At 35.4% G+C, this 72,089-nt stretch overlaps 4 protein-coding genes across 4 annotated transcripts; all 4 read left to right on the top strand.

Annotated features, from left to right (window-relative positions):
• The first annotated feature begins 3,188 nt into the window (after nucleotides 1-3,188).
• LOC132160711 (E3 ubiquitin-protein ligase Itchy-like) lies at nucleotides 3,189-16,831 on the top strand. The gene is made up of 23 exons (XM_059570371.1): nucleotides 3,189-3,571; nucleotides 3,698-3,839; nucleotides 4,260-4,384; nucleotides 5,438-5,560; nucleotides 5,667-5,718; nucleotides 6,605-6,747; nucleotides 7,646-7,817; nucleotides 7,943-8,038; nucleotides 8,402-8,576; nucleotides 8,668-8,737; nucleotides 8,844-8,928; nucleotides 9,828-9,956; nucleotides 10,139-10,211; nucleotides 11,032-11,103; nucleotides 11,187-11,275; nucleotides 11,363-11,522; nucleotides 11,591-11,724; nucleotides 11,804-11,944; nucleotides 14,524-14,644; nucleotides 14,754-14,858; nucleotides 14,946-15,042; nucleotides 16,334-16,406; nucleotides 16,669-16,831. The coding sequence occupies exons 1-23, from the start codon at nucleotides 3,487-3,489 to the stop codon at nucleotides 16,766-16,768; spliced, it is 2,562 nt and encodes an 853-aa protein (XP_059426354.1). The 5' UTR covers nucleotides 3,189-3,486; the 3' UTR covers nucleotides 16,769-16,831.
• A 1,965-nt stretch (nucleotides 16,832-18,796) lies between these two features.
• On the top strand, nucleotides 18,797-24,023 carry LOC132160422 (small nuclear ribonucleoprotein-associated protein B'-like). The gene is made up of 7 exons (XM_059570109.1): nucleotides 18,797-18,958; nucleotides 19,554-19,705; nucleotides 19,873-19,984; nucleotides 21,146-21,298; nucleotides 22,151-22,274; nucleotides 22,476-22,601; nucleotides 23,857-24,023. Exons 1-7 carry the CDS (start codon nucleotides 18,956-18,958, stop codon nucleotides 23,892-23,894), a joined length of 708 nt encoding a protein of 235 aa, XP_059426092.1. The 5' UTR covers nucleotides 18,797-18,955; the 3' UTR covers nucleotides 23,895-24,023.
• A 1,102-nt stretch (nucleotides 24,024-25,125) lies between these two features.
• Nucleotides 25,126-39,466, top strand: ddx27 (DEAD (Asp-Glu-Ala-Asp) box polypeptide 27). Its single transcript, XM_059570372.1, has 21 exons — nucleotides 25,126-25,415; nucleotides 29,149-29,298; nucleotides 29,379-29,438; nucleotides 29,904-30,090; nucleotides 30,180-30,229; nucleotides 30,350-30,433; nucleotides 31,661-31,766; nucleotides 31,860-32,033; nucleotides 33,348-33,498; nucleotides 33,578-33,677; nucleotides 34,409-34,550; nucleotides 35,986-36,139; nucleotides 36,218-36,299; nucleotides 36,372-36,549; nucleotides 37,074-37,180; nucleotides 37,285-37,381; nucleotides 37,955-38,046; nucleotides 38,219-38,339; nucleotides 38,418-38,508; nucleotides 38,581-38,652; nucleotides 39,269-39,466. Exons 1-21 carry the CDS (start codon nucleotides 25,329-25,331, stop codon nucleotides 39,282-39,284), a joined length of 2,301 nt encoding a protein of 766 aa, XP_059426355.1. The 5' UTR covers nucleotides 25,126-25,328; the 3' UTR covers nucleotides 39,285-39,466.
• A 1,391-nt stretch (nucleotides 39,467-40,857) lies between these two features.
• znfx1 (zinc finger, NFX1-type containing 1) lies at nucleotides 40,858-55,611 on the top strand. Its single transcript, XM_059570373.1, has 15 exons — nucleotides 40,858-41,006; nucleotides 42,028-42,107; nucleotides 42,209-43,659; nucleotides 44,047-44,333; nucleotides 44,585-44,823; nucleotides 45,026-45,148; nucleotides 45,501-45,649; nucleotides 46,764-46,907; nucleotides 47,942-48,053; nucleotides 48,644-48,900; nucleotides 50,555-50,694; nucleotides 51,063-51,363; nucleotides 51,457-51,567; nucleotides 52,507-52,602; nucleotides 52,741-55,611. Exons 2-15 carry the CDS (start codon nucleotides 42,038-42,040, stop codon nucleotides 55,192-55,194), a joined length of 5,934 nt encoding a protein of 1,977 aa, XP_059426356.1. The 5' UTR covers nucleotides 40,858-41,006; nucleotides 42,028-42,037; the 3' UTR covers nucleotides 55,195-55,611.
• Nucleotides 55,612-72,089: the final 16,478 nt, after the last annotated feature.

The following is a 72,089-nucleotide window of genomic DNA, read 5'->3' on the forward strand; positions in this document are numbered from 1 at the left end:
TATCGTGGTATTACGAGGAAATACCATCACTGTGCTATGATTACCAATGTTTTCCAAAAGAAAATACCATGTTACGTACCTGCCCTAACCGACAGTGACACCTCGTGGAAAAACAGCCCCGTTTTTTCCAATTTATTTCTGTGAAATATTAGATAATATTATGAAAATATGGCCAGTTATTACTTTCATTATTAGACTTATTTTTTCAACATGCTGTCCCCAGCAGCACATGAATATGCAAATTAGATACAATGTATAGATAACATTGTGTTAATGGGCAAACCAGTTTATGGAACTTTTTTTTTTTTTTTTTTTACATATATTGCATACAGCAAAATGGTATATAAAATCATTATATTATATTTTTTAAAACATAGTTGACAATCGTCCTTATACAAAGATTTGTATAAAAAAATCCTGAAACCTAAAAAATAATTTGTGATTAAAAAAATAAAACTCCCGTAGTTTTTGCTTTTTCATTTTATTTTTTAAAAATTTTATTTGTAGATATTTTTCTTATGCACTAAACAATGTAATGACATTGAAAAAAAATATTATTAAAGTAGATTTTTCTGGATCTCAGGAGGATATCAGAATGGACGCGCATCGCGTCACGTAACGGCGTCGCACTGCGCAGTGACGTCACTCTGACATAGCGCCAGCGCTGGCAGCAGATCTGTACGGTTGAAATGGAGCAAAGTTTCTTTAAACGACGGAAAGTTGACCTCGGATCCCGTTAAAACCGAGATCTAAAAACATTTCCCGCGATCATAACGCGTATAGAGGACAACATGGAAGAAAAACAGCCTTGTTTTGATAAGGCGCTAACGCTAGCTCGTTTGACCGCGTCGTGTTGTGACAGCTCGTTTATTAATGCGCGTAAACTATAATCTGAAAAGATGGTAAACTATCAGTTCCCAAGACATATAACGTTATAGTGATTTACTGATTTTTGAAACCTGCGACATCGTCAGTCAGAAACGCTACGTGACGTCACTTCCGTAAGTACTGTTACAGGATCATAACCACTGATCTATTTTTATTATTTTTTATTATTAGCAAACAAATGTACATACAAAATAGGTACTGAATAAACAATATTAACAATTCTTCGAGGCAGACATAGTTGCAAATACAATATGTAATAGTGATGTAATACATTAAATGCACAATCACGAATAGCAAAAAGTAATAAAAAAAAAATAAAAAAAAAACCACATTACAATAAAATAAAAATGCAATTATAGATAGCTAATTTCTTACAAGGGGTAGCAAGTAGTTATTGGGCACTTAGTTCACTGAAGAAGCTGGCAACTGCATTAGCTTTTTCATTTGAGAGAGCATCAAGAGAAGCAGCAAAAAGTTTAAGTTCATTAGAAAAGTGAGGAAAGGATGGAGGGGTTTTCAGAAATCTGCATAATCACTGATCTGTAATATAGAACTGGATTGCTCATGACGTCATGAAAGTGAAGCCGCCGCCCCGCCATATTGATAATCCCCAGTGTGCGTAAACGTTCTATTGAATTAATAGGAAATTGTGTGGTTTTAATTAGAAAACATCCCCTAACAAGTCAGCATTTACAAATCTGAAGTATTTCTGTACATTATTACAATGCAAACACCCTAGGCATGTAAACGGTTATATTTTTAAAGGTCGCGAATTTCCCCTACTTATTAAAAAGCTGTTAATTAAAGTAGTGAGCATCATGAACACGATAAACATCATACAGACACGACCTCAACATATATAACAAACTACAAACTGCTCATTCTGAAATCTGAATTTATTCAGATAAATAACTGACTATATACAGTACGGATTTAAAGACAAAAACTTTATAAAGCCTTATTTCCAAGATATTAAGTTAAGCTTTTCATGTATAGAGCAATATTAACAACATAATTGTATTATTCATTGTAATATATTCAAATCAATTTCTGATACTAATATCTGAAGTAAACATTAATTTACATACACCTAACAAAAAACGAGTCCCGTTTGAATGATTTGCTTCAAATTGCGTTATTTTATGACAGCGGTTTGAATGTGACTCAATGGTGCTCTCTGCTGGTAGGTAATGTGTATTTCAGATGTTTTCGTTCTTCTAGTCTGAAAGAAGACATGTTATGGAAACAAAACAGGGCAAAATCTCAAAATGTACCAGTGCATGAAGTCGTTCAACAGTTCCTGTGTTAATTTGTGAACTGTTAGTGTTCAAATCATTACCGATATATAATCATTTATTGATAAAGCTTTCAGAGTATTTCTCACAAACATTGACTCATCTTCTGGTCATTCTGAATGAGAATTGAATTTAGGTCAGAAGTTCCACTGTATGGATTACTTTTTTAATGCCTTTTTTGGACATCTCCAGTAATCCCTAACTTTAATTTTTGTGGGAAAGAACAGAAGAACATTTTTCTTTAGTGTTGCACAGAAGAAACCAAGCCGTTTACAGGTGTAGTGATGTGTGGAGGAGGAAATATTGACACGGTTTTTGTTTTAGGTGACACTCGACACATGATTTGATCCAGTGTAAGATTATTAGGATTATGAGTTAGAATTAGAAACTTATATCTTTAAAGTGGCTTTAATTCAACCTGAGACATAAAGGATGGTCCGACTAATTCTTATTCATATTTTGAATATGTTTTTATTTTAATTTATTCTCCCTTTTCATTTTAGTTTAAGTTTAAATGTTTGCAGTTTTGTTATGTTTTTTTTATTATTAAGTTGTTTTTGTTTTATATAAGTCTTTATATTTTTTAACTATAGTTTATATATATATATATATGTTTATGTGAATATATATATATGTGTGTGTGTGTGTATGTGTATACACATACTGTATATAAACTATATAGATTTTTTTTAAAACAGACATTTAAAATACTTTATTTACAAAAATAGTTTGTATATGTATAATATATATGATATATATATATATATATATATATATTGTTTTTCAGTTTTAGTTAAAATTATTTAAAATATCAGCCGAGCAAGTACAAAAATCTGAACAAAAAAGCTCTTTTTGTTTCCTGGTGAAATGACTTATTGGTTTACGAGCAGCATTTGATGTTGACATTTACAGTTTGTCCCAAATCATACTTGATTTGAAGTTGAGTTTGTTCTCTTTGGTTCATCAGTAGAATGTCATTGGGCTTGTTGTGAATGTCAGTGTTGTTCATCAGCACTTCCTCTCAGTGCACAGACTGACTCCTGCATCATCAGTAATCTGAACAAGGATTACTCCAGACTTGTGTTGTGAGATTAGCTGTTACCTCAGACATACATCGCACACAGCACTGGTCAGACATCAGATGTGTCTTTAGTGACCGACCAGCCAGTAAAAACCATGTGAGAGTGGCTTCGTCAACATTACATCATATCCTGTTTCGCTCGTAACTGTTCTGCGGTCCAGAAGTAAAATAGGTTGTTGACGAAGTGAGTTGACCTTTTATCTCAGTTCATGAGTTTTTGCGATGATGAAACTTAATATTTATTTGTGTATTTCAGATGTGAGTGTTTTCAATGGCCACACAATGAAGGCTCAACTTCAGATAACAGGTGAGCTTCACAAAGTTTTTTTTCTACAAAAGGTTATTGTTTTCTATGCACTCATTGCAATGCAGCCCTAACATTTTGATGGATTTGATAGATTATAACGGGATTATATTTGTCATCTTTTGTCAGTTCTGTCCGCTAAGCTTCGGGACAGTAAGAAGAATTGGTTTGGACCCAGTCCTTACGTCGAGGTGTGTGTGGACGGCCAGTCCAAGAAAACGGAGAGATGCACCAACACACACACTCCCAACTGGAAACAGTCTCTCACTGTGTAAGAATGAAATACGAGCTGAAATAAGTTACACAACAGATCCAGAATCAATATTAATATTTATATTCTATATTAGACTAGAAATAAATCTGATTATTAGCTTGTTATTATTTACTTTTATAGTATTGAATTAGCTTTTATTTTTATATTTTCACTTTTCTTTTTGATATTTTTGTTTTTTGTCGTTTATATTATTTTTTAAATTATTTTTTTAAGTTTTATTTCAGTTTTAGTAATATTTATGTTTTATTTAAATTGTTTTCAGAATATTTTTTCATACATTTGTTTTATCAAGGCCATATTTAAAATTGTATTTTTTTTAATGCATATTTTATTTCAGCTTCCAATAAAATGTTGATTTGAATCGTTTTATGTTCATGTCGCTGTAACAGCGCTCCTCTGTTGATCATGTTGTTATAGGATCGTCACTCCTTTCAGCAAGTTGATTTTCCGTGTTTGGAGTCATCAGACACTTAAATCGGACGTTTTGCTGGGCATGGCCTCTCTGGAGGTCAGCGACACCTTAAAAGCCAACAATCTGAAGAGTGAGTTTCCATATTCTCCACTTGTGTGTGAATCTCTTTTTTGAGTCAGGCTCTGTAGTGTGTGTTTTATTGCCTCTTTGTAATGGAGAATGGACTAGTTGCACCAAACAAAGAGTCTTTTCAGATACTTCGGTCACATGACTCACAGCTAATGCGTATTACAGAACTGTCTGAGGGCGTTGAGTAGCCCCAGACCAGGATAACGTTTCCTTTTCCTGTGACCTGAAGTGTCACTGTGAGCTTGTTTACCTCGTGAAGCCCATTTAGCTTTCCAGGTCAAGCTTCTATCAATAAATATGCTTTAAAAGCTTACTTTTATTTAATCAGCTTTTTATTGCTATTCTTGTGATTAAACAAGCTTGCAGACTGCAGTGATGCCTGATATGTGAGCAAAACATTCTTGTGAATAAATCTTTATTTAAAATAATTATTTGCTTGCTATTATTTACTTTTATACTATTTATTAATATTTTTGAATTAGTTTTTATTTTTATATATTTATTTTTGATTTTTTTTTTTTTTGTTATTTATATTATTTTTTTATATCTTTTATATCTTTTAAACTTCTATTTCGGGTTTTAGTAATATTTATGTTTTATTTAAACTGTCTTCATAATATTTATTTTTACATTTATTTTAGTTTGAATGCTTTCAGTATTTCAAGGTAATATTTTTTTTTTTTTTAAATGCATATTTTATTTCAGCTTCATTTCATTTATGTAAAATTGTAATTTTAATAGTTTTATGAATTAATTTAATGAAGTTTTATGAAAGCTTCTATGAATAAATATGCTTTAAAAGCTTACTTTTATTTAATCAGCTTTTTATTGCTATTCTTGTGGTTAAACAAGCTTGCAGACTGCATTTATTGGGAATAAAACTTTTAAATCTATTTATAACTCAGTCAGAATGAGTCGTTCATTAAATGTTTTGAAACAATATTTTTATTCGGTATTCCCTGGAAATGTCATGGAAATGCATTGATCAGTCAGGATGCTGCTTTTTCTTAAGTAGTGTTGTTGTAAGGAGTGTGTGTGTGTGTGTGTGTGTCAGTCTGTGAGGTGGTGCAGACGCTGCAGTTGACTTCAGACCGAGAGATGGTTGGAGATCTGTCCGTGTGTCTCGATGGACTGCAGGTGGATCCCGAGACTTTTGCATCTGAGGAACAAAAGCACAGTTGAGACCTTCTTTAATCCTTTCTAATAGATTTAGATCATTTGCTGTTTAAAATAGATATTGATTTCCACACGTGATGTTGTGTAATGTTTCTCTTCTGTCACAGATGCTGTATTAAATGGAGAATCCAGACTGAACAGGGAGAATGTGGCAGGAAGGTAAAATATTACTGTAATATGTGTAGAAAGAGCTTGAATCTTACTTCTTTCCGTTTGTTTTTGTTCTGGGTGAAATTAGATCTCCAGGGAAATATGTTGACTGAGGTTTTCAGACATCATAATGCATCATTCATTGATACATAATAGCTTAAAAAAAATAAACATTTTATATTATCCGCTCTTATATGTTCTCATCATTTTTATTTAAAATAAGATGCATAAAAGTTATGGCCAGATTATTTATATACTATTTATATTTATTTTTATATATGTTTTAGTTTAGTTAATTTTATGTTTGTTAGCATATGTTATTGCATATTAGTTGTTAGCATTTAAATTTCTATTTAACTTCAATCTAGTAATCAGTCTAATTATGGCCAGATTATTGAAGGTTAGCAGATTAATTGTGGAATATAAAATTTATATAAAGTAATTATATAAAGTAATGCATATAAAACAGCAGAGTTGTAGATGTTAGAAATTATGCATTTAAAAAAATATATATATTTTTGTTTGTAGCTTTAAATTTTTTTTTTTTTTTTCAGTTTAATGCAGTTTCAAAAAAGTTATGGCCAGGTTACTGAATTTAAATAGTTTAATAATGGAAATATAAAAATGCTTTTTCATGCACAAATACCAGGAACATTTTAGTTAAATTATTTATTTAGCTATTAACTTTTCTTATGCAAATGTATTTCATATTATTCGGATGCATACAAATTATGGCCAGATTTTTGAATGCTAGCACTTCGGTTATGGGATATAAAGCTTATATTTCATGCACAGAAAACAGAAATATAAATGTTATTTTCAGCTTTTAAGTGCCGGACCCATGTCTTTGCACAAATTGAATTTGGACGTTTGCATCTGTTCGCTGTTGGTCTAGACGAGACTCGTCCCCATGCAGTGACATCACTGATGAAGCACCGCTGACCAATGGTAATGCAGTCCAAAATACGGGGTCCGCCTCTCTGAGACCCCCCCGAACAGCTCGCCCCCTGCGGCCACACAAACCTACTTCCTCCACAGGTAGGAGCATTAGCATTAGCATCATGTGTTTTCAAACCATTCGTGTTTGGACTTAAAACTTCTTCGGCTGCAAGACTTAACACACTTTTGGTCCGCCTTTTTCCCTTAATGCTTTCAAGCAAAAACTCGAATTTCCGATATTTGTAGAATTTTCTCGTGGGATATCTATCACTGTTGCACTCATGTCTCGCACAAGAGAGCATTATGTTTAGAAAGCATTTCAAATTAAAGTAAGTTAAGACTTCATCGCAGGTTTTGTTCCCCATCAAACTGCATCTCATGCTTTTAAATGCAAAAAGGGCTCTGTGTGATAGGCTTTCATCTCTTTTATGCACACATGATGCTGTTTTGTTTATACTTGTTTAAGCACTTTAATTAATTATATTTGGTTTATAAACTTTGTTCACAGATTGTCATGTTATTTTATTGCTTTAGTAATATTTGGCTCGTTGCGCCCCCTTGTGGCCAAAATCTTTCTCCTCCGAACTGAAACGGTGTCTTTTAAATTTAAATTTAATTCCAATATTGATTATATTTAAGTGCAAAATTCCAATTTCCTTTTTTTTAGCCATTTTGACAGCATTTACATGATTGATGATTGTCTGCAGTGATCTGACTGAACGGATAAAGACCGGAAAATAACGGTAATTAAATGTTTTAGGCTATTTTATCTACAGCTTGTTAAGTTTCCTTCTCGATACAAGTTCAAACAGCAATCTGGCATGAAACAGGAACAGTTCGGATGTCCAGATTTGGAAGTGGCCCAGATCAGATGCTAAAAAATTAGATCTTGTGTTGATTTTTGTCAGATATGTATATCTGTGTGAGAAATTGCAAGGCAAGGCATGTTGTGTCAGTGTAAATGTAGGTTTTAAGGCAAAGCTGCCTTGTTTTTTAGCGTCGTCTGCAGGCTCAAGTCCCACTCACAGCAGCAGCGCTCCCAGCCCAGAAACATCTCCACGGCTGTGTGTGAACGGAGAAACTGAGGGTCAGGGGTCAAACCAGGCACCGAGGGCCAGTCCAATGCCCCCCAGAGCTCCTCTGATCACTAACGGCCCTCTTCCTCCTGGGTACATCATATAATTACTATCAAGCCCCAATGCAGTCTGAACATCTTGATGCTGCTAAATGTCAGGATGCATGTATGGATCTAGTCTGATGTCTTTTCTGTTTGTTTCTGGGTTAATCTGTGTAGCTGGGAGCAGAGAGTGGATCAGAACGGCCGTGTTTACTTCGTGGATCACATTGAGAAAAGAACCACATGGGAAAGACCAGAACCGCTGCCACCTGGGTAACACTTTTTTTTAGTTTTACAGATTCATTCGCTGCTTATATGTGACCCTCGAGCACAAAAAGAGAAATGTATAATTTTGTCTCATGCAATGTATTGTTGTGTATTGCTACAAATATACCCAAGAGACTTAAAACTGCGTTTGTGCTCCAGGGACACATCTATGTTTTATTTGCATATTAAATACAAAGAGTGAACAGTATGTACTAATTAAATGATCTGAATAAATGCTCTTAAACACTAGTAATAATAATCTTCTAATATTAATAATTATTATTGTTGTTGTCGTCATAAATTATCTAAAAAAAAATAGTAAATTTTGAAATGTGAAAGTTGTTTGAAGCTGTAGTGTGTGTGTTGTAGCTGGGAGCGCCGTCTGGACCCGATGGGCAGTGTGTATTACGTGGATCATATGAACAGGACCACCACGTGGCAGAGACCCACGCTGGAGTCGGTGAGAAACTACGAGGAGTGGCAGAACCAGCGCAGTCAGCTGCAGGGAGCCATGCAGCGCTTCAACCAGAGGTTCATCTACGGAGTGAGTGATTCATCACTAAACACAACGACTCTTTTCCAGCTGCTCTGTAACCCGAGCTGTCCTTGCTCTTTCTGTCTGCTCGTCTCTTCAGCTGCAGGAACAGCTCGCGCCGACAGCGAATAACGAGATTGACCCTCTGGGTCCTCTGCCGCCGGGATGGGGTGAGTCAACACTCTCTCATTTAATAAATCATATTTCAGGCTCATAATAGAGCAGCTCACGCTGTCTGTGCTTGAACCTGTGTGTGTCTGCTGGCTTGGTCCACAGAGAAACGGACGGACAGTAATCGGAGGATGTATTTTGTTCACCATCCTACGAGATCCACACAGTGGGAAGACCCTCGAACACAAGGGTGCGAACTATCCACTGCCAGTGTTATTATATATATACAGCTTTTTAAAAATCTTTTTTTTTTCTTTTTTGTGAGTTTTTTTTCTATTTTAGTTTTATTTTATTTTTCGAAGTTACATTATTTTTGTCATTTTATGCACTTGGTATTTTTGTTTGGGATATTTTTTTTCATTTCTATTTTAGTTTTATTTTTGTATTTATTTATGTTTTAATTTAAGTAAAAACAATGTATTATATGCACTTTTGTCATTTTTGATTGGGATATTTATTTCATTTCTATTTAGTTTTTTATTTTTTTAATAAATGTTTATTTTTTTTAATTTTTAAGCTCTATTTTCATTTTCGTTTTGGAATATATTTTTCCATTTCCATTTATTTCCCTGTAATTCTTTTTCCATTTCTATTTTAGTCTTATTTCTTTTAATTAATTATTTTTTTATTAAGTAAATAAAAAAAAAAGTAATTTTATGCGTTCGTCATTTTTGTTTGGGATATTTTTTTCATTTCTATTTTTTTTAAATATTTATTTATTTTTTAATTTAAGTTAAAACAAATTGTAATTTAAATGCACTTTTGTCATTTTTTTAAGTTAATTTTTTTTTTTTTTATGCACTATTTTCATTTTTGTTAGAGATATTTTTTTAGTTTTAATTTATTTCCATGTAATATATTTTTAGTTAATCACCAAAGCAACATTTCTCATTTTTGTTAATGTTTTCATCTAATATTTATATTTTATTTTATTTCAGCTTAATTTTAAATAACAAATATTTTTTAATACTCTCAGTTCACAGGAATAACCCTGAATTGTCTCCCTACCATATGAATATAATTTTTTAATCATGTTAAACCTAGCGTGCAGTATTATGTTTGTTAAGATGCATTGTTTGTGTGTGTCAGGTTGTTGAATGAGAAGCCTTTGCCGGAGGGTTGGGAGATGAGGTTCACAGTGGACGGGATTCCCTATTTCGTTGATCACAGCAGGCGAACAACGACATACATCGATCCCCGTACAGGAAAATCCTCCCTGTCAGTCCTTTTAACAGCTTGATATATAATGTGATATATATATGTGACATTCTCAGATGCATACATTGAAAATGCCATACGTGAACAGAAATATAAACATTACACATAAGTGTACTGCAGCGCTTGTTTTAAGTCAGATTGTGTATTAATGTGTCACAGTTTCTGTCTGTTTGACCCTGCAGTGAGAACGGCCCTCAGATCACATATGTACGAGACTTTAAAGCCAAAGTGCAGTATTTCCGCTTCTGGTGTCAGGTACGAGCTCACATACATAAATGCTCAGTAACATACAGTTATTTAGTTGCTTTGCCACTATTTTCTTCAAACTTCTGATCAAAACTGACTGTTGTTCTTTCGTTAGACTTGTAAACGATTCATTTCTACAGTCAGTGTTTAAAAAGTTTCATTCAGCAAAACAACTGAATAAATATATTTTATCTTTTTCTTTTGTCATTTTTGTGAGTTTTTTTTCTATTTTAGTTTTATTTTATTTTTTAAGTTACATTTTTTTGTCATTTAATGCATTTGGAATTTTTGTTTGGGATATTTTTTTTTTTCATTTCTATTTTAGTTTTATTTTTGTATTTTTTATTTTTTTATTTAAGTAAAAAAAATATATGCACTTTTGTCATTTTTGTTTGGGATATTTATTTCATTTCTATTTATTTTTCTATTTTTTAATATATGTTTAATTTTTGTTAATTAAAAAACAACAACTGAATAAATATATTTTAATGGCTTTTAATTAACTTTTTTTTGCGGAATTGTCAGTGAAAATTCATGTTTAAAAATTATTATTTTTTATATTAATGTATTATATATAATTAATAATAACAATGATTAATTTTAGTATAATGAATAATTTATAATAAATTCTGAAAAATGTTTTTAGGTGCAATTAAAAGTGATTTTGTTTTGAAAGTATGCATAAGCATTTAAAAAAAAAAAAATGCATATATTTGATCTGTTTAAAGGTGAGTAACGTAAAAGGCTCATGAAAATAGTACAAAAGCAAACAAAAAGGTTTTTGCATGTGTGATTTATTATGTAATAAAATCTATTTTTAATACCGAAGCAACTAGCAATGCCTCAGCACATTAAGATCCACGTCAGCCGCAAAACACTGTTCGAGGACTCGTTTCAGCAGGTGAGTAACACTTTTAGCTTCATATTTGACAAGAAGTTAAGGAAGATGCAGACAGACGTTAAAGAAGCTTGAGATTTGTTTAGATTATGAGTTGCCATCCGCAAGATCTGAGACGGAGACTGTGGATTATTTTCCCTGGGGAGGAGGGGCTTGACTATGGAGGCGTGGCCAGGTACATTGCATCATTTACAGGAAGTGATGACTTGAGTTGATGCATGCACACACACACTCACACAATAATGTTGTGTTTATGTCTCAGGGAGTGGTTCTTCCTGCTGTCTCACGAGGTCTTGAACCCCATGTACTGTCTGTTCGAGTACGCCGGCAAAGACAACTACTGCCTGCAGATAAACCCCGCCTCCTTCATCAACCCCGACCACCTCAAATACTTCAAGTTCATTGGCCGGTTCATCGCCATGGTACGACTGACCTCTGAAGTGTCTTAAATCTGAAATGCATTGAACTCTTTCTGTTCTCTCTCACACAGGCTCTGTTTCATGGGAAGTTCATAGACACGGGCTTCTCTTTGCCTTTTTATAAGCGCATCCTGAACAAACCTCTGGCTCTGAAAGACCTGGAGTCCATCAACCCGGAGTTTTACAACTCGCTCATCTGGATCAAGTGAGGATGAGTTTAATAGTGAGGGATTGGGGATATGAATTACTGGGAAATTAAAGCATCATTATTCCCTTTTCCGTAGGGATAATAATGTCGAGGAATGTGGCTTGGAGATGTTTTTCTCGGTCGATAAGGAGATTTTGGGAGAAGTCAGCACACATGAACTCAAAGCTGATGGAGGAAACATTCAGGTGACGGAGGAAAATAAAGAGGAGTATATCAGGTAAAACTAAATATCTCTCTTATACAGCACAGATAAATGACAGACAATGTTCTAAAATAACATTTAGAATTATTAGTTCTATAATTGTATATTAAATATTAAACAAAAGATTATTGTACACATTTTTATGTATAAATTAGTTATAAATATTTATAATTATTTTGATACATAATTATTTATATATTCATATATATATCAAATATGTATAATTTTTTATGATTGTTAATAAATATTTCTAATTATTGTTATATATAATTTATATTTATATTGTAATAATTTAAAATATTTTTTAAGCTTACAAAGTTAACTGATATATATATATATATATCTGCTATTACATTTATTGCAAAATTAATGACATTATATTATAATTATTATTTCTATTATTAGAAATAAAAAATAATGTATTATTATTTTATTATAAATTAGTTAGAAATATTTCTTACTATTTTTATACAAAATATATCTTTTTATTATATTATAATAATTTAAAATATTTTGTAGATTAACAAAGTTAGCTGATAGTTAACTTTTAGACCAAAAGTTAGGAAACATTACTATTTTTAATGTTTTTGAAAGAAGTTTCTTCTGCTCATCAAGCCTGCATTTATTTGATCAAAAATACAGAAAAAAATTAATATTGTGATATATTATTACAATTTAAAATAATTGTTTTTAAATGTATTATACTTTAAATTATCATTTATTTCTGTGATGCAAAGCTGAATTTTTAGGATCATTATCACATGATCCTTTAGAAATCATTCTAATATGATGATTCATTATCAAAGTTGGAAACAGTTCTGCTGCTTAATATTTTTTCAAACATTGTGATATTTTTTTAGGGAACTTTGATGAATAAAAAGGTAAAAAAAAAGAAGCTATGTTTTTAAAATATACATATTTAGTAATAACAATATACACTACTGCTCAGTAATTTTTTTTCTTTCTTTTTTTTTTAAATAAAATCAATACTTTTATTCAGCAAGGATGTGTTAAATTGATAAAAAGTGATAGTAAAGAAAATATATTATTAGAATAATAGTTCTTTTTATCCTTTTATTGATCAAATATATTAGACAGCAGAACTGTTTCCAACACTCATAATAAATCAGAATATTAGAATGATTTCTAAATGATCATGTGATAGACTGGATGTTACATGTGACACTGAAGCTGGAGTAATGATGCTGAAAATTCAGCTTTGCATCACAGGAATAAATTATTTTTTTTAAAGTATATTCAAATAGAAAACTATTATTTTAAGTTGTAATAATATTTCACAATATTACAGTTTTTTCTGTATTTTTGATCAAATAAATGCAGGCTTGATGAGCAGAAGAAACTTCTTTCAAGAACATTAAAAATAGTAATGTTTCCAAACTTTTGGTCTGTACTGTATATATATATATATATATATTAGGGGTGTAACGGTTCACAAAATTCACGGTTCGGTTCGATACAATACACTGGTGTCACGGTTCGGTTCGGTACGGTTCGGTACGTTTTAGATACAGCAAAAAGAAAAAATTGGCAGATAAATTTCCTTGATTTAAAATTTTTTTTAATTAAAACGAACAGTGTTTTTTACATTGAACAATGATGGAGCTATTCTTTACCCATCTTCTATAGTGTTTTCTTAGCAGCATACTGTATAAAACAAAAACAGCTCCTTATAAAAAAAAAATGAAAATGTTATATTATTGTAGTAGTTATGAACAAATACAAAGATGTAACTTTTTATATGGAACTCTATAACTCTTTATATTGAGTGTGTTTTTACTCAATTGGTTCTCTATAGGGCTTATGTTTTTTGGAACAAAGCAGGAATTATGGTCTGTCTGAAATGGGCTCGTGAACGAATATTGTAACGGGGCTCAATTACATTAAGCATGTTCTTAAAACCTACGTTTTCCACGACAGAGTAAGGCGCTCGCTCACTCAGTACGCGCTGAAGGCTCGTTGCAAAATGGCTAATGCGTTTAACAGATAATATTACATATAATAATGACTTTATATTAAATATAATTATAATTTCTCTCTCTCTCTCTCTCTCTCTCTCTCTCTCTATATATATATATATATAAATATTATTTTTTATTATAAATTAGTTATAAATATTTCTAATTATTGTTATATATAATATATATTTGTATTAAAATAATTTAAAATATTTTGTAGGTTTACAAACAAAGTTAGCTGCTATATATATAGAGAGAGAGAGAAAGAGACACATAGGTATATATCGATATAAACGTACATTTATTACATACAATAATGACATCGAATAATTATATAAAATGTTAAATTATAATAAATATAATTTATAAATATCAGAATAAATATATTCAAACAAATAAACGATAATATGTTAATATTATGTCAAATATATATTTTTTTATTTACCAAAAAGCCTCTAGCACTCTACACATATCTAATAAAAAATTCATTGTTAAAAAATACATATATATATATAATGCTTATGATTTATATACTAAAATAATGTTAATAAACCTGTTTTCATATTGCAAGCGTTTTGAATCTTGACGAACAGCACGAAGTCGGTGCTTGTGCTGCAGGTTGGTGGCTGAGTGGAGGTTGTCTCGAGGGGTCGAGGAACAGACTCAGGCGTTTCTCGAGGGCTTTAATGAAGTCTTGCCGCAGCAGTACCTGCAATACTTTGATGCCAAAGAGCTGGAGGTAGAAACCACACTTCATAACATCCACAGGCTTTCCTCCGACCTCCAGCTGTCTGCTGTTAATACCAGCTGTGACTGCGGCTGTAGACGGCGTGTGTTTTGTGCTGTAGGTGATGCTGTGTGGGATGCAGGAGATCGATCTGGGCGACTGGCAGAGGAGCACCATCTACAGACACTACACTCTCAGCAGCAAACAGATCGTCTGGTTCTGGCAGGTCAGACTGTTCATCTCACAGATGTGGAGATCCTGACAGATTGCTATTGGAGATGCATCATCTTATCTTTTATCTGTCTGTGTTTAGTTTGTGAAGGAGATGGACAATGAGAAGCGAATGCGTCTGCTGCAGTTTGTGACTGGAACGTGCCGACTTCCTGTCGGGGGATTCGCTGACCTCATGGGTAAGGGTCAAAGTTTGACAGTGTCATGCTAAATCACTGGTAATATATATATTAAAATGACTGTAATCTTAGTATCTTTCTGTTCTGATCCAGGTTCTATATTAATATATAAATGAATAAATATATTAGTGATTAGTGCTGTCAAATGTTTAATGGCTTACAAAATATAAAATGTTGTTTTGCATAATATATGTCTTTTGTGTATATTTATTATGTATCTATGAATACACTTACTGTACATGCAGTATATATATATATATATATATATATATATATATATTTAATATTTACATGTCTGTATTTATATAATTTATATTATATATAAATATATTTAATGTATGAAAATATTTTTCTGAAATATTTGCACACATGTGTGTATTTATATCGACTTTTATTATTTTATTTTGTATGCAATTAATCATGATTAATCGTTTGACAGCACTCTCTCTCTCTCTCTCTCTCTCTCTCTATCTCTCTCTCTATATATATATAAGCACTTTTGTTACTTGGGAAAAAAAAGAGGTTAACTGAAATAAAATTATATTTAAAAATAATAATTCCAACTAATTGGCAAGGAACTAAAATAACTAAAACTAAAATAAACTAAATAATGAAAATATATAGCCCTATAAAATATCTCTGAAATATGTAGGCATGTAAAACAAACAAAAATAATGATAAAAAAAAAGGCAAAAACCACCAACTAAATTACTAAACCCAAATGGGAAATATATAAAACATTAAAAGTAATTTTAAATATTTATAAAAATATAATTCTGTCTCTGATATTTAACCCCTCCCTTTTAGCTTAAGCGTAGTCTCTGACTAAAAAGTATTGATCTTGAAGTATATCAGTGCCTTTGTTTAGTCTCCAGATGCACAGCTGTAATGGGTTTTTTGGTCTAAGGCATGTTACTACAAATTACTTAAACATCCAAATTGAACTATGGACTAATCTTGGTTTAAGCTAAACCTCGTCTGTGAAACCAGGCCGACATGTTTGAATTAATTCATAAAAATTCTAAATCAACATAAAAATAAACTTGAAAATAGAAAATTATAAAATATTTAATATTCCTGCATGTCATTTAACCAATAATTAACATCATCAAACGTATTGATTTTTTAAAAAAGATTTAATTTTATTATTTGAACTTACAATCTTTGGGGAACTTGTTATTCATGTATGGAAACACATAAACACAGCTGAATGCATGCACAGAATATTAGTTTAAATGCAGTGCCAGTCCTTTCTCTTGTGTTTTAAGAAGCTATGTTGTGATTTCTGCAGGGAGCAATGGGCCGCAGAAGTTCTGTATTGAGAAAGTGGGAAAAGAAAACTGGCTGCCAAGGAGCCACACATGGTAAGATCAGAAATCATGTCTGACAGCTCTCACTAAGACCTGTTCACACACACAGTAATAAGAAATAAGCTTTTAAATCATGCATATGGAAATTTTATTAGCAGATGTTACCTGGTTTGGAAGATGGTTTTGCATCAGTCAACGAAAATGACCAGTGTGTAATTCATTCACTTCTGCAGACCTCCTCAAAATGAAAACCAAGATGAAAATCAAGCTCTAAACACAGCTTTGAAAGTGTTTCTTTGATTTCTCGCCCCACCAGCTTCAACCGTCTGGATCTGCCGCCCTATAAAAGCTACAAGCAGTTAAAGGAGAAGCTACTGTTCGCCATCGAGGAAACAGAAGGCTTTGGTCAGGAGTGAAGCATGCACACTTTCCATCTGTTATATCCAACCGCTGTTGCCACGAGGGAGGAACTCTCTAAATCCATTAGTTTAGGTTTTCTAATCATCCTCTTCTGATTTAACACAATGATGGATGCACAGCAATGCCGCGGCCCTCAGCTCACTCTATGCACACCCTCGTATTATTAACCTGTTCATGACTGCCGCCACTCTCTACTGTCGTAATGCACATGCTAAAGAACTTGAACTTCAAGTGAGTTTGCATGGTATGTGTCCGAATGAGTCTCATCTGTTTCAGAGCTTCGGATCTGTACCTTCACACAAACATGGGTTTGCCAATTGAAAAGGTTGCACTTTACTAGTGAATAGCTAATATGAAACATGCAACAGGTCATATTTCACCTCCAAATCAAGAGTGTAAGAAATATTATTTTGCATGAAGAAAATGAATAGTTTTTACATATATTTTCATGAAAATCAAGCACATTTTCCCTTAAAATTAACTTGTGCAAGAAAATCAAAATCTCTGCTAAAAATTAAAAAAAATTAATGAAGTATGGGCTTTATGTTCTTCATGCAAAATAGGTACAGGTGCTGGTTATAAAATTAGAATATCATCATATATATATATATATATATATATATATATATATATATATATATGCACATATGGTTGGATAAACATAAAGCAATAGCCCAAAAATATCATCTAATGCCATCGCCACATAATTAAAGTATTCACTTTTCTTCTCATCAATCTTCAGCTTACAAAGCACTTGACTGACGCTGTGATGTTGGCTGTAATAATATGATCAGATCTGCCTTTTATACCTTTAATGTAAAAATAAAATCACAATATTTGTGGGTCGTATTAGTGCAAAACTAAAAATGTGCTTTATTTTGAGAAAAATTAGGTCTGTGTGTGTTTTTGTGATGTTACAGCACTGAAATCATGCATATTCTGTTTATTTCAAAGATTTCGCTGCTTATTCAGATGCAAAACACAAAACCAGGACTGTCAATACCAAGGGATGAACTGTAAGTTACGGTTATGGAAGATCGGGATGTTTTTCTTGGTCTTGCTGCAGGGCACTTTATTTTAGCTCATCTTTTCTAATCGTTTTGATTTAAAGTGAAGGAAAGTGTCCAGCGAAACGCCTCCCATCTGATGATAAGATGCTACCTCTTTATTTTTTCTAAATCATGTAACAATTACAGCATATTAACATCAGTTAGGATTTGAATTATATTTATTTTTCTTAAGTGAATGTGTACAGTTGGATGATTAATATAAAAATACCAATTTATTCTCCGCTGAAGGAATAAAAAAAAATCATTTAAAAAACGTGTTGCTTCTTTTATTCTCGTTTATTGTGTAAATGAAAGATTACCAGGTTGCCAAAGTATTTTTTTCTAAATATAAAAGTGATGCATGCTTTTGAACACGTTTCAATGAAAGGACAAAAAAAAAGCATTAGATTCTGTTAAATTAGATTTACTTTTATTCAGGAAAAAAACACAATAATTAATAAATCTATAAAAAGACTTGCAATGGAAATAATAAAGTAGTATAAATAATACTAATAAACCAATAACAGTAAAGTACCTTTATTATTGTTAAATTAATACATACAATATTGAATGTTCCTTTGCGAGCAATTCTTTTTTTTTGTGAAAAGACAATAGGCTAATATTAAATTAATGAATAGTAATATTTATATATATATATATAAATTATATAAATACAGGCATGTAAATATTTAAAAAATATATATATACACTGCATGTATAGTAAGTCTATTCATATATACATAATAAATTTATATTAACATTATAATCTTTACTACATAAACATAAAAAAACAAGAACTCTTCAATTAAAAATCAAGGTTTACAAAATCTGTGATATATTTTTCAGTTACATAATTTGTTTTTCTGTGATATGTTGTGTGACAGTGCTTTTTTATTTCGCTAAAAAGAAGCCTGATTTAAAAAAAGAAAGAAAAAGAAAATAAATATAATCGTAAAATTTACTCTCAGAAGGTGCGTCAGACGGAAGCGGACAGTTTTAGATCGTGTTCCGTGTTTCCGGTCGGACTCTTTTCGCGTCGCACTCAGTCAAAAGACTCAGCGGAGGTTCGCGGGTCAATTTTTTTAAACAGTTTGGCAGAATCCGAATTAAATCGGAGTCATCCGAACAGCAACCATGGTAAGACTTTGCTATCTGCCTTATTAGTGTACGATTAAACAACTATCTTAATATTTCTGCGGTTAAGTGAAGATTCTGAATTAAAACTGTGTATCTTACGTCATCGTTACGTCGTTGATACGTATTGACAAAACAGCTTGCGATTTTCTAAGCTGAAAGCAGCCGAAAACAAATCAAACAAGGAATTTAAAACGCATAAGAAACAATAATAGTTTGTTTCTGAAACAAAATGCAGTAATCTTTCTCTAACATCCAGTCTTTAGACTGTGAATGAACGCTAATATGAACGTCGTTTTTTGCTCTTATAGCACACAGTTCGATTTAAATAATTTAATATGATTCCATAATTATACAAATCTAATTAAAAATGTATAAATTAAGTTTTGCAGCACATTCTCGGAGTTAGAATAGATTTGCATGCTTTAGGTATTCACGTTAACTAATGTATTTCTCTTTTTGAAGTATACATCCAAAGCACAATGGACACTAAGAATAACTTGTGTACCTTGAATAGAGTAAATAGTATAATAAAAGTCCTATTTATTTCCAGTGTCTGTGTCTTTAATGTTGTTTTTAACTCTTTCTTGTCTCCCAGACGGTGGGTAAGAGCAGTAAGATGTTGCAGCATATCGACTTCCGGATGCGCTGTATCCTTCAGGATGGACGAATCTTCATCGGCACGTTCAAAGCGTTCGACAAACACATGAACCTGATCCTGTGTGACTGCGACGAGTTCAGAAAGATCAAGTAAGTCCATCCTGAACATTACTCTGGGGATTTTAGGTACATGACCTCTCACACAGCGGCGCTGTTCGTGAAGAATCTTGCTTTCCGAGGCGTGCAATGTTTTTTAAGAATCTATTCAATTATTCCATACTCATGGATCAGTATTTTCTCGTCTGTGTCCTTCACAGACCCAAGAACTCCAAGCAGCCGGAGCGAGAGGAGAAGAGGGTTCTGGGTCTGGTTCTGCTCCGAGGAGAGAATCTTGTTTCTCTGACTGTAGAAGGACCGCCTCCTAAAGACGTGAGTCTGCTCTGAGTCTGATGGCGATAATTTGAATTAGACACTAGTATTGGACATAAACGAACACGTTAAATATTAAGTATTCAAACGTGTAAGTTCATATATTTGGAGTAAAGTTGAATTGAACTGCTGCATCAGTCACACATCGCTCCTCGTGATGACACCGATGCACCGCCACAGAAACAAGAATGAGATGCATTCTAACACAACTGTGGCATTAAACTCTTGTTTAAAATATTGCACATATATAGGTCGTTCGGATTGCTTGTTAAAGTGCAATGAAACACCTTATATCTGCAGACGATGTACTTCTGTTTGTGGATGGAAACTTTGTAACGGCCAAAACTCTGTATTTTGCATGCATCACATTATAGTGCGGTGTGCATGAAAATAGTTATAAGGTGGCAGAGCGAACTTCTCATTCATAGTGCTTCTCATGTAGTAAGGCTGCACGATATTGGGAAAAAATGACATTGCGATATTGAATTTTTCTGCGATATATATTGCGATATGAAATCTAATCTAATTTTTTGTTACAAACAAAAATGGGGTGAGCAGATTTAGGGGCCGTTCACATATCGCATCTTTTGCGTGCGCAAGTTCGTTTTTTCCAATGTAGGTGTGCGGTATGCGCGCTCATAATGGAAGCGACGCTCGTTTTTTCCAGGTGCGTCCGCACCACATCGAGTTCAAAACATCTCAACTTTTCAGAGAGCCGCAAGCGCACCGCAGGTCATGTGACAAGAACTAACCAAGCAGCTTCATCCTTTCCCGTAACAACATTGAAAGCTCAGTCAAGTTTAAGGAGCAGCTGACCATAGCTGTATTAGGATTGCCATTTTGAAATAAATTTAGTAGCAGAGCTACTGCAAGCAAGTCCATTTATTCTTTGCTGACATTTCCGCGTGTTCATGGAGAGAGCAGGTCAAGGTTGCTTAGCAACAGTAGACGCCTCAGGAGCGCAAGTGGCTGAGCGCTTTGGACACATCGTGCAGCCCTATCATGTAGTCACATGCTGTGTGTTATAAGTTAAGTGGTCAGTCTTTAAGAGAAGGACTACGTGAGAACCACAATGGATAAGTTCGCTCTGATTCCTTGTTATTATTTCTATCGGCTCAACCCTGGTGTGAGTGCAGAGAGTGACGTGGTGTTTGTGTTTAGACTGGCATCGCCCGTGTGCCGCTGGCAGGAGTCGCAGGGGGTCCTGGGGTCGGCAGGGCTGCGGGGCGAGGCGTTCCCGCCGGCGCTCCGATGGGACAGGCCCCCGCTGGACTCGCTGGCCCCGTGAGGGGAGTCGGGGGCCCATCACAGCAGGTACAATTTAAAATTACTTTTGCTTCTAATTATTTATTTTTTTTTTCATTTTGAGATTTCTGAGGGCCATTGTTTCAGATTTTTAGAATTGTACTATTTAATGTTATTATTGTTAAATGCACTAATTTTTTTTTATAAATTGTGCAAGTGCAATAAAAACTGTTTGGATGAGCTATAAATACTTTTTCAAACTTTACAAAATATTTTTTTTTGATCGGGTCTTATTGGGAGTCATAGCCAGATATTTGTTTCGTTATAATATGTATTCCGTTCTTTAATGAATTGGCTTTTTCTTTAAAATATTTTACACTACTTTATACATCAACATTTAATTGTGATGCAATTTTAATTTTTGTTTTAATTGAAATATATTTTTAATATTATATATAATTTTTTGTAATTATATTAAAATTTTAGTTTTGTTACCATGTTAGATTTATAGTTAATCGGTTAATTATTGATATTTTATATAATGTTTTTAAAGTGCCCTGACTCAAAGATTTTTTTTTTGGTGAGATTTTACTAGAAAATAATTTAGAATTGATCACATTTATATATATTAAAAAAATGTATAATTTTAACTGCTGTATTTTTTGGTTTTCTTAGTTTTTATTTGGTGTTTTTGTAACTCTTGTATTATTGTAGCTCAGTTTTTGCGAGGAAGATGTGAAGTGAGATTCAGCCAAGTATGGTGACCCATACTCAGAATTTGTTAAGATGGCCTTAAATGCTGACATGGCAATAAAAATAAATTTTATTTTATTACAATTCAGTTTATTTTCTGCCATTGGAGTGTGAACCGACTCGTCCTTCTCTTGTCTGAAACATGTTCTTTCTCTCTCTCGGTCTCAGGTCATGACCCCTCAGGGGCGGGGCATGGCTGTGGGGACCAGTATAGCCGGCGCTCCCACACAGTATCCTCCGGGCCGGGGTGGACCTCTTCCTCCTCCGATGGGCCGAGGAGCTCCTCCTCCGGGTGAGTGTCTCGATCTGCAGCTGTGTGTTTCTGACGGCTGTGCTGATTCGGCGGCTGTGATGACATCAATGTTTTCTGAGGCTGATGACGAGTCCGCTCGAGTGGTAGCAGGATTACGCTGAGCTCAGAATCACATGGCTGGCATCATGCGGCGTGATGGTTAGGGTTCACCCCTCGTGCTAATGCCTCGCTCTGCTGCAGGTATGATGGGTCCTCCTCCAGGCATGCGGCCGCCCATGGGACTGCCGATGGGAATGCCGCCTGGCCGCGGCGCTCCGATGGGAATGCCTCCTCCTGGCATGAGGCCGCCTCCTCCTGGAATGAGAGGTGGGTTTTTTGTTAGGTTTACTAGTTCTTATGTCTATATACTAGGGCTGAGTAAAAAATATTGATGTCTTTGTTTGAATTGATTCTCGTTTTTATGAAACTATTGATCCCAAGAATCCTTTTTCAGTTAATGGATGCAACATTAAAACATGGCTCCCATCCAAATTAATCGCAATTGTGCTTTAAATTCTGCCTGTCAGTATTCAAACAATAAATGTTGTTTTGGCGCTGTTTAATGTGGAGTGACGTTTAACAGATGCACGTGAACTGATCAGCTCTTCCACTTTAATACTAGTTATAGTGCAAAATAAATATGACTAAACTAAGTTAAAAGAGAGAGTGCACCTTACAATCTGGATCCTGTCTCATGTAATCTCTCATTTAGTGTTTCAGCCACAAAAAAGACATCTATATAACGGCTTGTAAACAATGTCACGTAACGTCACATTTAACTCACAAACAAACATATTCAGCAAATATGCATTTATATCATTTTGAAAAATCTTAGAATGGCTAATGAACATTTAATTTCACAAACTTTGTTGTATCCAGCTTTGATTTCTTTTGAAGTGTGTGTGTATCCAGCATGATCACATGATCTCTGTGTGACGGTCAGTCCATGTGAATTGAATGCTTTAAACATTAAACTCACGATTTAAAATTATTCTGCACTTTATGCATTCACCCACTGTCATATTCAAGTCATTTTCACTGTGTGATGTGTGTAAGATGAATGTTACTCTGGCTTTATTTGAAAAATATGATTCCCAATGCACACAAACTTCCCAGGTACCCTGTTGTTTCCAGTGTTTACTTCCTTTTAAAGTATATTTTTATTAAATGTATTTATTTGTGAAAAATAATTTGTCATCTGAAGTACATTTATTTTCAATTATTTTTTTAGTCCATTGTCAAATGATTACAAATTTCTTAAATATTAATAAAAATAAAAAATATATCGGCTATCGGCCCCCTGCTTTCCGAGATCTCGGCATTGGCTGTCAAAAAACACACATCAGTCGACCACTAATGTCTACAGTTCTTCAATGTTTAATATATTTATGACAGCCCGTTTATAAATGGATTTTTTTTAACTGTAATCTACTGGAAAGTGTTATGAATATCTTCCAGTCTAACATGATTGACAGTTTGGAATCTCTGTTTTAAATGGATCTGGTTTAAATGCACATGCAAATAAACTGCTTTTTTTTTTTCCTCTCTTTTGATTTTGAATTTGTCCTTTGTGTTTCCCCAGGTCCTCCTCTTCCAGGCATGCATCCTCCCAGACCTTAAACCTCTGCGCTGCATCTCTTCCTTGTATGGGACAGTTTGGCTGCAAGATCTTCTATAGATTGTTTTTTGTATTTTGTAATTTCTTTCCTTTTTTAAATAAAGTGTCAAATTGACATTTATGTTTTAAAAGGACTCTTTTTTTTTTTTGCTTTCAGTTGATACCAATTAAACAAAATATTTACCATTTTAAATATAAAAATTAAATCAGTGCCAATTAAATTGTTCTGATGCAACTAAATGACATTTATTAATATTTCAGTGTTTCTAATGTTCTTTTAATTTGTCTAATTAACAGTTCTGTGAGAGGTAGAATTTATGCATTCAGCTTCTTGTAAATATATAGTTGTTTTAAATGTAGAATTGTATAACTTTATAGTATTTTAATGTAGTTTTTTTTACGGTTTTAAACTTTTTGAGTTTTTATATTCATAATATACCACTATATATCAGTTTTTATATGAAAGTACAGTGATGCAAAGACCCGTTTGGATGATGCATAAAGTTCATGTTCGAGATCCACCCTCTTAATGAAGAAATAAAACTACTTTCAAGCTGATTTTCTGTTAGACATTTTCAGAGGCATAGGGTATTAATATACTAGTTTATATTTTTAAACTCGTGGAAGTTTATTTGTGCACTTTATTGCTTTCACTTTAAAATTCAGCCACTTGATATGAAAAACATTCATTTATTGTTCATATGTGCATTTACACTGACAAATGGCACAGAGGCATTTGTAAACGTGATGCAAATGTTCAGATGTATTTTATTTTTTTTTACCTTTTTTTTTATTTTTATTGTTACTAATAGTGTTAGTATTTTAAATGGCGAAATTTTAATATATATATATATATATATAATTTTTTTTTTTTTAATTAAGTTGATGGTTTATTATATTTTATACTTATTTATCTATATATTTTTCTGCTAGGTTGTAAAACGAATCCTGGGACTCAAAACCTTTTCAAAACGTTTCCCTGAAAGGATAGCAATGGCCAATATTAGCTTTTCTTTCTTTCTTTTTTGATTGTTTTAATGACATTTTTTATTCAGAGACCGTCTAAAGTACATATGCAGTCATCTTCAGTCTTAACTGACTTCATGTAATTTTAATCGTTTGTGTTAAATGATGTACTTTATCAGAAGAAGAGGCGTCTTCCGCGCCGCTAGGTGTCAGTGTGCTCTCATGAGGCCGCCGCAGCCGCTGATCAAGAGCCGTGAGAGAATGACGCAGATCCGCCTCTTCAGCGACGCACGTGTGGAAGTCAGCATTGGACGCTGCTCGTGTGTCAAACACACAACTACATGTTTAAGATTTCTTAAACTGTAAGACCTAGTCTCCTTTAGGTAGTTAGTTTTATTTGTAAAGATATACGCTATATTTCTATATAGTTTCGGAGTGTGTGAAGTTTATTTCGCGAGAGCAGTACAAATATGTTTTCCGATCTGGATCTGATCCGAACTATCGATGATAATGATGAAGTTCCTGATGATCCGGATTCAGCGTCTGACGAAGAAGCCGTAAGTTCACTTTACTGCCTTTATAGGTTTTATTTTGGCCCGTATCGTGGTGATGCTACGTTGTTTGAGAATTTACCGTGGTATTACCATGTGTCGAGGTGTAAATTAGCATGGTAAATTATGTTGTTTGACGATGCTCCATGTTAGTGCTCTGTTTTGAGCCTTAAACTATGGTAAAACTGTTTTTGGTGTGCACCATCATGGTACTACGTTGTTTAAGGATGTACCGTGTTTTGAGTAGCGCTGTCAAACGATTAATCGCGATTAATTGCATCCAAAATAAAAAAAATGTTTAGATATGTGTAGTGTGTATGTCCATTATGCATATATATTGTACACAAAGGCAAACTGTTTACAATTCCGATTATCTTTATGACTAAAAGAAGTTGCTTCCACGGTTAGAAGGAAAAAAACTGTAGTCTTTAGACAATGTAGTCTGTTGATTATCATAATAAAATACAGTCAGTCAAACATATGGGGGAAAAAAAATGTTTATGTTTAAATATGTAATAAAATCTGTGCTGTTAAGTGTGGTCTTATGCAAAAATTTAGTTTTATGTAGATATTGGAACGCGAGAGAAGTAGGCTATAATAAATAATAATTTGGCATTCAAATACATCGCAAATACGGAAACATTTTGGTTTTGTGTAGAATGAGAGACCTGACGTTGGTTTTCGGTTTCATTTTAGCCTAAATTAATTCGTTTTGGCTTATCGTATATTTTGCTATAACTTCTTATAGGTTATTAATTATTATTGTTCTTTATTATATATATCAATAGGCTACTTTTAATTGAAATGATTTGTTGTGGAGTGAGGGGAACTAAAATAGCAAAGCTATGTTTACATTGTTTATTATAATGTTTGTAAACATTTAACGTCAACATTAGGCCTATTTCTAAATTAAATAATAAAATGCGACTTATTAATAGGATATGCGACGTATGTTTTATTTTGTCTCTCAAAAAAAAATTTAGTGTTTAGTAAATTTTTGTAAAATGTAGCCCATTTAAACAAAACCGCAAACCTTTTTTTGAATATTTTTATAAATGACTGAAAATAAATAACTTTTTAAACTGTTTAACTGATTGTTTTAATCGGTCAAAACTCTTAACGGTCGATTAACGGTTAACTGGTTAAAAATGAACATCCCTAATGGGGAGTGCCTTGGAGTACCATGGTATATGACCATACATATACAAATATGACCATATATATATATACAGGGCCGGTTCTAGGGTGAGTGGAGATCCGGGGCTTAGCCCAGAAAAATCCATCAAATATAAAATTTGGAATACAGAAATATGAAATTATGAAAAAAATTAGAATGGTACTTTGCCACTAGGTGGCGGAATGCCACTGCCTTAATGAGTGAATCGGTCAGTCATTTAAGCAATGGATTCGTTAGAAACGGATGATTCATTCAGAAAAAAGTAAGCAACTGTTTTTATGAATGGTTCAGTGAATCATTTACTCAAGCAAATTTATTCAGTAAACACCGCTGTGTGTTGCTGCAGAGCACAACAACATGCTTTGTTTGGAACCATTTCCTTTGCGAAATGTCTTTTTTTTTTTTTATCTTGTTTATTGCATTGTTGCCCTGACCATGCTAACCAAACATTATAACTGCTCTGTGTGTGTGTGTGTCCTAAAGACTGTGCTGCGCAACCGTTAACGGTTAGATGTTCAAAATGTAACGTTAAATCAGACACAATTTAAAACCGAAAAAGAAATATAATACTATGATTAAAATTTACAGATACCTGAAGCTGTTGTATCTTGGCGTTCAAGTGTTGCCTGGGGGTGTTTTACTTCCTTTTTTTTTTTCTTTTTTTGTGAAGAATTTTGAAATATCCATCTTAATTTTCTAATAAATTGATCTAGTAAAATACTACACGCCAACAAACCGCCTGCCTCCAAAAGATCTCATTTCATTGGCTGGATCGTACAGACGCTCATCGATGGTTGGACAGTTTCCATGTCAGTCAGAAGCACTAGACTCAGTATCCGGTTTTCGTCGGGTGTGAATGACAAGGCATAAATTGACAGACACTGTAGACTTGACAGTCGAGAGAGATTTATTTATTTATTTAAATTCTAATATAAATTACTTTATTGGGCATGAAAACTCATTGATGGCATGGTGGTAAAAACATTCGGGGCTCCAGCCCCCTTAGCCCACCCCTAACGCCGGCCCTGTATATATATATATATATATATATTCCTGACCTGCATTTTTTAAAAGTAGTAAATGCTTATCGTAGCGTCATTGGGCCATAGACGTAAGAACTAGGCAAAAAAAACAAAAACAAAAAATCTTTAAAAAATTCTAATTTTGTCAAGAATTATAAAAAAAATCGTCAATAAGCTAATAATTTGTTCTATAATAGTCTAGTCTGGCTATGTCTATTTTTATGTTTCTGTTCAGCAGACAGTGAGGTTCGGGTTTGTTTCTGATCAGAGCTCGTGAGCGGAGAGCACATTTCTCCATATATTACGCTCCGCTCGCTCATTCCGTGGGGTCTCGCTCAACCCAGAATGGCCTGCTGGTTCGAAAATATGCAAGGAGACATTTAATTGTTTAGTAATAAACTGGTGTTTTCTGTGTCACTGCAAAGATGAAGTTGTCGATGCGGACTCGCCACACCAGAGAGAAATGCACATTTCATATGGATTACATAATCAGAGAGTAGCCTATTTATTTTGGTTTTAATATTTTCATTTAAAAGTAGGCATTTCAAGCTTTCTGTAATATATAGCCTATATTTCTCAAATCTGCGAGGCACAAGCTGACTTTTGGCACCCTCCAGTTTAGGGTGACCAGACCTCCCGAAATATTCAGTCCCGAAATATAAACTGTTGTCCCGAATCCTGAATCTGGCCCTAATTGTCCCGAAAATTATACTTAAGCAAAATCTTGAGTAGTTATTGTCTGATAAACATTAAAAACTGTCTGCGGAGGTTGAGTCGTCCTGCAACCAGCCCCCGCCAGCTGCTCATTGGCTGCAGCATCTTTTTTCTAAGTTCTAAAAAAATACCGTAGGCGGCTCGAATTTAGATATTCATTTATCTAATTAATCTATATGCACAAAGACAATACGACCCTTTTGTCCCCTTTTTGTTTTAAATCTTGATGAAGAGAGCGCAAGTTTCTGCAGCTGCGAGGAGGACAGTGATGCACGTGTACAGGAGTGATTGACAGTTTGCGGCACTGTTTAAAAAAAAATCCTCCGCTACACAATTATTTTGTTATTCTTATATATATACCGTATTTTTCAGACTATAAGTCGCACCTGAGTATAAGTCGCATCAGTCCAAAAATACGTCATGATGAGGAAAAAAACATATATAAGTCGCACCAGACTATAATTCGCATTTATTTAGAACCAAGAGAAAACATTAGTCTACAGCCGTCAGAGGGCGCTCTATGCTGCTCTGTGGTAGACCACAGGAGAAACTAACTTTTCTGTTAGTTCATTTCTCTTGGTTCATGTCAAATTAATTTTGATAAATAAGTCGCACCTGACTATAAGTCGCAGGACCAGCCAAACTATGAAAAAAAGTGCGACTTATAGTCCGCAAAATACGTTATATGCAAACATGACCATGTACGTATATGCAAATACCATCTTAGATGAATGATGTGTTTTGAAGTACCGTAGTATTGCTGTCTGATACCATCAGTGCATCATGTTAAGGGTGTTAAAGTGTGTGTGTGTGTGTGTGTCGTCAGGAGCAGCCCATCGTGTTGAGTAAGCAGAAGCGCGCTCTAAAGGGCCGTGGCGCTGGAGACTTCAGCACTGGGTTCGAGTTCGGCGAGCGGGACGGTCTGTACAGTGAGGACTGGGTCATGGCAGACGTGATGGCACAGCTCAAGAAGAGAGTGAGTGAGACTCTCACCTCACAGCTCAGGGCTGGTGATCTCGTTAGTCACGCTGAATAATCTTCTTCCTGCTTTTACAGAAAGCACCCACTACTCTGGACGAAAAGATCGAGAAAGTGCGGAAAAAGCGCAAGATTGAGGTAAGCCAATGTGTTCAGCATTCAAATGGAAAACATTGTAACAATATTACTGTGTGCACTGTATTTTTGATCAAGTAAATGCAGCCTCAGAGAGCAGACATTGATTTGTTTTTGAAAGAAGTTTTCAAAAGTTAGTTTGAAAATGTTTCTTGAATGATTTCTGAAGATCATGTGACACTGAAGACTGGAGGAATGATGCTGAAATAAGAAATACATTTAACAGAAATAAATTACATTGTATGATATATTCACATAGAAATTTTTTTTTTTTAATTGGAAAACATTTTCATATTTTTTACTATATCTTTGATTAAATAAATGCAGCCTTGGTGACTAGAACAGACTTAAAAAACTTCCAAAATGTTGACCACCAGATATCTTATTCCATGTTATTTTCCATATCTTTATTTTATGGTTTTGTGTATGTGACTGAAATGCTTCTGAAATATTTCTTTGTATTTGCAGGAAAAAACTCAAAAAGAAAGCAAGAAAACGGAAGCTTCTGCCTCTAAACCGGAAAACGAGAATGAAGATGAGGAGGATGATGATGATGATAAAGAAGACGATGAAGAATCAGGTGGAGATGATGATGGTGAAGAGGTAGATGAAGATGAGTTCTCATCAGGTGATGAAGAGGTGCTCAAGAAAGCAGGTGTGTGTTGACAGTCAATGGAAAGCCTTCATTATTGTTCTCTATGAACAGTTGTGCTATATATATACACACTCTTTCTTTTCTTCCAGACACTTTGAGAGAAAAGCAGAAGAAAGGCAAGAGGAAAGCAGCAGAAACTGTGAGTATGGCTGGGTTCTCTTGAGCTGCTGTAGTTTATGGGATTTTCTGGAGGTTTGCTCAGTGTTTACTCCTGCTCTCTCTCCCTCCCCCCCCCCCCCCCCCCTCTCTCTCTCTCCAGCCCGAAGCGTTTTTTGAAGACGCCTCTCAGTATGACGAGAACCTCACCTTCCAGGATATGAATCTGTCCAGACCTTTACTGAAGGCGAGTCTGACGTCACATGCATCTGATTCTTTCCAGCCTTTTGTGTTCTTTGTATTGGTTATTTTATTTTTTTATCTTAAATTACTTTTTTGTTTTCTGAAAATAACATCAGTTTAGTTTATTTATTTATTTATTCATTCATGTTAGGTAAACAAAAATGTTAGCCTTAACCCTTTAGGCGCCAGAGGTTTTTTGCTAAAACGTTCAATTTTGACAATTTTCAAAAGGCTATTTATTAAAAGTAATAAAAGATAGAGACTGTCAATTATAAAAATATTAAGGATGACCCAATGTTTATGTAGGGATTACATTTTCCCATCTAATTTGCATATTATGACGTCATATGGTGGTGGCCATCTTGAATTATAGAATTTTCATGAAAAGTCACATGTTTAAATGATAAAATCAACACTCTGACCCCGGGAAACATTGTTCACACTACTGACATTGGCCAAAGGACCATCTACATTGGGCAAAGGATTCACTGTTTGTGCTTGGTGGAGGGCTATGCTTTCACTTTCAGTATCACCGTCATCTCCGAATGAAGATATTCCCCTTCAGAATCAGGGTCCGCGAATAGAAGTCCCAACACTTCATTGCGGGTTTATTGAAGCTTTATTGATGCCATTAGATAATAATAATAATAATGCCAATACTCACTGACGTTGACAATATTGCTCTGATAAAATGGCTCACTCTCACACTAGCTTCGCTTTTGTTCGCACTGATTCAATGCGCTCTAGCTCGAAGATTTTGTATAGAAGCATGACGTTTTTTTGAGTCAGATATGAAGTATTACATGTCTGCCATCTGGTGCAGGGGAGGTCGCATGAAATTTGACACCCTATTTGACAAAATCGGCCGTTTTATTCAGTGCCGCATCTTGTCGAGTAAACTCAACCGTGGCGCCAAGAGGGTTAATGCACTGTAAGTCTGCTAAATGCATTAATTTTATTTAAATTTATTTATTTTGAAATGTTCGTTATCGTTTTCTAGTGGTATTTTTGACGTAGTGATGTCTATTTAGGCTGCAGTTTAAAGAGTTACTGCTTTGATGACAGTGAATACATTTCTTGAGATAAAAACATTTGCATGTGGTGTTACATTTTTATGTTTTAATAGTCTGTTAATCATCATTTGCATCTGAATCGATCTGTGCACCCTGTGTTGGCTCTTCAGTAGAGGATGCACAGTGTTTCTGAAGTGTTTTTTCTTGTGTTTCTTTAGGCCATCTCTACTATGGGCTTTAAGCAGCCCACTCCCATTCAGAAAGCCTGCGTCCCTGTGGGGCTGCTGGGAAAAGACATCTGTGCATGTGCAGCCACTGGCACTGGTGAGATCTCCGTCTGTTTGATTTGACCAGAAAGAAAGAATGAATATGAATGAGTTTTTCTGTGGATGGATGTGACTGGTTTGTGTGTCTCAGGTAAGACGGCGGCCTTCATGCTGCCCGTGCTGGAGCGTCTGATCTACAAGCCCAGAGAGACACAGGTGACCCGTGTGCTGGTTCTGGTGCCGACCCGAGAGCTGGGCATCCAGGTGCACTCGGTCGCTCGCCAGCTGGCTCAGTTCACCAGCATCAGCACCTGTCTGGCCGTGGGTACGCTTCAGCTTCTGTAGTATTCATCCATTTTTTTTTTTTTTAGTTTTTTTTTTTTTTTTTTTTTTAGTACTTTATTCTAAATTTTAGTTTTAGTAATGCTGTTACGTGCTCTTGGCATTTTTATAAAAATGTTTACATATTTTTGATTCTATTTAGCTTCTTTTTTTTCTCCTTTTTCTTTAGTTGTCAGGTGAATTTTCTAATTAAGTTTTACATTTAATATTTTAACTTAATATTATCTTTTTATTTCATGTAATATTCTAGCTTAATTTTTTTTAATCATTTTAAATGTTTTAATTTAAAAGTATTAGTAATTATGTGCTTTTGTAATTTTTTTTTTTATATATATATTTGTAAGTATTTTCTTTAATTTTAGTACTTCAACCTAAACTTTACCATTTTAGTACTTTTAATAAAAGTAATTTTAGTTCTTTAACCTAACATTTATTTATTTATTTTAGTGAGTAATACTGTTATGTGTTCTTGGCATCTTTATAAAAATTGTAAAATATTTTTTTATTTCATGTTCTTTAAACATTTCTATTTAGCTTTTTTTAATTTCCATCTCTTTTTAGTTGTCAAGTGAACTTTCTAATTTTTTAATTGAACATTTTTTTTTAGCTTAATTTATTTTCTAAACAATGTTTTTTTAATATTAGTAATGTGCTTTTGTCATTTATAATTTATATTTTTTTATTTAAAAAAATATATTTTAGTACTTCAACCTAAACTTTCTTAAGTTTAATTTAATATTTTTAAGCTTAATTTTTTTAAACAACTCTAAATGTTTTATTTTTAAAGTATTAGTAATAATGTGCTTTTGTCATAAAAAAAAAATAATATATATATATATATTATTTAATATATCTCATATATTTATTATATTTTATTTCAGTTTGTGAAATGTTTAGTACTCAAGCCTAAACATAAAAATGTTAGTACCTTTTATTAAAAGTAATTTTAGTACTTAAACCAAAAAAGATAAATCTAATAATGTTTTTTTTTTTTGATTTCAGCAATTCCAAGTGCTAATTTTATGTTGTATTATTTTTTAATACATCAGTTTTATATCAGTTTTTGGTTTAGTAATTTATTGCTTCAACTTATACTTATTAAATATAGTTTATTTGTCAAGACTGCATTTATTTCAACTTTATTTATAATAACAGCAGAGATTATGAGCCCTGTTGCTTTAGTTCTGTCTTTCACATGTTAAAATGAGACACTAGGTTTTGGAATATAATGAGGCAGTGGATGTACTGTTAGAAATGAAGGCAGGAAGTGTTGAGATGTTTGTGATGTGTCTGTCAGGTGGGCTGGACCTGAAGTCTCAGGAGGCGGCGCTGAGGGCGGGGCCAGACGTCCTGATCGCTACACCTGGACGCCTGATTGACCATCTGCACAACACGCCCTCGTTTGAGCTCAGTCAGATCGAGATCCTCATCCTGGACGAGGCCGACAGGTGAGAGCCAGACTCCCAGAGCCACAGAGGAGACGTGCTCAGTGCTTGGCTGGTTATTTACACCTGTGTCTTTGCTCAGGATGCTGGACGAGTACTTCGAGGAGCAGATGAAGGAGATCATCAGGATGTGCTCCTATCAGAGACAGACCATGCTGTTCTCAGCCACCATGAGTGAAGAGGTGATGACTGCACTTCAGTCAATGCTTTACGTCGAAATCAGGTTATCATGCAAGTAATAAGAGTAAAAAGTGATAGACGGATAAAAATCCATCCAAATAAATTAATATAGAAATGTAAGTATATAAAATAAATGCATGAAATAAATACATAAAGGAATAAGTAAATGCAAAAAATAAAACTAAATAAATAGCATAATACCAATTTCAAAAGCATAATTTATTTACCGACTATCTTGTTTACCCATAAATATCTTTATATATCAGCTCCAAATATTGGATGTACCAGTGGAAGTATAAGAGAAAGATATATGGATAAAAATCAAATCAATTATTAACCATATCAAAATAAATAAAATGCATATAAAATACATTAAATATATACATTAATTGCAAAAATAAATAATGCATAAAAAATATGCATTAAGATGCACAAATACATCATTTGTTTTGTTTCTCTACTGACAAAAAAAAAATTGAGATCGTCTTGTTTTCTCGTAAAAACATTCCGTTCCAAACGCTTGCACCACTGATCATATCAATATCAGGCATTATTAATTATTTTTATCAGTTTGATTAGGTCAGTACTAGAGATCAGGATTTATTTCTATAATTTGCACAATTTAGATTAAAGACAAAAGCTTATTTTAGCCATCATATGGGTTGTGTGCTGTATATAACGCTATTTTTGGCTCTCACCTCTACATCGGCGTGTTTTCCTCGTTTCTCCTCAGGTGAAGGATCTGGCGTCCGTGTCGCTGAAGCAGCCGGTAAGGATCTTTGTGAACAGTAACACAGACGTGGCTCCGTATCTCAGACAGGAGTTTGTGAGGATCAGACCCAATAAAGAAGGAGACCGAGAGGCGATCGTTGCAGGTAAGGTGCCCTAATTAGTGACCTCGCTGGTCTGCTGTCTGCTTAGGGTGATGTGACCTATCTCTAGTGCTTTTCATTGACCGTAAATCACTTGTGATCCACACGAAACACTCACAATGATTCCAGTAGAGTCTGGCGTTACTGTGTTCCTCTTAGCAAAAATAAAAATGCATGATCACTTATGAATGTGCTCTTTTCAAATTGTTGAGCTATTTACAATCAAAAATTTAAATAAAAAATATATTTATAATGTATCTTTCCTTTGAAACTGTCCATTATCTTTGAAGAAAATATTTTGAGCTCATTGCAGTCAGTGTTTTTTTAGTATGTAGTATTGTTTAATTTTTTTGATCTTTTTATATATATATATATATATATATATATATATATATATATATATAATAATTTGTTAAATAAGTTTAGTACTTAAACTTAAAAATGTTAGTACCTTTAATAAAAGTAATTTTAATACTTCAACCTAAAATAAGAAATCTAATAATACTATTTTATAGCTTTTTTTTTAATAAAAAAATATTAAAATATAGTTATAATGTATCTTTCCTATAAAACTGTCCTTTATCTTTGAGGAAAATTTTGAAATAATTGCAGTCAGTGTTTTTTTAGTATATAGTACTGTTTTATATATATATATATATATATGTATGTATATATGTATGTATGTATGTATGTATGTATGTATATATGTATGTATGTATATATGTATGTATGTATATATGTATGTATATATGTATGTATATATGTATGTATGTATGTATATATGTATGTATATATGTATGTATATATGTATGTATGTATGTATGTATGTATGTATATATGTATGTATATATGTATGTATGTATGTATGTATGTATGTATGTTTTTATATATAGAATTTTTTTTTAGATATATTTGTAATTTTATTTTAGTTTGTTAAATAAGTTTAGTACTTAAACTTAAAAATGTTAGTACATTTAATAAAAGTAATTTTAGTACTTCAACCTAAAATTAGAAATCTAATATTATTTTATTGCTTTTCTTTAGGTTTCAGCAATTCTATGTGCTAATTTTATGTTTTATTCTTTTAGGATTAACTTCATTTTAAACTGTTTTTTTTTTTTTTTTTTTTTTTTTTTAATGATTCTCTTCAGCTTTAATTTTATGTTTAGTTTTAGTGATTGTAATACTTTTTAAAAATGTAAATCATTTGATTTAGCTTTTACAGTCACTGAAAAACAATACAGTGCGATGCATGCAGTTTCAGTGGCCAGAACCAAACAATTGTGTGATGCCTAATGTTTGAAGAGTCATCAAAGTTAACTTATGATGTCTAAAAAATGCTGTCTAGTTAGGCAGCGCACTAGGGTTTGGAACAGAGTCAAACCTGGACTGATTTTAATTCTGAAACACATGTATTAAATCCAGTCATTGTCCGCAGCTCTCCTGACCAGAACCTTTCAGGATCACGTGATGCTCTTCACTCAGACGAAGAAGCAGGCTCACCGCATGCACATCCTGCTGGGCCTGATGGGGTTAAAGGTCGGCGAGCTTCACGGAAACCTCTCGCAGACGCAGAGATTGGAGAGTCTGAAGTGAGTTTCATGCATTTAAAGAAACACAAAGGTTTGCCTTGAATAGACTGCTGCATGAAAGACTTTCTGGTGTTTCAGGCGTTTCAAGGATGAGCAGATTGATATTTTAGTGGCTACAGACGTCGCTGCCAGAGGTCTGGATATAGACGGAGTCAAAACGGTGAGTTTGCATCTAATATCTGTGTTGGTGAAACCCCAGAGAACGCAGTCTGAAATGCATGTGTGTCTGCAGGTGATAAACTTCACCATGCCCAACACTGTGAAGCATTACGTGCACAGGGTGGGCCGAACGGCTCGTGCCGGGAAAGTGGGCCGATCCGTGTCTCTCGTGGGAGAGACCGAGAGGAAGATGCTGAAAGAGATTGTTAAGAAAGCCAAAACCGCCGTCAAAGCTCGAGTCATTCCTCAAGGTAATGGTCTTGTCGAGTTAAACTCACAACTGTGCTCCAGCTTAACCAAATCTCTCTGAGTCGCTTGTTTCTGTGTTCCTGGGGCCCAGTGGTAGAGCTCTGCATAGCAGCGCAAAAGGTTGTGGGTTCGATTCCCAGGGAACACGCTAGGTAAAAAATGTTAGACTGAATGCATTGTAAATCGCTTTGGATAAAAGCGTCTGCTAAATGCATTTTTTTTTTTTTTAGAGTGATCAGAAAGTACATTAAAAGTAATTTAAATATTCGAATGGTTGAGTGCAAAGCTGTTTAAACTCATTTCAGTCGATGTTTTGTTAATGCAACTTATTGTGTTCCTTATAGTGTCTTTGCATGATCTTAAAAAGCTCTTGAAGTATCTCCACAAAACCTGCAGAATCCCTGAAAATCATAATGATCTGAAAAACTGCTAAAAATCCTCATCCGTTGACACGCTCTCATGTAATGCATTGTTTTGTATCAGAGATGACTCTGTTGTTAAAGTGTGTTCTCTGGCCGTCTCTCAGAGGTCATCCTGAAGTTTCGGGATCTGATTGAGAAGCTGGAGAAGGATGTGTACGCTGTATTACGCTTGGAGAAGGAGGAAAAGGAAATGGCTCATTCAGAGGCGCAGGTCTGTTTATTTCAAATAGTCACTTGCATTCATGTATGATTTAACACACTTTGGCTCCTGTAGTTACTCGGATGTGTGTGTTTCATCTTTCTGTTGTTGTTTAGATCAGTTCAGCTCAGAAGAGGTTAACTCAGGCTGCAGACGAGAAACAGGCGCCAAGAACGTGGTTCCAAACGCACGAGGAGAGAAAGAAAGAGCGCAGTGAGTTGAATTTGTTAAAAGTGGTCTCTTCTGCTCACTAAGACAGCATTTATTTAATCAAACATGCAGTAAAATAGTGAAATATTATTTCAATTTAAAAGAAATGTTTTCTGTGTGAACCTCTGTTAAAGTGTAATTTATTTCTGTGATGCTCCGCTGTATTTTCAGCATCATTCCTCCAGTCTTCAGTGTCACATGATCTTCAGGAATCAGAATAATATACTGATTTACTGCTCAAGAAACATTTCTGATTATTGTGTTGAACACAGTTGTGCTGCACAATATTTTAGTTGGAAATGGTGCTACATTTTGTTTTTCAGACTTTTTTTTTTTTTTTTTTAAGAATTTTAGTCTTTTTATAACATTATAAATGGCATTACTGTCACTTTTGATCAATTTAATGCATCCTTGATGAATAAAAGTACTTTATCAAACTAAGTACGATTGTGAACACAGCAGTGAGAAAATGTAGTACACGTAATTTCTATGTGTATTTAATATTTTAATAATTGTTTGTGTGTGTTTGCATTTTTCATCTCATCTCACATTCATTTTCTTGTTCTTGTGACAAAGTGACAAAAGCGCTGCAGGATTTTGATTTGGCTCTGAGAGGAAAGAAGAAACGTGCTCAGTTCCTGAAACAGGGCAAGAAGAAAGAGTTAACGGTGAGATTATTTCATCAAACTGTCTTTTTCGCTTTATGCTTTTATGACCTGGCTTTGTGCATCACTGATCCATCTGAAATTAAATTAACTGAATCTTTAAAGAGTTCTAGCACTGTTTGCTGCATCAGATCTGTGTATTTGAATGTTTAACGTGTGTGTGTGTGTGTCCCAGGCGGAGGAGCGAGCTCAGTTCGAGGTGCTGAAGTCTCAGATGTACGCCGAACGAGTCGCCAAACGTGATCGCAAGCCGAAGCGAGCCAGAGCCATTCCTGAAGAAGAACCTGTGAAGAAAGGTCAGCAGATGAACACTTGAGGTTTAGAAAACATGCGTTTGAATTCAGTTTCTGACTGTTTAAACTTTCTTCTCCCAGTTTCCAAAGACAAGGGCGGCAGGAAGAAGTCCATGTTTGATAAGGAGCTCACGAACACCAGCAAGAAAACTCTGAAGCAGTACAGAGCCGGGTGTGTATGATACTCAAGAGTTCAAGGCTTTGTGTGTTTGTCTTCGAGTCTAACAGTGATTCCTCTGTCTAGGCCGTCTTTCGAGGACAGGAAGAGACTCGGCATTCCTAACAAGAAAGGAGGACGCTTCAAGTCAAATGCCAGGTGAGATTTATTACAATCAACTCCCCTTTAGATATGCATGCAACAAAAAGACATTTTTAGAATGGTCAGACTTTTATTTCAATTAACAGAGCAGTCAATGGAAACAGACTGATGTAAAAACACAAAAACAAATCATATAATGCATCATGTGGGAATTATGGGGGATTTAAATTATGTTGCTATATTAAAGTAAATTATGAAATATAAAATAAAATACCTTGAAATTAAATGTAGTGGAAAATGCAATTTATTGCAATTACAGAAGATTAACAAGGTGAAATGTATTTATGCATTTTGTTGCACTTTTGATTGTTTATTGCTACATTCCATTATTTTATTAATCATTTTATACTGGCACTGATAAATTACTGCATTGAGAATCTTATTTTTTTTTTTCTGCATGCACGGAGTGTGATAAGGAAAAGGGTATTTTAAATACTTTATGAAAATACACAAATATTTTATTGTGGGATTTAAATTCTCTGAAGCCATTTTAAACGTGTTTGCAATTATTTCAAGTTGGAAAAGAAATCTATTTAAGGTCTGTTTTAACTTAATGTCTTAATGAGTGTTTTTGCCTGCTGTCTCATCTCAAGTCTTTTATGCGTCTTTGTAGGTACAGAAGAAAGTGAAGGCGTTCCTGATGTGTCAGCCTAACATCACCCTCTAAATCATTTTATCATCATCATCATCCTCCCTCCAAACCTTCCCCTAAATAAACTTCTACATCCTGTTTACCGTGTGCTTCTGTGTGTCACGGTACGAACCAGTGACTAATGAGCGTCAGAAATCAAATTGATTTCCCTCAAATCAAGCCAAATGATTCCTGCAGAGCGAGATGATGAATCAGGAAACGCCTTTATCAGACGACCTTCGATCTAATGCAGAGGGAAACTCCCTGTAACCATACAAAAAATAAAATAAAAGAGACTCCAACAGTATTCTGCACAGTAAACATGCATAATGTAATAAAACAATAGGTGTTCTTGTTACACTGTAATTATACATTGAAAGACAGTAATATTAATTTACTACATGTTCTTTACCATAAGGTTAGGGCTACTTGCATGTATCTATGCATAATTTACTGTTATTATAATAGTAAGTACTGTTCATGTGTAACAAGGACGTCGTAAAATAAAGTGTTGCAAAAAAAAATTATTTATTGCTTGCTATTTAATTATTTACTGTGTTAAAAATGGAGGTGATGCTTGTAAGTAAGTGCATGCAGAGAGAACTACATACTTGTGTAAATATCATATGGAGCTTCTTGATTGTATTAATGTTTATAGAGTATATGGTGACAGAATATGGGTGAACATTATTCATGTACTACACACAAACTCACACCATCTGACCACTTTGACAAAACAATTGGAAACTGCTGGTATTTTATTCTTTAGGCGCAATTTACAGTGTCTGGAATTCTGATGAAATTAGACTGGGTCTGATGTGAAGTTAGTGTTTCTTGCTAAAGTGGAAATCTGTTTTGAAGCTTTATTTCTTAAGAGGAAGAAATGAAGCGCCAGTCAGTTCCACTGTTTGTTAGTTAATCAGACATACATGAGGTTGAGAACAGCTCAGGACATTTGTTTCTCAGTAAGTCGTGCTATGCCTCCTTTTATTCTATTGCTATTTCTCTTGTATATCAGCTAGACTCTCCACAGTCAATCTTTAATTGCAGCATGTCATGTTTGCATGATTTTTGCACCCTTTGCTCTGCCAAATGAGATGTAGTGTCGTTGAACAACAGCACTTCACAGGTCTTGCCACCTCAGCCACACTGTTGTCCAGGCTTGCATTTGTTTGCATCTACCTCAATGCTTTGTATTCAAAAGATTTTATCAGGTAGATTTCAGTTTTGTCTCCAGCAGGTGATTTCACACATACATCTTCCTGAAGATACTAAAAGATCTAAAAAGATTGTTGTGTTAGCAAACTATTAATCAATTAATTCAACACTAAACTTAGGTTGTTGTTGTTTACTTTGATGAATTTCAAGTTATGCGTTCTTGACAAACTAGAATCACTCTATAATATTGAGAAAATCCTACTATTATAATAATTTTCATTCATATTGATTTAAATCAATTCTGTTTACTGATGTGACCAATGCACTCTGTCTGAGCGCTCTCTTGTGACAACTTACCCCGGTCTCCTACAGCGCATGTCTGTACATCTCTCCACGTCAACCGAGTCTTGTTTTTTTCCGTTCATCACTTTCGGTTCTGACTCATCGAAACCGGCTGACGGTCCGCCCACAGCGGAGATAAACGAAACTAAACCGGTAATCTTCGCTATTTAAAGCCACCGAGGAGATGAAGACGCACTGTTACTGAAGAAACCGTAACCAGGTGAGTGCTGAAGATCATATTAAATAAGGATCGCTTTGCTTACATTATTATTTATATTTGGTGTCATTTGCCGCTGCTGGTTTAACTGGTCTCAAATAGAAACAGTTGTGTGGTTGGATTTTTTTTTACCGAGTCATTTAATTTTGAAATACATTTTTTAAAGAAATAACGCGAATTTAATAATATTTAATAATATAATATTTAATAATATTCTCATTTCACTTTATATTACATTTAAAAATTTAATTTATGCATTTAGCATACGCTTTTATTCAAAGCGACTTACAGTGCTATATATATATATATATATATATATATATATATATATATATATAGCACTGTAAGTCGCTTTGAATAAAAGCGTATGCTGATGAAATGATCTATTACTGTTACTATATATATATATATATATATATATATATATATATATATATATATATATATATATAGTAACAGTAATAGATCATTTGGAAAAATAATTTATAAACGTTTAATCGTATATGAATGTTATACGCAGACACAAACACATAGCCTGTACATACATACAAACGTGTATATGTGTGTGTGTGCACGCGCGCGCATATAGTGTTGTGTTGATAACTACATTGTCGTTTAACGAGAAATGAAACTGAAATTTCACACAATCAATAATTCAATAATGTGTCCGGTTCAGGTAGTAGCTCAATTTGACTAAGAAGACTAATTGTGTATGAATGTAGGTTCATTGACAATATTTACTGCTCTAAGATAAAGGAAGTACTTTGAAGTTACACGTTTATATGAAAGTTTGCTTGCATGTTTGCAATGTTTGAAGAAATGCACTTACTGTTTTGCAAATGTTAAGGATGATTCAAGAAATGTACTTAAGTGACTGAGAAAAACTAAAATGTGTGAAAGTCATTGCATTATATCCAGGGTTTAAACCAGAGAGATGTCCACATAGAGGGGAGTGAAAGTATAGCAGATATCTACAGAGATTAATTATTTTCTATGATATGTGTTTGGTATAATCGCTCTGCAGATATATTAGAATGGTATATCCAAGAGGAGGAGGAGGACAGCACAGAGGAAGAGGAGGCTCCAGTGCCCCTCAAAGAAGAGGTATAGGTTTTTACTACTTTGCATTGCCTTAGCTAACTTGGTCACTCAGTATGTATTCTTATTACTTATACACCCCAATATATCTAATTTTTTTTCAACAGATGGCTCTGTGCCTGGTCAAAGACAAGCAAGCAGGTCTCCTAGTCGAAGCAGAGGAGGAAGAGGAGGAGGAGGAGGAAGAGGAGGAGGAGAAAGAAGGGGTCGAGGTCACCAACAAGCCAGTGGAAGTACAAACAGCCAAAGGGAACGACGGCCAGATGAAAAAGTTCAAGGTGGAGGAGGAGATGGGAGGGGACGAGGACAGCGGAGGAGAGATAACCAGCACCATCATCAAGAAAAGCCAAGCGGGAACAACACCCACCGCCCTGTGATAAGAGGAGGCCTAACTAATTCATCTTTGCACTCTCTAGGGTTTGGGAGACCTGTTCAAGGACTCATGTATCAACATTATGTAAATTATTTACTTCCAGCTCCTTGCCATCCTGAAAGCATGGGTCACCAACAAGCCAGTGGAAGTATGACTGACGGAAGAGTTGGTCCACAAGGTGAAGAACCTCAAAGAGGAAGAGTAGAAGCTCAGAGAGGTAGAGGGGGGAATGGGAGAGGAAGAGGAAGAGGAAGAGACGGCACCCCTGAAGTGCGCAAACTGGGGTATAAAACGCTTGAAGGTCTACTGGAGAAAGAAGCATCCGAGGTGGCCATCACCCTTTCATCTAGCACCGGGCTCAAGAATCTGCTTGATGACAATATGATGAGAAGCGACCTGGTGCAGCTGGTTTGTCAAGTTCTCTGCAAGGCCTTCGAGTCTCGAATTGACCGCAAGATCGTACTGCACTTAGTTGGCATCGTTAAGGACTCTCCGTTTTTCCAATACGGTCTGCCATATCATGTGAATGGAATGATGTCGGACAACGTGCAAGCTCGAAGGGAGCAGTATCCCCAACATCTGAGCAACATCATCAGCCTTCTCTCTGAAGTTGTCAACATGTTTCCTCACAGCTCTATCCAGTCAGTTTCCATGTTGGTGGCTCTTTTGAAACGCACCGTCAACCAGTTGCGTGCGTCTGGGGTGGATATTCTCCACAATACTGATGAAGACTTAGAAAAGGTGCAGGGTTTGGTGGACCATCTCCAAGAGAAATCAAGGGAAGGCACCTTGCGGTCAGATAACTACTCTTTCCTGGCACCCGATGAGGATGCCCCACCTGGGGAAGAAGACTTCAGGACCATGAGCATCTATCCAACCATTGAGGAGTTCCACCTAGACCAGAAGCCGTTCCTGAGACCCAACATAATGTCTCAAAGCTTCCCTAATGCTCGCATTTATCTAGACACACACTTCCGACTTCTGCGTGAAGATTTCGTGAGGCCGCTGAGAGATGGAGTCAGGGAGCTCCTGAGGGTCCAGCACAGTGAGACAGTCGATGGAATACCAATGAAAAAGAGGCGTTTTGATGACATCAGAGTCTACCATGACACCCGATTGATTTTGCCACTCTGCACATCAACAGGAATTGCCTACAAAGTACAGTTTAACTCACGACTTCTTGAGGTAATCACAAATTACAAGTTTTCCGAGATAACTCCATGTACTCCCAAACATGTCCACCTACTAGGGATACACAGTTTGGAAAGATTTTGCCGATATCCGATTTGCCGATATTTTCAAGACATTTTGGTTAGTAGCGATGGCGATATCAATATATTTCCTTTTGTTTTGAAACAACACCAAGTCTCTTCTGTGCAGAAATTATATATTACACATTAATGAATAAATCTGGGAAATTATATGTGAGTTATTAGTCTTATCGGCAAGGAATATCTGCATTTTCAGGCCGATGCCGATATTTTCATCTTAAGCAATTATCGGCCGATTCTGATAATATTGTGCACCCCTGCCTCATTCTATAAGTTTATTTCATTGTATCTTCTCTTACAGTTTGTCCGGTGGGAAAATTCCAAACGTTTGCTTTACGGATCCCTTGTCTGTCTCTCCATGGACAACTTCGAAACCTTCCTGTTCGCCACCGTTACCGATCGGGATCCAAAGCTACTGAAGCAGGGACAGGTGCATCTCTGTTTTTCTTCTGACAGCAGGGCCAGGTTGGCCAGTGTTCAGCCCTCGGACTCCTTCCTGATGGTCGAGACTACGGCTTACTTTGAGGCCTACCGATATGTCCTAGAAGGTCTTAAGGAGCAAAACGAGAATGATGTTCCTTTTCAAAGGTATGCATAATTGTAATAGTAAATGAGAGTCTTGGCTGGTTTCTAGAGCATTGCTATCTGAATAAAGTAAAGGATTCTAAATGGTTTTTAGAGTGTTTTGTGGTTGCTTTGTTATTCTAGACGATTCCTAGGTGGTATTAAGTCAAAAGTACTCACTGCCAAGGTTTTGTATCATCAGTTCCAGGTCTGAACAATAATAATAGTCCTGTTTAACTTGGTAAACACATCACCACACATTTTGGTTGTTTTAGGTACATAGTGGAGTGCAACACAGATGTAGATCCTCCAGCTTACCTTTGGGTGGAGGGAAGGTCATATGATCTGTCTAGCATCATGGCAGAAGGAAAGGAGAAGATTCCACCCTTTAACCCCTTGACCCCACATGCCTGGCCAGATGAGGAACAAATGGGTCTTGATGAAAGCCAACTTGAAGCACTTAAACTGGCCTTAACCAATGAACTGGCCATCATACAGGGACCACCAGGAACAGGTGACTAATCTGTGACTAGAGGTTGCTGTGAACCAGTATAGTACTCTCGAGACCGAGTTGCAAATATGCACAAAAATGGAATAATAACAACATAATAGATGCAACCTGTTTGTGGAGTGCAAAGACATCTGGTTTTGTTCCTCTAGATTGCTCTTTTTCTAAACTGTAGATTTGAGGATCCTGTTTGTTTTACTCTTTGCAGGGAAGACGTATGTAGGCCTGAAGATCGCTCGGGCTTTGCTAGAGAACCATGAGGCCTGGTCCAATGGTTGTCCTATGCTGGTGGTCTGCTATACCAATCATGCTCTTGACCAGTTTCTGGAAGGTACGGTGCTAATATCTATATCTGTGTGGTATTTATAAAACCTTGTTGTTTAAGTATTTTGTTGAAGAAACAAGGGTAGGTCACAAATTAGATCTCTCAGTTGTTTCTAAGAGCCAATGATAAGATAAAATGGAGGGCAAATAGAGATGACTCCTACTTCTGAGTTCTTGCTTGTGATAAAAATTGACCAGTAATTTCACATGTCGTGTCTCAGTCAGAAGAGATTTTCCTTTAAGCATTTGAGGGACTTTGAGCTTTATGGCTTCTCCAGAGAGTTTGTTCTAGTCCAGTAAAAGATAACTTTACAGCTTCATGTATGAAATAATGAGATATTTCATAACTTTTGTCCCAGGCATCCATGGATTTTTAAAAGAGGGCATAGTAAGAGTTGGAGGACGAAGTAACAGTGAAACTCTAAAGCCCTTCGGTCTGAGGGAGCTAACCAGGGCATCAAACTTCCGCAAAAATCTGCCACAGCACCTGAGGAGAGCCCATCATGATGTGAGCCCTCTATTATGGACATAACTTAGATTTCATTATTTTATTTTATTTTATTTTATTTTATTTTATTTTATTTTATTATTTTATTTCTTTGTATAATTTTTATATTTATATTTATTTTATTTTTGTATAATTGTTATATTTATTTTATTTTATTTTATTTTATTATGTCTCTGGACTGTCAATAGAATAAAATATTTTTGTAACCAGTGTTATTTTAGCATTATTGATATACTATTATAGTTGTTATTAATATTTTATATTAGTTGTTTTTGTTTTCATTTTAACTTTATTTGAAGTTTTTGTAAATTTGTGTTTTGTCATTTTGATTATTTTTTATCTATTTTAAAATGTAAGTTATTTTAGTACTTTATTTAAACTAAAAGAAAAGGATAAATGTTTTCTTAGCACATAGCTGAAATAAAATAAGTGTCTTTATATTTTATATTAATTCATTTAACAGTTGCTTTATTTCAAGTGATGGAATTTTATTATTGTTATTATTATTAATAATGATTTTAGTTTTAGTTAACCATAATAACCCTCAAGTCTTGAATGAAAAAAAGTTTAAATTATTATTTTTTTATTTAAAATCTGTTTGTTTTTTAAACTGTTCCTAAAAAACATGAAATATCTAATTAATGTAATGTTTAATAGAATAATTAGATGCAAGGTGTGATTGTGCTATGTGCATGTTTTTATTAGTAAATCATTCTTGTAAAATTGGAAGTTGTGAAAGTGACGTGACATTCAGCCAAGTATGGTGACCCATACTCAGAATTCATGCTCTGCATTTAACCCATCCAAAGTGCACACACACACACACACACACTGTGAGCACACACCCGGAGCAGTGGGCAGCCATTTATGCTGCGGCACCCGGGGAGCAGTTGGGGGTTCGATACCTTGCTCAAGGACACCTCAGTCGTGGTATTGAAGGTGGAGAGAGAACTGTACATGCACTCCCCCCACCTACAATTCCTGCTGGCTCAAGACTCGAGCTCACAACCTTTTGATTACGAGTCCGACTCTCTAACCATTAGGCCACGACTTCCCCAGGAAGTCTGAGAACAGTTATATGGCAGTTATGTTCTAATGTGCTGTATGTGCACAGATCTACACACAGATGGAGGCTGCGCAGGAGCTCTTGAGGAGACAGTCCGTGCAGCTTGAGTGCAGCTTGCGTGGCGTCCTTAAAGAAGACTTCCTGGAGAAATACATCAATCCTCAGCACTGGGACAGTCTGTGTCTACAGCCAGTGAGTGCCACACACACACACACACACACAGAAAGGCTCTGAAATGCTTTGCCACAGTGTAGTGCATACAGATCACGATGAAGCTATATTTTGCATTATAATCTTTTACCCTGAACACCTGAGCTAAATGATGGCACAAGCTTAAATTTCGTTTGATTTGATTCACTTTTGTCAATTATAATCAGACAATCATTCTTTAAAAAGTGAATTATGTTCCAATTTCCAATGAGACTGCATTTGGCTTTCAGCAGCTGTGAATTTCAGACCTATAAATCTACTGTATCATATCTGATGTGCAAATTTCTAAGGCTTTTTACTTGGCTGTAAAACCTGTTACACAAAACCTGCTGCTCACAATCAACTCAATTTTTAGTTTATAGTTATTTTAGTGTAATTCAGCTGGGGCTTCGCGTGTTTTTAAGTTTTTGCTCAGTTTGGGCCTCTGAATAAAAACTGCAGTTTTTTCCTCCATATTCACACTATATCATATTACATGTGACCCTGGAGCACAAGACCAGTCATAATGGTCAATCTTTTGAAAAAAAAAAAACTTTTCATTGATGTATATGGTTTGTTAGGCGGACAATATTTGTCTGAGATACAACTATTTTTAATTCTGAAATCTGAGGGAGCAAAACAAATCTAAATATTGAGAAAATCACCTTTAAAGTTGTGCAGATGAACTCTTAGCATAAGAGAAAAATAAGTTTTGATGTAATTATGGTATGAAATTGACTAGATATCTTCATGGAACATGAACTTTAATTAATATCCTAATTATTTTTGGCATAAAAGAAAAAGCAATAATTTTGACCCACACAGTGTATTTTTGTCTATTGCTACAAATATACCCCAGAGACTTAAGACTGCTTTTGTGGTCTATGGTCACAATATGAACAATGAGAGCCTGTATCAAATGTGATACGCAAACCTTTTAAAAGTTTATATATATATATGTTCTATTTATCAGACTTGAAATGTGTAACTATGATTTTTCTCAAGTATTTGCACATTGTTCGTTCCTTCTGTGTTAGGTGTTGGATGGATTTGAGAGTGTGGGGAAAAAGAAGCCTTCAATGATAGCGGAGTGGCTCGGCATCGGATTCTCTGGTTTTTTGCAGGGGCCACAACCAACAGATGGAGCGGGTGAGAGACTAAAAGACTAACAATATTCAATTTGATGCTCTGTATGTGGTAAAATAAACTGTGGATTGAAAAATACTCCACAGCATCATTAAAGTTCGGTTCTTTCAGTGCATGCTCATTAAAGAAAGGAATGGATGTTTTATGGGATTTCCTTCATTCTTTAAAGCACAGTGATTTTCTCTCATCACTGAGATTAGTAGTATTTCTTAGCATTTATTAATTAATGCAACAACTGCCAAACTATTTATAAGACAAATAATTGTGCATTACTTAGTTATTGGCATTAATACAGTGATAGTAATTTATTATTTTCTGCTGCTAATCTAGACCTCCTGCTGGTTGAGGCCTAGTCTATCTGTGTCTCCACTTGTGATCAGTTTTCATGACCAAGCACATCATTTATTTCTTCATGTTGATAAAGCACAAATGTGCTTATCCTCTGTCACGATATGTTAGACATTTTCTTAAGTTTTGTGCAAGCTGAGAAGGTGGTTTTTCAATGTTAGTATAAAGGCTTACATCACAAATCTGAGCAATGAACGTATGCCAGAAGAATAAATGGCATATTCAGCATCGCAATCCTTTCTCAGAGGCGGCAGATGAAGACGGGGCACAGCTGGAGGAGGAGGAACTGATCGATATCGATGAAGAGGCGGATCTGATCCAGGCCGAGAGGATAGTGGTGGATGCAGAGCACGGGGATAAAGACTGGAAAAAGCTGAGACGAGAAGAGAAAAACATCGCTGACATGGCTGAGTTGATGCTGGCTACGAACCTGAATGATGCTGAACCACAAGAACCAGCCCAGAACCAGACTCAGAATCAGACTGAAGAAGAGGAATGGCAGGTATGAGAATTCATGCATTATTTAACCATTTATATTGGATTGAAAACAGTTTATAAATATTCATAAACTTGTATATACTTGAGTAAAATCATATATATGTGTATATATATAGACAGACAATCATTTTACATTTAATCAAATATCCAATTTCAATTATATTATTTATTATTACTAATATTAGGTAAACTTTTGAGGAGATTATATTAACTGAGATGACATGGAACTCATTTGTTACAGCGCAGGACTATTTAAAACAAACTGAAGATGGTAAACGCCAATTAAGCATTTTTTTTAAGAATTTCAATTGATTTAAAAATGAATGTTATAATTGATCTTTGGATGTAGGTCTCAGAATTTTGTTTAAAAAAATATTTAAATCTAAAAAATATGACATTGTATTTATATTTTAATAGAGTATGAACTTTTTACAGTTTTTTACAACCGCTATAACAGTTTTTTCAATACATTTACCAAGTTTCCTAAACTCTTAACGCACCAACACATGTCTAACAAAACACTGCAAACATGTTTCAAAATCAAATAATTATTCAAAACACTAACACATGTTCTCTTCCAACAGGAACATTTAGTCAATAATAACACAATGACAAAAAAACACAATCATCAGCTGAAATTACAGAAACTGCATTATTTTATGCATCAGATCAATTATACAATAGACAGTATATTGTATTGATCATAGGTTGTGTTTTGCACTGTAGTTTCTTTTGAAGCCTCTCAACATTTTAGTTTTGTTGGGTTTAGTAAATGCATGCATTTGGTTTCTTTTGCTGCAGAAATTCCATACAAAAAATGAATGACCATCTCAGAGTAGCTTTATAAAATGTACAGTTTATGTAAAAAAAAAAAAAAATACAGACACAGAATTGCTGCAGTAGACTTTATTTGCAACAGGACATTAGAAAATGAGCAAGAAAATAATGCATTATAGCTGTAATTGATTTTTATTTTATGTCATTATGTGAAAATACTAAATTTACAGAACAGAAAAAGCCACAGTAGAATAAAAAGTAAATAAATACATGTGATCTGATCTGCCCAAACTTCTACATTTGTAAGTTAGTCTTAGAACATGTTGTTATCTGTTCTGACATACAGTGTGAAAGCATTTGTAAATTTGACTGTAAAATTACATTGTTTTTGTCTTGGTTGAGCTTGTGTGTACAAGAAGTTCAAGCATTTTAAATTGGTGTTAACTGTATGCATTTTGTATCAAAGCAACAAGAAATGTGTTAATTGAATAGCCTACAAAGACGGATGTTGTGCTAACCGTGTTAAGAGTTTAGGAAACTTGTTAAAGGTATTGAAAAACTGCGTAGCGATTGTAAAAAACTGTAAGTTCTTAAGAGAATACTACTCATCATCATGTTGTTCTGAACAATTTTCTTTCTAATGTGGAACATAAAAGATGTTCAGCAAAAAACTTCATGCTGCTTTTTTGCATGCAATGAAAATTTCCAAAAAAAAAAAAAAACGGAAAATCCAAGCCAGGGTTATGCAAGAATCTAAATAACCTGTTTTACTTGAAAATATGTTACGCTGTCATTTCATACTGATTGTAAGGCATTGCTGTGCACCATGTGTGTGTTGTTGTGAGGAGCTCAGTGCTACTGTTCTGCTGATGTGTGCTTAGATTCAAGGCCACCAGAAGAGAAAAATGAAGCATATGGCTAAAAAAGAGCTGAGGAAGACTTCAGCTATGAGTGAGGAAGAAGAAAGACAAATCAGCAATGTGTGGATCCTCAGTCTGAAAGACAGATGGAGACTGTATCGGTAAGACACACACGTTTGTTTTTGTGAAAAGCATCCCATAGGCGTAATGGTTTTTATTCTGTACAAACTGTATATTCTTTGGCCCTTTACCAATCCTACACCTAACCCTAACCCTCACAGGAAACTTTGTGCATTTTTACTTTCTCTTTTTACTTTTTTTTGAAAAATGGGGAAAACAAGAGCACACACACACACACACACACACACACACACACACACACACACACACACACATTCCCTGCACTAGATGGCAGCATTAACCTACAAACTTCTTAATGCCACTCCAGTGAACTAACAAGATTCAAAATGCAAAATATAAACCAGCTAGATTAGATTCATGCTATAAACATCTTTGTTTTCTCCTTCAGTCTTTGGGTTTTGCGCTATCGGAGTGATCTTCGCACTAAGGCCCTCGCCTCTGAGCAGGACTATCAGGACGCAGCGGAGAGGCTCAATGAAATCCGGCGTCGTGAGGATCTGTGTGTCCTGCAACAGGCTCGGGTCGTGGGTATGACCACCACGGGAGCGGCTAAATACAGACAGGCTCTGCAGGAGCTGCAGCCCAGACTGGTGATAGTGGAGGAGGCGGCGGAGGTGTTGGAGGCACACACCATCACCACCCTCAGCAAAGCCTGCCAGCACCTCATACTGATCGGAGATCACCAACAGGTAGAAAGCCCTTCAGTTATTTGAAATATAATTACATTACATATTTGTAATGTGTAAACAACCATGATGTTAATGCTATCTTAATCTGCACAGTTGAGGCCTAGTGCAACCGTGTACGACCTTGCGAAGAATTTCAATTTGGAAGTGTCTATGTTCGAGAGGCTTGTCAGAGTCAACTTTCCATTTGTGCGACTTAACTACCAGGTTCGTTTATGTTCATTTCCATTTAAGGGTAGTGCTTTATTTTACATTCCGGTTCCGCATGTACATACTATGTACTTGTTATAGTAAGTAAAATAACTGGGTAATAACTAGGAATTAAAACTGAACTCTAAAATTGGTACTAACCCTGAACCTAACCCTCAACCTAATACAAATTTCTTGATATTTACTCAACCCCATGTCATCCAAGATCTAAATGTCTTTCTTTCTTCTGTCGAAAGGAAATTAGGGTTTTTGGAGGAATTTTTTTCCTTATAGTGGACTTCAATGGGGATCAATGTGTTGAAGGTCCAAATTGCAGGTTAAAATTGCAAAGGAATTAGGGTCTTATCTAGCGAAACTACAATAATTTCCCCCAAAAAAGAGCCCTTTGATGTTTCATTGAAACTGCAGTTCGGACAAATCCCAAAAATCAAGAAATGTTTTCCACAAAAACCTAAATTGCTTTTCAACTAAAAAAAAAAAATGCTTTTCAACTAAATATAGGAAAACATGAACATCTTTGATGAGTAAATTATCAGGAAATGTTTAATCCTTGAAGAGTCAACCAATCCTTAAACCCACCTTATACTACCAGTTCTTGGGCAAGTACACTATAAGTACACGTACTGTAAAATAAAGCGTAACCCCTAACCATAACCCATGCGGTTACTTTATATTATCAATACTTTCTTAGGCAAGAACACTGTAAGTATACGTAAGTAGACATACTGTAAAATAGTGTAACCCCTAACCCATGTATTTACTCATTATTAGTAGTACTTTCAAGAAAGAACACTGTAAGTATAGGTAAGAGCACAAATTAAAAATCAAGTGTAACCCATTTGATTTCATATTTATTGATGTCAGTCATTTTTCTAGTGAATCGCGCAACATAAATTACAATCCTGTTCTGTTTATTTCTTTGGCAATGAATTCTAGCATCGCATGAGGCCAAGCATTGCTCGCCTGTTGACTCCTCATATCTATGAAACTCTGGAAAACCACCCTTCTGTGCTTGAGTATGACAATGTTAAGGTAAGTCATTTAAGCAAATACAATTGCAAAACCTTTTATTATAATATTACATAAGCCCAGACAGATGCTTATCACAGTTTGCCTAAAAAGTAAATTATGTACTATTATATACCTGAAATTGCATCTTATGGTCTACAGGGGCTTTTGACAAATCTCTTTTTTGTGGATCATGGTCACTATGAGCAAGAGATTAAGGATGGACGGAGCCACCAGAACCCTCATGAGGCGCAGTTTGTGGTCGCTCTTTGCCGCTATTTGCTGCTCCAGGGCTACAATGCTTCCCAGATCACCATTCTGACAACATACACCGGACAGCTTCACTGTCTGCGTAAGCTAATGCCCTCTCCGAAATTTGCTGGAGTTAAAGTCCATGTCGTTGACAAATATCAAGGGGAGGAGAACGATATTATCATATTGTCTCTGGTGCGCAGCAATCTACAGAGGAAAGTTGGCTTCCTGAACATATCAAACCGTGTATGTGTTGCCCTTTCGCGTGCTAAGATGGGTCTCTATTGTATCGGAAATATGGAAATGCTCAGCTCCGTTAAGCTGTGGAGCAACATCCTTCACACTCTGAGAGAGCAAGGACAAGTGGGTCGTGCTTTGACGCTGAGTTGTCAGAACCATCCGGATAAACAGATCCTTGTATCCTGCAGTAATGACTTCAAAGGTGCTCCTGAAGGTGGTTGCGATCAGCCCTGTGATTACCGCCTGGATTGTGGCCATGTCTGCACCCGTATGTGCCACCCATACGATGCTGAGCACAAGAAATACAAGTGCACTAAGGACTGCCCTAAGGTAATTTGTGAGCTGGGCCACAGATGTACACGTCGCTGTCACCAAGAATGCGGTAAATGCCAGGTACGTGTAGACAAGATAATTCCGTCATGCAAGCACAATCAGAAGGTGCCTTGCCACCAAGACCCTGAAACATTTGTCTGTCAAGAGCCTTGTCAAAAGACCCTCCCATGCGGCCATCCGTGCAAGGCAGCTTGTGGAGTGATCTGCACCACTCAATGCATCATAAAAGTTGAAATGCAGCTGAAATGTGGACATATGCAGGAAGAACCATGCCACATTTCCAGAGACCACAAAAGAGAGCCAAACTGTAGATCTAAATGTGGCACCACCTTGAAATGTGGCCACTCTTGCCCGGGAACTTGCTATGGATGCTGTCAAGGTCGCCTGCATAGAGCATGCACCCACAAATGCCAAGAAACCCTGGTGTGTTCTCATCGGTGTCGGGAGCCTTGTGTAAGAGATTGTCCACCATGTTCGGTTCGCTGCGAGAACCGTTGCGTCCACAGCGTCTGCATGAAGACTTGTGGTCAGCCTTGCGCCCCTTGCAATGAACCCTGCGAATGGCAGTGCCCTCACCACAGTTGTACCAAGCTGTGTCACGAACCATGTGACCGTCCGCCTTGTTCTGTTCCCTGTAACAACACCTTGCCTTGCGGACATCTTTGCATAGGTCTCTGTGGAGACCCTTGTCCCAATAAGTGTCGCATTTGCAATAAGGATGAGGTCACAGAGATCTTCTTCGGCAATGAAGATGACCTGGATGCTTGTTTCATTCAGCTTGAAGATTGCAAGCACCTGTTCGAGACTACAGGAATGGATCAGTATATGAATCTTGATGAAAACCAAGATGCTGAACTGGATCAAAGGGCGATCCGACTCAAGGATTGTCCGAGGTGTCGCACTCCCATCCGTAGAAATCTACGTTATGGCACTCACATCAACCGCAGCCTGGCAGCCATTGAGATGGTCAAGGAGAAGATCAATGGTCCGCCGGATGAGATCAAGCAAAAGCAGGAAGTCCTTAGCTTGCAACTGCGTAGGAAGGAGAATTTGAAGAAGCATCTTCCTGACAATTTTGACTTACTTAAAGAGAAGCTCAAAACAAAAGACCTTTCACTCCAACAACTTTGGCATCTCGAGAACTTGATGACCTACCTGGAGAGTGTTGGGAAACTGAAAGCAATGCAAGAAGAACACATGTCTCCCCTTATGGACAAAGTTTTGCCGTTCTCTAGGAAAGTTGAAGAAGTCTTGAAATTCCTCTTACATCCGACTCAGAGGTTTTCAGACCAGCAGATTGCAGATCTCGAACGTGAATTGAAGAGACTCTCCTACCTGGCTGAGCTCAACGTACGCTGTGGTATGTCACTGATCAGAACTCGTGTTTATAGCACAGAGATCCAGGAACTAAGAGAGATCCTAGAGGACACTTTGCCTTTCTCCGAGGGTCTAGAACGTAGAGTCAAGCAGATGTTTACAAACCTGGACTCCAAACTGCCACGCAGCGGTCTGGGTATCACTGATGAAGAGAGGAAGTTAATACTCAAAGCTATCGGTTTGAATAAAGGCCATTGGTACAAATGTCCCAATGGGCACGTGTATGCAATCGGTGAATGTGGGGGTGCGATGGAACAAAGCAAATGCCCTGAATGCGACGCTGCTATTGGAGGCTCTAATCACAATCTCATTCAGGGAAATGCTGTGGCGACTGATATGGATGGCGCAGAGCATGCTGCCTGGTCAGATGCTGCCAACTTGGCAAACTTCGACCTGCAAAACTTTGAAGAATGAAATTCTTAGATACTGTTGTCATCTGTCTGCTGATAGGGTTTTAATCTGGTTAACACCAATCATGAAATGCTGTTTTTAATCAGGTAAGGCAGTATTGTTGCAGAAAGTTGTGATTTAACAGTCAGCAAGAGCTTTCAAAATGCACGTTTTCTCCATACTTGTCACCACGCCTGTAGTCAGGGTTTAAAAAATTAGTGAGATCTGGGTGGGAATTGTGCTATAATAACCTCACATACAACTCATTATATACACTTAATACTTTAAAAGAGACAGATATGTAGATGTTTGTGAAATATGTTTTCTCTGTTTTAGAGGAATGATGCACATTTGTTGTTTTATTGCGCACAACTAGTCTATCTCTTGAAGAAATGCTTCTCTCACTTGAATTTTTGATCCTTGATCAATTCTGGAATTTTAGTTTCCATTAGCATAAAATATAGAAGAACATGTATACGATTGTATATGATTATATGATTATACTTGATTTGCTCATGTCAGATTAAAAATTTGAAATATAAGTGCACCAAGGACTGCCCTAAAGTGCTTTGTGAGCTGGGCCACAGATATACAAGTCGCTGTCACCAAGAATGTGGTAAATGCATAGTACGCATAGACAAGATAATTCTGTCATGCAAGCAAAATCAGAAGTTGCCTTGCCACCAAGACCCTGAAACATTTGTCTGTCGAGAGCCTTGCCAAATGACACTTCCATGCGGCCATCCCTGCAAAGAAACTTGTGCAGAGTCAATGTATGGTAAAAGTTGAAATGCAGCTGAAATGTGGACATATGCAGGAAGAACCATGCTACATTTCCAGAGACCACAAAAGAGAGCCAAACTGTAGATCTAAATGTGGCACCACCTTGAAATACGGCCACTCTTGCCCGGGAACTTGCTATGGATGCTGTCAAGGTCGCCTGCACAAAGCACGCCTGCAGAAATTAGTGACGCGAGAGTCCAAATTGTTGCTATTGCCTGCTAAATGAACAATATCTGCATCTTTTTTACTCCTCAAAGCCTATTTTTACTCCCATTTCATGCTTTGTGTGTGGAACCTAGTTAGCAATGCTCTGCACACTTCAGTTCATTAGCTTTTAAAAACATTATTATATACAACAACAGTGATAAAATTATAACAACAGTGAGCAAATTTTTGTATAAGATATAGTTATTATTATCGAAATCAGTCTCATAAAATAGCTATATAGTTGTGGTCTTGAATGCTAGATCCTGATTGGTTAATATGGCTAATGTACTTAAATGTGCTTGATCTAGATGCACTAACATACACAGTGAAATCACCAACCATTAACAGTAGCCCACGTTATAAACTGATAGCACTTAATAAAATCATGAAAATGAAAATGTGTGTCGTTCATGTTTTAAGATGGTAGCTTTATATTTAAATGGTACTATATATATTTAAACCAAATGAAATGTAGTTATTAACCATTATAAAATAAATAAAATTCATATTTTTAATTATGCAAAAAATTTGTCTCGTTCATGTTTTAAGATGGTAACTTTCGTAAAAGCAACTTGGCCTTTTTAGCTTATGCTTTTGGTTTGAAGTATATACTAAAGCTCCTCATTGGCTTGATTTCACTTGGTGGCAGCAGTGTAACATCAACAACTCTCAGCAACAAAGTCAGTATACATGTGTGCTTTTCATAACCCAAGTTGTGCTTTCTCTAATGTACGTTCAGACTCTGACCTGCATCAAGAAACACACTGGTCTCTGTCAACTTCAGCAGGTTTATTCTCTGCTGATATCTGCCTAATAAAAAAGCATTACCTGAGCTCTCAGCCTAAATCAGAGTGAGTCCAGAGCCTAGGCTGGGACGGCTTCCATTTAGGCTTCCCAGCAGCTTACATCAGTTCATTATGTGATGAATGTCGTCCTGTCATAACATAAACCTGAATGCAAAGTCGGCACTTTCTGCACAGGAACACAGGGTGGGGTGGAGAAGCATCAACAACGACAAAAACTGTTGTGTCAGGATGCGAAGGAAAAGCAAGCAGGAGTTTAAGCATATTTCTGAGGGACAGTATTTACAGCCGGTGATTTTATAGGCCCGAAAAAAGCAAGTGAAGCAAAATGCAACAATTTCTTGTCTTTTTTTGTTGGTTTTTTTTGCATTAGTTTAATGCTTCATGGGTGTCTAAGAACATCCCTTAATTGTGGTAAAAATCTATCTTCCAGTGCTTTATTGCTTTTTGTGCAATGCCAGGAACAGCTATACAATAAAAGACAGCAATTTTTTATAAATCATTGAGCGATGATGACATAAGTTGTTTTGCTAATTAATTTAATTGATTTATTTAGCTGTACAGCATTTACTGTTGCCACAGATCAACACAGCATTTTGGCAGCTTTATGCATAATTGGCGTGAAGTGACAGTTTCCAGGAGTCAGTTTTTCAATGGCTTCACACTCATCTGCTCATTATGGATGTGACTGTTTGAATTCAAGGACAGATTAGGACAGGACCTGAGTCTGACGCATGATTGGGGGAGGTATCGAGCATCTATGCATGATAGTTCATCAGAATTAATCATTGTGTTTAATGGAGAGGATCGTTTAAGTGTCACACACATAGAGATAAGCACATACTACTGTAACTCCTGCTGTCCAACCCGAGGGCTTATGCAATTAGGGTTCATGTACCTCAGTATGCAAATGGAGAAAAACATGTTACAACACCATAGAATAAGGGTTCTGGTTGAATTTGGGACATGTTGAATATTACTGGAGGTGCTCAGAACCAAAAATTCATGTTACTATGATGTTTTATTTATTTATTTATTTTATATATAAAGTAGTGCCATGGTATATAACAGGGTTTGCCAGACATGGATTTGCTAGATTATTGTAATAATTGCAATACAAAAAAATAAAAAAGAATAATAATACAAATAATTTAATTATATATTTTTTTAAACCAAATGAAATTTAGTTATTAACCATTATAAAATAAATTAATTAAAATTCATATTTTTAATTATGCAAAAAAAATCTAATACAAAACATTTTACATTTATACATAATCTGCATCAAACACTTGACAATGGAATTGCTAGTTTGCCACAATTTATTTGCTTGAGATACAGAAATGTTTATGTAATATTACAAAATAAGTTATATTGTTAATTATATATTGTTTATTATATTATCTGAGTAAAACAAAAACGCTGGAAAACCCTGGTATATATGGTTATCATTCAATCCCAATGTATATTGATGATATACCATATGTATACAAGTTCTATATTGATTAGCTCAATTGAGAATTTGAAGAGAAATGCTTGAGTTATTATTATTATTTTTTTTTATGCAGACTTTGCTGTCTTAGAAAATCTGAGCACACTTTGAGACATTTTTGCGATTTCTTCTGAGATTCCTGGTGTCTTTTCTCAGGAGAAACATCGGATATGCTTAAAATTTTAAGGCCTGAAGTCTCGATTTTTTTCTCCATTTAACCTCATTGCTTTCTAAGAGATACTACTGGATAAAAACAGCTCTCATATGCAATCTGTGATTCTCGGTGAAGTAGTGGTTTATCTGTTCAATGAGTGCAAATTGTTCTCTCTGTTAGCATCAGTAGATGTGCATGTCATTATGATATCTGTGGCTGTTTTCCACATTGCATTTATCAAACCCGCCTGGCTGGAACAAACTGATTAAATTTTCATTGGGCCCTGTGGTGACCAGCTATAAGCTTTCATGAAATAATGTGCATGTGGATGTGTAAATGTGAAGTTACAACTTATTCACTCTTGACTTGTTCTGTATGTGTGCTCGACCGGCTCATTTCAACAGTGAAACGGCTGCTTTAATTAATGTTGGATTATGCGTCCTTTGAACAGTCACAAATTCATGTTCAAAAGAAGGTTTGTCATGTAACGAGGTGTAATTGTAAGTGGAGTCTTGGAGTGTCTTATGAAACATGGAAAAAATTCAGAACTTTTAATAATGTAGTTACCAGTGGGAACAGTATATAGGGGGAGAAAAAGAAAATAATTAACCTGCTTAATACTAGGTTCTGTCATTCCAAACCTGATGAGAAACAACACCATTAACTTACCAAATCTACTCCAGTTATGCATTCATTACGAAACCTGCTTGTTGCAACAAGAATTTCCATTCATTTCTGGATAATGCTTGAGATTGTTGCTGAAATATGTGGTTTGACTTTTGTAGAATTTCACTGTGGTTATGTTTTGATGGCAGATGAACATTTTGAATACTTTATTTACTGCTGGTTAACCTAATAACAAGAACAGATACTTATGTAAAATGTGCAATAGCATGCAATAATTTTCAATACTCTATTCAGCATTTAATGAATTTTCTCCTCCCTCTTCTATTTATTTTTCCCATGAGCTAGGTGCAATGCATTCTGGGTGTAAAAATACTCCTGTCAAAAGATAAACTCTTATTTTTCTTCCAATAGACTTGCATCTGCTGAGATGATACACTTAATTCCTCACTCCCTGTTGAACTGATTTTACTTTGGCTCACGTTCTTGTCTTTTGTCTATTGTAAACCAGTTCTCTGGTGACTCCCTTCTTTCTTGACACCAGTTCTGCCAGTGTATTTTGCAAAACCACTGCCAATTACAGACTCAGCAAAGCATGCTTTTAATAAGCCTTGTTTGCCATGTGAAAGAAAAACATGCATCAACATGTTTTTTTTTATGAGAAGAGCGACTTCGAAAGTTGCAATTAAAATCTTGCAAAGCTGTAAGATGATAAAGTTTGAGAATAAAGATGAACAAGACTAATATTTTTGGACATTAAGATACACTGAAGCATCAGGGACAAGTTGTAATTGCAAGTTTAAATGTAGATCTTTTTCCTTTCCTTTATTTTGGGGCGATGCAAAACGTGAGTCTTGTATAAAGTGGCAATTGCTATTCAACTGCTAAGGTGTTCTGTATGGTTTTTAGTGCATTATTATTCAGTTAGCTGTTGTTAGTAGTCCCTGACCCACAAGTCTCTGTGATCATCTTGTTTGTATATATACATGGCTCAGATCTCTTCTTCAATTGCATCATGTTTTAATTATCCAGCAGGTGAGAAATCATTAGTCTAGTCACTTAGAATACTACTATAGATGCTTGGCTTAGAAAATGCAACTAATGAAGATCTCAAAGTAAAATCTCTGCTTTTTGTCTTTCAGATGATTGTGATTGATAGTATGTTTGACAAACTGTCTGTATTTGCAGAAGTCTTTGTTATCTGTTCAATTATAGGTTATGCTCTGCGTAATGCATGACTCTCTTCATCTCTTCAACCAGAATGACTCTCTTTTTAAGATGTTAGAAGCTTGACAGGTTTGACACGACCAGTTGAGCTTCAGGAAAACCCTCAAGTAAGTAGAATCCATCAGACCTGAACATTGCAAATTACACACAGATAAATTGAGACTGAGACTCACACAGGTACATGAGTCTTTCACATAATAATGATGAAAAGTAATGCAATTGTACAGCTAATTGTTTTTTTTAAGTCACTAGAGATGCACGCTTTACTCAGTGCATGGGGTTTGCATTGAGCTCCTCGGTGGCCATTCAGAAACAAGGCCTGAATGTGATTTAACAGGCCATTTTAAATGTAAATGCAGTTTTGTTCATCATTCAATGCATGCCTTTCTCTTGACATGTAAATAAAATCCAGCATATTTTTGCCCAGGTAAGCATATTTACTCAGGTGTGATTCTAAACTGATTTGAATAAATGCATGAAACTCAATTACACCTAATGGCGGCTCACTGTTCGAGCACCTGCGGTTGAGTTAGTGAGTGACATTAAGTCGTTTTGCTGTGCTGGGGCTGAGAAATGCTTCATAACCCTGGATTCAATTCAGCATTTTCAATATGACACCATATGTGCTTTTTTGAAATAGGCAATTATGTGTGCGGGCACTTCACATTTAATGAAACATAGCCAAGAAACTGGAGTTAATGAGAAGCAATCCTCTTCCTTATAATTTCAGTCAGCATCAGTTTACTGGAGTTCATTTCAGCTCATTTAACAGTATGGTAATTCTAATTATAGTAAATAAGTATTTATCCAAACTTATATTGAAAAAAAAGTAAAAAAAAAAAGTATTTATATAAATATTAAAATGAAGTATATATATAACATACACATACTGTATGTTACGTTTAAGTTACACTTGTGATTTTTTAAATATATTTATATTGAATACAATATATGATGCATTCTCTCTCTCTTTCGCTCACACACACACACACACACACACACACATGTACTATATATACATTTTGCATTATGCAAACATTAATGACTTTTTGATATATATATATATATATATATATATATATATATATATATATATATATATAGGGTGTTCTAGTTTGTTACCAGGTGGTTGTCCAAAGAGGCTCATGTTTTGTCCTTTAGTGTAAATATTAGGGATTTTTTTTCATCTGTTTTATTGGTAGTTGATAGAAATAGTATCATAGTTCTCCTTAACAAGCTGATGATTTGATGTATTGTGAAGGTATGATCCTCTATCTTGAGCGATAGAAATGCTTCTGCTTGCCTTTGTCCAGATATGATTGTCGTCTCAGGTTTGACACAGAAGCATCCGTGCCTTAATTTAACCTGAGTCATGTGTTAAAAGACATCCATTCACTATATAACTCTACAAAAGCCATTCTTTTTTAAAAGAGACCCTGAAAATCTTGGCATGCCACCTTGGCTGATGTTGCAACGTGCCAAGTGTACTGAATGGACGTTTGGCAGCGAGCGGGGGGGCGTCTGACAGCCTGCTTTTACATGCCTGTGTAGCTGTGTGATTTGTGCTCTGCCAAAACCATCGATCCACTCCAAATTAGAACAATTACTGCCGCCTCGCCTCCCTTTTTCCCTGCCTTTCGTTAAAAATGGCTCTGTCGATAGCACTATTTATGTCAGGATTAATGTGATGCCGACCTGACAGGATGTCATTATGTGACACTTTCATTCTGGGCTGGCAGGAGGCAAAGAATAAGACAGGATGAAACTCAAAAATTATTTTTTTTTAATGATTTTTTGTTTTCTCCTGGCACCATGAGAACTTCCTAGAATGAACAAATATTGACCTGCAGGTTGATTTTTTTATATATATTTTTTTATGCATACTCTTTATTGGTAATTGCATATGCATAGCATATTTCATGCAATGCAGTTGTTTAATTATGCAATGCAATGCAAATATTTAATAACCCTTATTGCATTGCAGCTTAAACCAATGTATAGTCTGGGTTTTCTTTTTCGTTAACTTGTGTTTTATTTGTGGTTTTTGAATATGAGTGTGTCACACAACAACACATCCATGTTGACATCTCTCTGATTCAGTGAGTGTCTGCCAAACGAGAGATGAATTTTGTGCTAGAAAACGTTTTTAAGGACAAATGATTTTTGACATTTACTGCAAATGGCATGTGAAGTGTTTCTCCTCTCCTTTAAAAGTCTATTTATTTTGCCAATGTAATTATATGGTTAGTTGCATTTTTTTTGTTTGCTTAGTTGTTCCCTGCTGACTTCAGCTGGGATAATTTCAGTCAATCAGGATCAGCTGGCAGGAAAGGTTGGAAGAAGCCTCACAATTCCTATTAGATTCAATACCATGAGGATCCAACACCGAATATATGAATTAAAGAGCTTTTCCTGTGCTCGAAATCTGCTGTGAAATGGGTTAGTTTACAAGAACTAAGTTAGTTTTGGAACCTTTCAGTGAACAGTTCTTAATTCTAAATAGAAAAGTTGGACGTTAAATGTTTTTCACTGAACTGTTGATGGGAATAAAGCTTTATAACAGTAGGCATGGATCAAGTACCTTCTTCAGTGTAAGCATGTTGGATTTTTCCACCTGTTTTATAATTCTTGTCATTCTTCAGGCATCAAGTAGAAATGTACTAACACATCTTAACAAAACAATGAATAAGAAAATGTGTTGGAAATCTACTGGGTGTTTTTTATTATATAAAATGAGTAAGGAAGGGTGAAACTGAAAGTGTTTAGAACTGTATTCGTTTCCCAGGTGTGTATCTGGTCAGACCTTGAAGTGAAATATCAATGTATAAATCCATTCTCACAAACACTTTCACACTTTTACTGTATTTGCCTGTGAAGCCACTGTCAATTTAACAAGTTAAAGTAGTTCCCCCCAAAATTTGCAGATAATGTCTTGTGAAGCCAAAAGCTGCGAGTTTGTAAGAATCCATCATTAAAGATATTATTAACGTCAAATAATTGCTTCTGGCCAGAGTGCATAATCCATAATAACGCATCCGCTGTTGTCTGTCTCATCGAAATCTACTCACATATTTGTTTAGAGCTGTTTTGGTTTGTAAACGGTGCTTGATCTGTGCAGATTTCTCTCCTGATACAGACCAGACCACTTTTCACTGGAGGAAACGTTACTATGGACTCAGATGTTAGTTAAAACATATTGATGATGGATTTGTTTCAGCTTTTTCAGTCTTCTCCAGATGTTAACTGATGGACTGGAGTGCTGTGGATTATTTTTATCAGCTGTTTGGACTCTCATTCTGACGGCACCCATTCACTGCAGAGCATCCATTAGTGAGCATGCTACATTTCTCCAAATCTGATGAAGATCCAAACTCATCCCCATCTTGCATGACCTGATTGCAAGTACATTTTCAGCAAAAATTCTTTTTTTCCCTCATAAAATATTCTTTTAGGCTTTGAAAAAAATTCTACAAGCTCTTGTTTCTGCAAATCATCCTTTGGGTCTGTTATTTTGAATGTAGCTACAAAGCAGAGCAGATTATGAAGCTCCTCGATCCTCAGCAGGGAATTTCACACCGGCACACGCAGACCTCTGGTTTTGTCGTGGCATGTTGCATATGCCTTCCCGTAAAGGAGCGTGTTCTTCTCTCTGAAATCAGCTGAGCGAGGTGCCCTGCGCCCGTGGGTTACTGCCAGCCGTGGTGAATGAATTTCGACAGCTGCACGGCCACAGATAGACACATTGTGTCATGACAGCACAGGAGCCAAAGAGAGGGAGGAATACAGAGAGGTAGAGTCTCTCGCTGCTGACCTGAGACCTGTCAAAGCCCTTCAGCCTGCTGTGGCATCACGTCAACAACATCTGCTAACAATCTGCCTACAATTAGTCAGATGCCCGGGAAGCTTTCGTCAAGCGACACCTGTTCATTCTGCCATCGCAGGAGGAAACGTCCTGGCAGAAGGCCGAATTAAACACACCGATCTCTGCTAAAATACAGAAAGTAGTGCAGTTTCTCATTTGTTGAAGTGAAAGGCAACCTGACTGAAGTGATATTTGCTTTTTCAATATATGCTCTTGCTCCTGCGTATGATTCATCTGTGCTCATAAAATCGCTCGTAATCTTTAATCAAAATGTAATAACCTGCTCTAAAATGGTCCTTTTCAGCTGATGTGATCAGTCCCTTCAGGGAAGGTCAATCTATCAAGCATCACCTTGCTAAAGCCTTCAGGCAGCTGTTTCCAGTCTTGTAAGTACAGCTCTTATCTACTTGAATGGGAAACGACTGCATCTCCAATATTTTAGCAATGATGATAAAATAATAAAATGCAACAGCTGGTTTCCCTTGAGTAAAAATCCCATTCATTTTCTAAAATGGTGCACCCACTGCTCCGGGTGTGTGTTCACAGTGTGTGTGTTCACTGCTCTGTGTGTGTGCACTTTGGATGGGTTAAATGCAGAGCACAAATTCTGAGTATGGGTCACCATACTTGGCTGAATGTCACGTCACTTTCACTTCATTTTTTAACTTAGAAAGTTTTAAACACAGACACAAACTACAAGGTTGACTACACTATTTCAACCTATTTTATGTTTAACAGCATACAGTATACCATTGTTGTTGTCTTGTTGACCTGACTGCTTCTATTGTTCTCATTTGTAAGTCGCTTTGGATAAAAGCGTCTGCTAAATGATTAAATGTAAATGTTAACAGCAGAATTCCTGGTGGAAAAAAAGGACATTACCCATGATTCTGTGATGTAATCAAAACAAGCAATGAAGCCTAAAACAAACAAAACAAGAAAGTTTCTATAGATGCAATAAATGTACATTAACAACAAGTATGCTTTTATCAGTTGCTTTTATCCAAAGCAACAAAATAGGAGCAAACCAATATTTTATTTAGTGCTAATGGACAATAGTTTGTTAAGAAGCAAGCTACAGAAGAGAACATAAAATCAGTTTGTTAATTGCAATGCTTTGTGGGACTGTAGTTTATTTAAGTTACTTACAGTACATGGTTTTTTTGTCAGATTTTCAAAAACGTTTTTTTGCTTAGAATCAGTTTGTATTGTTGTGATTCACTTGATTGGTTCGGTTCATGGCTTATAACTCTTTAATAAAGACTTTTCAAAATCCTTCTGTGAAAAATACTTCCAGAATCAATGCCCCTGAAAAAGTGGGAAGACTGTTGCATCCTTTAAAACTCCTTTCAGCACGTTCTGTTTCACATTTTTAGGAGCTCTCTAAGGAAATAGGAATTGGTGCAATATCTGATATTATATAATACAGTGTTTGTGATTTTATAGGTAGCTTGCAAAAAGTTATTTAGCATATATTATATTAGCATATCATGAAGTCTTATGCCATATTGCTTCATAAATAAAAATATAACCTGAATCTGAACATTACTCCACATGCATCATAATTTCAAAACCAAAAAAAACACCCCTCGTATCTCAACGAAGTTTATGTTTCATTCTTTTATCTTTTAATGGCTATATTAGCCCCGGGTTAATCTGCACAACGCTGTCTTCTCGTGCTTAGTCAGAAGACACAGAAAACCAGCAATTTTAACATTAGCAATAATTCAGACGAGCAAGGAAGCTTGTGTAAAGTTAGCATGATTAAAACAGTGGTTTTGGATGGTTGAATGTTTGAGTGGTTTGCTGACCTTTTACAGTGAGAGGTTAATTACAATGTGCTTATACAAAGGGACAGTTTTGGCCCAAGTCAGGATTGTGGAGCGGATGTCAAGTGCTTTGTGTACAACACAATGTGCAATTCAGTTTTAAGATAATCTTCTACTCCAAAGGCTAACTCTTTCAAGATAAGTCTCTGCTAAGTACTCTGCATTTTAACTGCCTCCAAATGCATTCATTTATTTATATGGTAGTTATTTACCAGTGTATCCACTTGTGTTGCTATGAAACTTAATTCATAATTCATAAAAAATGAAATGCATACATGCAGACAGCATTTCTACAGTATTCAAAGGCTGAATCACGAATCATGCATGAAATGTGTCAAAAAATATGGCGATAGTAATACAGTCGTTTATTTACTAACCTGTGATGTTTTATTTAAATCGGTATCTTATCTGTGTGTATATATAATATATATATTCTCTCTTGTTTTAAGGGAAATATGAATCAAACTATTATCTGTGATTCCCTCAAAAGCTTTTAAAATCCATAAAAAATGTATCTAGGTTACTGAGAAAAAAACATGTAAAATATAGATATATTTATTATTATAGTGGTGTAAAAATTGCAGCTATAGTATTTGATTCTTGCTGTTCAGTTATATAGCGGTGCTATTAAATGAATGACTGAATGATTTCCACTTCATTAATTCTGATTATCCAGGCTCACTCTTTCTGTGACTGATATTTCTATATGATTTAATAATCATTAAAGTATGAAGCTCTTGGAGGATCTAATTATCACATTCACAGCACATACTTACTTCTCAATGAATTATATAAAATTACCTTTTCATTTCGATAAGATGCACTCAACCTCTCACATGCATTCATCGCTGTGAGTGGATGCATTTTCCTGAAACCAACAGAATAAATCAAGAAGTGTGCTTTACATTTGCTTTTGCATTGGAAGCATATCAATGTTACGCTATTTCCTTAGGTTTCTGTGGTTGCACTGCCACTCTTCTGCAACACTTTGTCAGGTTCACAAACAATGGAAAGCACGTGTGACAAATGCAAACGCTAGAGTTAATGCACGATTTCTGGGATTGAACAAATGAGCATTTGCCAAAATTTGCAAGGTTACTTGCATCAAATCTTTGAAAAATATTCCTAGTTTTATTTAAGATCAAAATCCTCTTTTAGACTGTTGTTTGCTTGATCTGTGCAGATTTCTCTGCTGATTCAAAAGAGACAACTTTTTGACTGGACGAAGCGTTATTATGGATTATGGATAAACCGGAAACAATGGTATGAAGTAAAAAAAAAAAAATCTTAATAGTGGAGTAGTTTCTCACAAACATGCAGCTTTTAGCTTCACAAGACCTTAATTGATGTATTGGAGTAGGATGGATAATTTGTGGATTAATGTAATGTTTTCATCAGCTGTTTGGGCTCTCATTCTGACGGCACCCATTCACTATAGAGCATCCATTGCTGAGCAAGCAGTTTGATAGATTTAATTATGCACCTGTATTAAAAATAGCACAAGCCGGTCACTTTAAATGTCTGGGTTGCTGGACTGCATGTGACAGCAGTAAATACGACGTCTGGTGAGAGTCAGCACTCAGATGCTTGCTGACCGGGAAAGTAACGGTGTTAAGCATGCAACAGATTAAAACGTTCAGCTTTGGAAAGTTTCCCCCAGCTGCACCATTTATGTTTTTCATTTTCATTATCTGTCACTGGAGGTATAAATGCCATGAGGATTTGAGAAATTACATGGACTCTTTGCTCACCTGCCTTCTGCGCTTATCCACCCTCATCCTCCATCCTCCATCCATCCTCGGGTCGTTAAACTCCCGCCGGCATTTCCCTCATGGTACACGGTCCGAGCCAAAGACCCGGCGGCCGGGTCACAGACATGCATGTAACCTGAGCGACTGGCCTAGTGTCTTAGGCATTTTCTATAATCCTGCAGATCTATTACAGATAGCACAGCTGACACAGGCTGCAGAGATTAGAAGCAGCAGATACTGACTGTATTGATTGGTCCTTCTCATCCCTCGGCTGCATGGGTGTGTAATGGAAGCAGCCTGTCACAGTCCAAGACCTCTAATTGAGTTGGAAGCGTGTGAAGAGTTGTGTGTGTGTGTGTGTGTATGGATGTATGACTTTAGAAAGAGATACACCCTCTTAAAAACCGGTTGGCATGTGTTTTTTGTCTTTCGTTCTCTTTAATTCTTGACGCAGTGCTCTTCAAAAGCGTCAGTTGGAGCGTGCATGAGCTTTTGGTGCAGCTGAGGATTAATGTTGCTGGAAAGTTACATCATGTTGTACTCGAGGAAGTTCTTCTATTAACCCGTGAGCTCTTCAGCGCTAACAAACTGGAGAAACACTGATGAGGAGGATGCAATGATGCATCAGTGGCCATATGTGTGTGTTTTCACAGTTTTTTTTTAAATCAGATCAAATGTGCATACAACCCTGTTGCATTTTTGAAGACTCTGTTGGGTGGAATAATTTTTTTTATTATTATGAACTTTACTCGGACTAGCGACCTTAATTTTTCATCCCCCTTTGGAAAAATCTAAGAAATCCACTGAGGTTTTAAACAAGACAACTTTATGAATTATTAAATGATTAAGTATATTACACTCTCAGAAATAAAGGTACAAAAGCTGTGCCTTTTCAAAATGTACACTTTTTGGTTTCTTATGTGTACACTTTAAGTACAAATATGTACCTTTTGAAAAGGTACAGCTCCACTGACAGCTGTTGTACCTTTATTTCTGAGAGTTTAACAACCTTATTTCAACAGAGAAGCCCTAATATTTTAAGTTAATTCAAGATTTTTCAAGATTTTTGATGGAAAACAAAAACAAATATTAATTGCACTGCAAAAAGTGATTTTGTTTTGTTTACCAACACAAACACAGAAATGCTAAATCACCTAAGAAAAGTAGTCTTGTCTACTTCTCTTTTACTTGTAATTAATTTAATGTTTCTATCGTTATATTCAGGTATTTACATACTGTTGTCTACACTTGCACTTGAATTTTGCCTCGAGCTGTTTATTTTTAGCCAAGCAAACACACAGTGCATGTTTCCCATTTGGAATGGTGGATTGCATAATGATAAAAAAATATTTGCAGTTATTACTTATATCAGAGTAAAAATATGTATGTTTGTTCTAGCACATCGCCATTCTAAAGGAAAATAAACAGATGCATTTCCTTTGTTTTAAATTCAAAATGCATTTCCTAACTTTTTGTAAGACTGTTGCTAGAATAGTTAAATGCTCTGAGTCTGTGCCGGGAATTACTGCTGTTGTTGGTCAACCACAATCAATACAGTCTTTAACTGTAAATGACTGTTTGTGGAGTGGATTTCATCTGGAATCAAATCACGGTTGTGTCATGTTTTTCCTTAGTAAATTATTGAGTTTTTATGCTAACATGAGCATTGGCCTCCACAGAGGCATAGCCATCATTTCAGAAGAGAGGGGGACAGAAATGTTTATATATATATATATTACCCTATATGCTCACAATTTATTTTAAGGTCCAATTCTCACTATTAACTAATCATTAACTATGACTTTTGCCTCAATTAACCCCTAATTTGCCTCTTATTAATAGTTTAAGGTAGTAAGTTTAGGGAATTTGGCAGGATTATGGATGTCATGCATTATATGTACTTTATAAGCACTAATAAACAGCCAATATGTTAATAATAGGCATGCTAATAAGCAAAGAAACCTGAAAAAATCTGCTCAGTATTTCTGAAGGATGGTGTGACTGGAGTAATGATGCTAAAAATGTAGCTTTAAAATCACAATAAATTACATTTGAAAATATATTTAAATAGAAAACAGTTATTTTAAATAGTTAAAACAAAATCTAAATTGTAATGTTTTGCTGTACTTATATATATAAAAAAATGCAGGCTTGATGAACAAAAGAGACTTAACAATCTTACTGTTCAAAAACTTGTGACTTGTAGTGTATATAGGCAACTATTTTTTCTCTAATTTCTAGCTTTTAATTGGCTTAGAAATCAGATAACTGCTGGACAATAATAAACAATAATGATGTGTTAATGTTTATATACTACATTTTATTAATCACATAATAAGGCAGACTAGTTACTGCAATAAATGCTATGTCATATACTTTATTTATTACCTGGAGATGACTTGAAAAACACAAATAAACCATATATTGTCATAATCATATTTTTAATGTGTTCATGTTTCCAAATGTTTCTGTTTACTTTTGTGAAAACAACCGTTTTTATACAGCGATAGCTGATGCTTTTGTTCATATTAGGGATTTCCTGGTTCGACTTTCTGTGCGAGTATGAATGAAACACACACTTCAGGAGTGTTTAGTGCTCTGCGATGTTCATCTCACCTTATTCTTGGTCCGAATAAAACTTCAGGTCATGCGCACACTATCCTGTCTCTAAAATAAATCTATATTTATTCACACCACTCTTGAAAATCTCTATGCGAACACACTTGCCCAATAAAGTGCGGGGAACAAATTTACGTTATATTAACATGTATTATATTAACATATCCCACACGTAATCTACACCCCTGGGCCTCCTTAGGTCTTCTGTGCAATTACTTCAACTAATAAACTTGCAGAAATGAAGCTCTACCTCGGAGATACACGCTCGACTGGGAAACTTGCAAAATCTGCATTTAGATATTTAGTCTTGCTGCATATTCTCAAGGTGAAATGAGCGTGCTGTTGAAAACCCGTGCTTGCTAAATTCATTATCGACTGCCGCGGTGCTGCCAAGCTGCTTGTAATAGGCCACAGTGAAGCCCATGAGTCTCCTTTTCTTCTCGCAGCATGTGTGCTTTCCCCACAGGCTTCAGCATTGATACTATAGATTGCTAACAACACACAATAGCTACAAGGCTGTTGCTAATCACAGTATTGATCCTATAACTCTTCCCATTAGAAACTCCTTAGCTTTGTGGGTAGCATTGTATGAATGAAGTCTGGTTGTGGAAGTCTCCAGGGACTGTGATTAAGACCTGCTTCTGGACACTAATACTAGGATTCAGACTTAGAGTTGCATGGAGAATCTATCAGTGATGAACTTGCGTTTTGCTCATATCTGGAGAAATACAGACAAACTCTTTGCCGTGGATAGATTATTTATAGTGACTACAGGCAATATTGATTTATTTCAATTTCAAATGCACAGTTCTAAGTTTACATCTCGCAAATATTTTAATTCTGTGGTGAAACAAGCTTCCATAGTTTTAGCATTGTTTCAAGTGTGTACTGCACGTTGCGATAAAAAAAAAAATGCTCCCAGGAGTCACAGCATAGATATTGCACATAAATCTAGCAAAATATTAAATGTGTGTCAATTTAAATATAATTAGCATTTAACTAAAGTTAAAAAGCATTACAAGAATGGAAAAAGTATCAATGCTGGTTTTTATGGGTAAAATAATACTAGAGCACAAACTGAAAAAGTTAACTATTTGGTACCGACACATTTAACACACAATTTAATGGGAAAATATTGTATTATCTTGCAGGGCAATGTGTATCCCTCTCCAGCAAATCTTCAGCAATGGGAAAAACCCAAAACCTATTTAATATTTGTTCTTTTTATCATCTTAGTGGTGAAAGAATCCACCGCCAGCACTTTGCAGCATCATACTCATTGGTCTTCAGTGAAAGACGTTGACTTTTAATTGATGGATGGCCGTGGTGGCAAAGGGCATGTGTTGATTGAATTTGTCTTTGATATGATGCATCATGCACTGGTGCAATTTATATACAACAACCTGACATGAAAACGATTCTATGCAAACATGGAGTGATCTTTAAACCCATAACGGTTGCAAACAAAACTATTGCACAGCATAGTTGTTCAATTCTGTATAAAATGAAAAGTCACTCAGAGCTGCCTTAAATGTTGCTGTTGTTTTAATAATGAGTGCGTCTTTTAA

This window comes from Carassius carassius, chromosome 17, assembly GCF_963082965.1.
Source record: "Carassius carassius chromosome 17, fCarCar2.1, whole genome shotgun sequence".
NCBI classification, from domain to species: domain Eukaryota; kingdom Metazoa; phylum Chordata; class Actinopteri; order Cypriniformes; family Cyprinidae; genus Carassius; species Carassius carassius.

Excerpts from the sequence above, each read along its gene's own strand:
- LOC132160711 (XM_059570371.1), top strand. The coding sequence starts at position 3,487 with ATGATGAAACTTAATATTTATTTGTGTATTTCAGATGTGAGTGTTTTC. Across the intron at positions 3,840-4,259 it reads TGGAAACAGTCTCTCACTGT|GATCGTCACTCCTTTCAGCA; the intron begins GTAAGAATGAAA and ends ATGTTGTTATAG. Across the intron at positions 8,929-9,827 it reads GAAGACCCTCGAACACAAGG|GTTGTTGAATGAGAAGCCTT; the intron begins GTGCGAACTATC and ends TGTGTGTGTCAG.
- LOC132160422 (XM_059570109.1), top strand. Across the intron at positions 19,985-21,145 it reads AAGGACCGCCTCCTAAAGAC|ACTGGCATCGCCCGTGTGCC; the intron begins GTGAGTCTGCTC and ends GTTTGTGTTTAG. Across the intron at positions 22,275-22,475 it reads CCGAGGAGCTCCTCCTCCGG|GTATGATGGGTCCTCCTCCA; the intron begins GTGAGTGTCTCG and ends GCTCTGCTGCAG.
- ddx27 (XM_059570372.1), top strand. The coding sequence starts at position 25,329 with ATGTTTTCCGATCTGGATCTGATCCGAACTATCGATGATAATGATGAA. Across the intron at positions 36,550-37,073 it reads AGCTCGAGTCATTCCTCAAG|AGGTCATCCTGAAGTTTCGG; the intron begins GTAATGGTCTTG and ends GCCGTCTCTCAG. Across the intron at positions 38,047-38,218 it reads GCAAGAAGAAAGAGTTAACG|GCGGAGGAGCGAGCTCAGTT; the intron begins GTGAGATTATTT and ends TGTGTGTCCCAG.
- znfx1 (XM_059570373.1), top strand. The coding sequence starts at position 42,038 with ATGGTATATCCAAGAGGAGGAGGAGGACAGCACAGAGGAAGAGGAGGC. Across the intron at positions 44,824-45,025 it reads ACAGGGACCACCAGGAACAG|GGAAGACGTATGTAGGCCTG; the intron begins GTGACTAATCTG and ends TACTCTTTGCAG. Across the intron at positions 51,364-51,456 it reads TGATCGGAGATCACCAACAG|TTGAGGCCTAGTGCAACCGT; the intron begins GTAGAAAGCCCT and ends TAATCTGCACAG.